The sequence below is a fragment of the Anoplopoma fimbria genome, chromosome 22 (genome assembly GCF_027596085.1).
Source record: "Anoplopoma fimbria isolate UVic2021 breed Golden Eagle Sablefish chromosome 22, Afim_UVic_2022, whole genome shotgun sequence".
NCBI classification, from domain to species: Eukaryota; Metazoa; Chordata; class Actinopteri; order Perciformes; family Anoplopomatidae; genus Anoplopoma; species Anoplopoma fimbria.
Genome location: NC_072470.1, coordinates 9656259 through 9727338, shown reverse-complemented (window position 1 = coordinate 9727338; position 71080 = coordinate 9656259). Strand labels below are relative to the sequence as shown.

Genomic DNA, 71080 nt, shown 5'->3' with positions numbered 1-71080 from the left:
GTATCCTGTTTTCAGAAACCGGGGATGAGCAGTTACGAGAAAATCGAATATGCTAGCAGCACAGTCCCGCTGGGATAAACAACGGAGCTGACAGCTAACGCACGGAGGTTGCGGAGAGCTAAAAAGGCGGCAAAAGTCACCGTAGAGTTGAGGGGAACGTAATTCTCTGAGAGTTCGTCACTTACCAGCAAAACATTTCACGTTACGCATCGTCGTTTGATCTCTTTCTGATGTAAATGTATCGATCGTAGCGGTTTTAAAACTAAGCCCTTTGAGAATAAATAACCCAATTCTTTGCTCAAGCTCGTTCATAGAACAACACGGTAAAGGCGGCGGGAGCGGTTAAGAGAAGAGAAGTTAAGACAGGAGCGTATATCATGCCGAGTTGCAATCAGGCTTAGCTCCTAAGTGGCACTGGTACAAAAAAGAGGATAATTAGTCGGAAAGCCTGTTGCGTGCGTGTCTGTCTGCTGTTTGTAGGACTGTCACCGAGGAGGACAGGGCGTCTCGACAACGCAGCGCACCAGATTTTACCAATCTGTCTTGGGTTTTTTTTCATTCCTGGAACGAGTGCTGTCTTCGCTAATTTATTTCTTATATGAATCTGAAATTGGCCGATTCTACTCAGGAAAGGAGAGAGCGATTACATGGCAACTGCATTAGTAACGTATGAAAAAGTGAGACTCGAGGCTCTTGTTGTGGCTGTGTGCAGTTCAATGCAGTGCAGTGCATTGCGGTCAATTGAAGCTGACAGCAGAGAAATTGGTACTTCTGCTGGCTCCGAGGACTGACACCTAAAGCTGACGCTTTCCCCGCCGACGTTTTTAGCCGTGCTGCAAAATAACTCGCACCACAAAATGGACCACTAGAGCGAGGTAAAACAACAACAGCTAATAGTTTTACAAAATGCATTAAAGAGATACTGCAGCGATTTAGAATTGCACTTTAATAAAGGTAAGGGACTTACAAGCAGTGTTGTTACCAGGAAAAGTAACTTTACTTGCGTTACTTTTACACATCTGACTGCTTCAATTACATTACAAACGCACACGTGGCCGTGTTGTTCGGCGTCTCTGTCAATCGATACATTGTTAATATGTCAAATGGTCAACGGAAGCGGCATTATACTGCATTTTTACCCTGACAACGCCCATTACTAGTTACCGCAAAAAATTGTGGAATTACTCCAAACGATGCTTACGTGACATCAAAATTGGTGCAGCGGAGGCTGAATTTTTTAACCTATAATTCCCATCATGCAACTGACTTTTTCATTGAGGCATTTTCATTTGACCTTAAACAGCCTCATCTTTCAAACGCCACGCTCTCCCAGTTAGCAATGAGGGTTTTCTGTCAAATATCTGAACTATCAAGGCGTACTCGAGGATGAAGTCATCGGGGTTATTATTTGGGTTAGAAGGCAACCTTCACAATACAGCTGTTTCCACAGGCTGAGTTCTATCCACAACGAGTAAACCGTGTGGAGTGTACTGGAATTATGATGTGAAAAACAAACTCCATGAGCAGATGGATGCACGTTTGCCAAGTCCGCGGCTGGCATCTGCTGCCGAGCATGACGGTTTTATAATTTGCCAGAAAAAATAAATCAACACTATGAGATACTTTAACATTACAAGGAGAGTCACCTACAACTGACCTACATCTGTCTGCAACTTCCTTAGACCATACATATTTGTTTCATCTTCTTATTTACACGTCTCTGTTTTCCTGCTATGTTTCTGTGGTTCTTTCTGCATCTTTTTTCTGCCTTTTTTGTTTTGACCGACTCCCCCCCGGTAGGCGAGTTTCATTCAATCGTGCGTGACAACTGAAACAGAACTCATTTTCTGGGGAACAGAGCGACGCCGCAGCAGCAGCAGAACAGGACAGATGTAAAAAGTAGGGCTTGCACGTCTTTATTTAGAGCTTGGTTTTTGTAGGAGAAATCCCTACTTTTTGAAAAAAAACAAGAAGAATTAGAAGAGTGGCAAACTGCGTGATGTTGCTCCCTCATGTAAACTGGTTTAAATAAATCATGGCTCCTCTGAAAGGCTTGGGCGCTATAACCCAAGCTTAAACTTGGCAGAGAAAGGAAGGTCCCTATTCTCATTCTCTCCGTTTCTCTATTTATATCCATGCATCTATCAACTGTTTATCTGTTCGTCGATTCAACAGATAAACGTGTGGGATTTGTCTCTCCCTCCATACTTTTTCCGTCTATCACCTCCTCTCTTAATGCCATCTCCGTTTACTCCCCCAGTGGAGGAGACAAAAAGGGAATCTTTCAATAGAGTCTCCAGTAAACGAGCTGCTCGAAACATCACAGAAACAAATCGAATAGAGTGGGCAGCTCGCTGAAGTCAAAGGCGACTTAATAGCCGAGGCCGGGCGGAGGACAGTTTTCATGTTCCTTTTGAAAGTTTCGCACTGCAAGTCTGTTGTGTTAAAAGGATGTTGTTAAACCAACTCCAACACAGCAGCTTTCAGGCCAGTAATCCACAAAAGACTTCAGTGAAACTGCTGACGTTGCAAGTATGTAGAACTGGAGGTGGTCCAAAAGTTAAACGACCATGTTTAAGGAATAGTTCGGCATTTTGGGGCAATGCTCTGCTCTGCTTTCATTGAGATGAATTGAACAATACCACTCTGTTTGTAATATACGTAGCTGCAGCCAGCAGCCGGTTAGCCTAGCTTAGCATAAAGACATGAAGCACGGGAAAACTGCTAGCCTGGCTCCGTCTACAGCCGACAAAATCTGCCTGGTCAAACCAGAAACAGGAACAATACATTTAATCCACACCTCGTCCACACTAGTTGGTGAACTGCTGTTGCTGCGGAGCTAACCGCTAACAATAGCTCTGCAAGCTTCTTTCTATTTCTATGAACTGTGTTGTTTACTTCTCCTTGGCATTTTCTTCATGTCATTTAATAAAGAGTTTTATTAAAGAGGGGGAAAAAACAGTACAAAAAATGTTCATGCAGTGTTCAAAAGATGGGTTTGTGCCATTGACTGTCTGTAAACCATTCCTCTATTGCGAATCAGTTCATATTCCGGAAAGAGAAGCTAAATAAAAATGAAAGGTACAACGCAGCTAATGAGCTAGGAAATCTTCCTTCAATATGGACGCTCCCGCTCATCGAGACGTCAAGATGTCTTGCTATTAGTCAAAAGCCAACTTATCGCAAAAAAAATACCAGCAGATTTATTTTGCCATCTGTCAAGGAAGCATTCCTTTGACAGCTGTGAGCTTAAAGCTTTGATTTACTGCCAGCGTTCGGGAGTCACCTGAAGTTTAGCATTTAATGCAGAAGTTGAAAAAGTTCAAAGCAATTACAAAACGTGTGTTCCGACAAAAACACTTCAGAAGGAAGGCATAACGAGGGCTAAGTTTAGACAGCGCGAGTGTCGTAGAGTACACTGCATTCAGAGAGCCGATTGGCTCCCTCGATTCCTGCGAAAAATATGATTATAATTCATTTTCCATCACAAAACAGTTACACCAGATATGAGTCACACGCACCGAAGGTCCAGACGCTCCGTGCGGTCCGTGCGGTGAACTCTGGTTCTACCTTCTTCTCGAAAGAGAGCGAGCGTATACCTTTCTGCCACTTAGTGTAGTGCATCAGCAAATGCACCATGTTGCTGCTCTGTAATGGAAAGAGCAGGAATAGCTGAGAGGCCTTCCAACACTGTGTGTCTGGGGGGAGAACCGGAGGATTGTTCAGAGTATAAATAACATCACATTCCGTGTTGTTGGCCTGTTAATCTGTGTCAGAACATAAACTGGAATAAATTGTTTTTTTAATCCTGTTCTTTTGTGTTTATGTGCTAAAAAGAACGAGGGAGTGAGTCAGAGAGAAAAAGCACATACGTGCACATGGACGTGCTCGTACTTTTCTATTTAATGGAGTAGTGAGGGCTTTGAAAATAATTATCGGGAGCCAGGAGTGGCGAGCGAGGGCAGGAGAACAGGTGTTAATTGCTCATTTTTTTTGAGGGTCGAGCCGCAGTGTGTGATTTTTGCCGAACGCTGCCTGTCTTCCTTGAGTGCAGCGTGCCTTAATTGCTCATTCTCGTTGGCAGGAGGAAAACACTGCATGTCAAAATGGCATTTGGAAACCTTTGGAATGCGGCGCCATGACTGGGTGCGCTCCATGTTTCTGTCATATGCTGCTTTGGTGCTTGGGGAGAAGTAAATGCCAATTAATCTAGTTTCCAATGAGAGTCGGCTTGCTTTCCTAAAGCTTGTTTTTCCGTTTTTTATTTTTGGAGGACTGACCCAGATTATTCTAGAAGAATTTCAAAGCGTTACACTCTGAGAACTGATTTGATAACACTTATGTATCCATTCTTAGGTGAAAATCTCGTCTGTAAACTGTAAACACAACAATGACGTATAATCGTCTTTCTGGCCACATTATGACCTTTATTTAGCTCTGTTTTGTTCAACACCGACTCCAGAGGGAAATATCCAGCTCTTCAGCTGCCACACCGACTGTGTCTGTCTGTTTGCGGGCCAGGTAGCATGGAGTGGATTTATCAAATATTTTGCCAGAAAACGGATTCCTTACGAGAGCCATGTTACTGAACCAAAACAAAACAAATGCTGGCTGTAAAACCAAAACAAGGAGCTGAAAGACGCTAAAACGCAGAGGGGAACTGCAGCATAGAGTGTTGTTGCTACGGGAGCGGATTTTACATAACTAGTAGACGTTTGCTAAATTGTAAATATTTAAATATGTAAATATATTGATACGTGCTGCTTTACCTATTCATTTTGCCACAATGTTCCTTGTTGTATAGAAAACAAAATAAATATACAGTAGTCCACATCCAGCTCATTAAAGCCTCTCCGGTGAACGTCGTATAGTCTGAGCATCTGTACTGGTCGTTGTTGAGGCATTTTACATTTCCCACAATGGATGAGCTGAACAGCAACAGATGCCACTGAATACAAGTAAATACACTGGGAAAAAAATGTCCTGATGTGTTTTAGGTTTACATTCATATCAGCAATTATTTTTTCAAAAGAAAAAATCCCCTATTTTCCTACAGCTGTTTAGAAACTGCATTCCTCTCCTGGAGATGACAGGTCGCGCCTGTGCAGATCACATTTGTACAGCGACCCTCGTCTGTGCCGTGGAGTCATGCACATGCGCCCGCAGGCTGAACTGCTGAGTAAATAACCAAATAAAAGAGACTGCTGAGCTGCTGCTGATGTGCTTACCCACTTTATGCCGGGGATTGCATCATGAAAAAACATCAGCTGTTGCGTTTCATTCGCCCACCAGCCGCCACGAGCTGCTGATCTGTGGCGAGCGAAGACGACTGAAAAGACAGATTGCAGTCATCGCTTAGGCTACATGCAGAGACAATTCTCTCAAAAACTGGTCGTTGTGCAGACAGCGCTTAAACTCCTATTTGGCCCCGAACGCATGCCAGGCTATAAATAACAAGTGGCAAAATGTCAAAAATGAAAACGAGTGGATGAGGGGGAAAAAGAAATCTCTGTTGACGTTCAGGAAACAATAACGTTTGCGTAGATGCAAGGTTACACAAAGAATGTGACCAGTTTATGAAATGAATCCCATTGTACGTTCCATAAAAGTTTTAAATGGATATGGGCGGATGTTAATACTTATAAACCCCGTCTTCACGCGCAGTATTTAGGTACAAATAAAGTACCCAGCATACTATAAATATTAAGGCACACTTTCAAGGCCACTTGAAGATAATTGACTGGTGCTGCAGAACCCTCCAGACAATAAAGAGTTATTGAAAATACAAGACGGTAAACAGCGGGAAACTGAAATTGTTTTGCACGACACGTCTGCGTGGGAATAAATAAAATATTCACAGGGAATGTTGTCTGAGAAAACACTATCCCGCGGTCAGAGCAAACAGCGCGGCTGCTCCGCTGTCCTGTCCCTTCGTGCCGGAGCAGAATGGACATTTTCAGGTCTCGGCAAAAAATAGCACGAGGCCCGTTACGCTCCGGCCACCGGAGGACCAGAGTGTGGGATGCAGTTTCTCAGCTCATTACAGAGCGACAGTCTGCCTTATTGGTGTCACAATGCAACGCCTGGGAGAGCTCACAGCCCCAAACGGCAGCCTCGTCGTGATGTGGGCAGAGCGGGGATGAATTTAAACGTTACAGTTATACAGGGAAAGGGTTGGTTAGGACAACAGAAGTCTTCAACCACCGGTGATTGAGCGTGGTTCATGTGCTCCGATCGAGGGTTTCTTAATCATGGTAGTTGAGGTAAGGGGTGGGTCGGCCATTTGATTGAGTGTCCTTACCAGATTAAGGGCAGAAATTCTTGATTGTTCAAAAAGCTCAAAATGACCTGACTTTGGTATCAAAGCAGTAGGTAAGAAAACATTCTGATTGCAAAGTCGCAAATAGCAGGTTAGGGGTGGTGAGCCTGAGGTCTGCATCTCGTCTCCTAATGAAGTGTAACTTCAATGTGTGGATTTATCGAGAAAAAAACCCCCATCTCTGCATACATTCAGGCTAATTACCTTAGCCGACACGGTGCGGCCAAGAGTGACGAGCCAACGAGAATTAGCACCCAACTCTGCAAGGGACCCTTTGCTCGCCCCTCAAACGCAGACTGGCCATTCATAGCGTAGCATCGGCAGGCTCCGACCGGGTTCTGACAAACATCGAGTTTTGCGAATGAACAAAAAGGAGGCTCTGATAAACCCATTGTAAAATACTGATCCAGCACCAAACCACAGACAAAGCTGAGGATCGTCCAGAATTCTATAGGACCAACAACTGAGCTAAAAGACCATGTGACCTTGTTCGAGGCATCAAAGGTTTAAGCCATCAATTGCGGCTGAGCTGATGCTACACGAATGCTATTGAGGTACACGAATGTATACTCCGTCACCTGCATGGCCGCGCACATGCATATCCTATAGTAGAGAGATACAAACAAAGCGGGGAATCTCATCAAAACAGTGCACTATGGCATCACCAGTGGTCAAAAGCACTATAATCAAAACCTGTGCAATTATGGAAGGGTAATTATTCATTCGCAATTGCTTGTCCTGTTGCATAAGGTTCTTTTTCCTTTGCAAGTGCTCCGGTAGAAGTTAGCTCTCCCTTCTGCCCATCAGTATAATATTTCTGTACATGAATCCATATTTGTTTTTCTTCAACAGTAGCTAGGTTTTACTTTTTTATTTGCCAACACAAATTGAGAACATCGAGTTTGCGGCAATTAATTTTGCAGGCGGCATGTGTCACACACGCACACACACACACACACACACACGGTCCAAAGGAAGTGAGGAAAAAGTGAGGGAAAATAAAAACTCCAAGGTCTCAGTGGGCTCTCTACGGTGCAAGACAATTTGCAGTCCTCTGAATAGCACTAAGAAGAGTAACAATAGGGCTAAAGAGGTCTATGCTTGTACAGCTTGTTGTGTACTGATAACAGTGTGAATTACAGTAGTTAGAATCCCGCCTAATGGGTCATTTTCACAGGTTCTGGGTATACGGCATTTAGACAGGGCATGTAAGCGGCATGTGATAAGCAACCAGTATTTACAGCAACTAGACCGGCAGTATTGATTCTGCAGTTTGGCCTTGCATTTAAAATAAGCAACACCGGAGAAGCTCACTATGCTGTCAGTTCAGCATTTAATCAATATGCGAGTATCTCTATTTCAAATATATCCATATGTATAAGGTATACATATAAATATACATTCTGCCCCTAAAGATGCACATATATACCTGCTAAAACATGACAGCTGTACGGATTGTTTGGGTCATTTTCAGCAGGATCGACTCAGGCCAGTGAACTGCTCCGATGGGAATCTAGATGGACTTATCAAACTAGCTTAAGTGTCAGATACCAGCATGCTGGAGAGTTTGGACCCCAAATGACATCATTTTCCAGCACAAACCAGCGTCGTCGGCCAACTGACTCTCTGCCCAGCTTTTTAACCTTCGAGAACAGAGCGACTACAATTCAAGGCTGAAAGTCCAGCGCCGGGCCCGTTTTGATAAATTCAATAGAGGCCTGCAGAACCGACATGACGCGATGCAAATTAGACTTGGCAAACATCGTTCATGTATAATGAGTGGAAAAAGCAGCCGCGTGGCTCCATCGACTCTTTGGTTTATCGCCATATTCCTGCAGAACTAACAACATTCCCACCAGTCTGAACCGTGCTATTTAGTGCAGTTCAAAATAACAAATGTCAGCATGCTAACACACTAAACTAAGATGGTGAACAGGGTAAACGGTATGCTGTGTTATAGCTTTGGAAAGTTCTTAGATGTGCAAGACACAAGGTTAGGGAGCGCTTCCATTGCCTCTTAATGGCTCTCAACATGGCGACGCCTGAGCCAGCAGCTCATAGATAACTGTGCCAAGAGTACAACGAGTGTTTACCCGAGGGTGGACAAGAGGTCGGGTGCTACACTTCCTCGATGAATTAACATTATAATAAGCATCGTAGCCGTGAGCTTATTAACCTGCCGACGTTAGCGTTTAGCTCAAACCACCACTGGGCCTAAGTACAGCCTCGTACAGCTGTCTCGTTGATTTATCAACGATCGTCGTAAAAAAAGCAATGCATCGTTTAAATCAAATCTCTAGCTGCTATTTAGCCGGGTTGCAGTCGATACAAAATTAGCTGAGGAGGCTGATTTTCTGAGGCAGCAGCATCCTCCAGGTCTTCCCAGGGAGTCCCAGGTGCCCCGAGGCCAGCTGGGTGATCCACCAGCATGTCCTGCACAGCTGCACATAGAGCTTCCTTCTCAAGCACCACAGTCCAGTAAAACATCCACATCACTGCAGCTGCGCCCCCCCCCACACACACGAATAAGATCCCAGGACCTCAGACCTGGAAGTGCTGATCCACATCACATTGGGCCAAACAGACCGCTCCAGTGCACATCGGTGAACGCAGTTGGTTGAAGCCAGAAGGACAGTGTCGTCGGCAAAGCAGACACCCTAACGTCAGTGAACTGGACTGTCTCCAGACCTCAGCTGCACCTTTATATCCCTCTGAATGTTACAAAGAGAAGTAGGACAATGAGTTTAAGGTGACTCCAGCTTAAATGTGCTTTGCCTTCGTGCCAAAGAGACACAACTCTTGCTTAGAGGGGCTTGCAGCAGTGACCCTGGCAGTCTATACTCCTGTAGGATATGTGGGCAGCACAGCCAAAAGCAGTTTCCAAATCCACAAAAACAAACCGAAATTCTGGCAGCCTTTGATTCACCGATAATCTCCACCTGTTTCTCAATAGTTCCCTCATAAAGCAAGACGATCGGCGCGTTCCTCAGGTTAAATACATCTTCCCATGCATCTCTAACTGTCTGCTCTATGAGAAATATGGGAAACATAAATAACGCAATGACAAAGTAGTGCAGTCGCCACACAAATCATTTTGACTGCGTACACAGAAGCTATGAAATAGGCTGTGGGGTTAGCTTTATTGGGTGGGAGGCGCTGTGTGTGTGTGTGTGTGTGTGTGTGTGTGTGTGTGTGTGTGTGTGTGTGTGTGTGTGTGAGAGAGAGAGAGAGAGAGAGACTGTGAGTGAGTCTGGTAGGGAAATCAATATTTCATCTCATCAGGTGTTTATGGCTGAAGCGCTGTGCAGTAAATATCACTGATGGATGGTTAGCGATGGGTGATAGAATGCACATTACACTAACGGGTCAAGGTATCACACGAAATGCACACACACACACACACAAATGCAAGAAGAGAGAAAAAGAAAGAAAAGGCCACGACTAGCAAACCTATGCAACTCTGACTCTTTCCCTTCTTGTGAGGACATTTGGTCCTCACAAAGACAGAGTCACAAGAACAGACACACACACACGCGCGCATACTGTAATAGCAGTGGGTAACCCTTAGTAATCCCCAGCCTCCTCTGTCTCTCCCAAGCAGCTGTGTCGCTCATCCCTCGTGCCTGCGAGTGTGCGTGCACATGTGTGTGATCTCGGAGGGATTCGACAGCAGCATAGCTGACAGTGATGATAGCCGACAGATTATTGCTCACCGTGTGCACCCGTGTACACATATATAGGCTAATCCACTGTGTACATCGACACTCCAGATATGGAGGGCTGCGTCAGACTACCTCAGAGGTAAAATTCATTTTCAGTGATTGGCTGGACGATTTGGCAATATTTTGGATGGTTAAATGCTTGTGAACAGTTGTAAAATAAAATAAAAACATCACTCGATGGATTGAAATAGAACTGACTCCAACCTTGCTACCATAAACAACCTGTCTGTGTGTGTGTGTGTGTGTGTGTCTGTTGGAGAGAGTTAAAGGACGTGGGTGGAAGACAAATAAATGTCAGGCAATACAGTTGTATTGACGAGTGCAGAGCCTGCGGTCATGTTAATGTTATGTATGCATGCAGCTCTACATGGACACACTTTACATACTGTACCTGTGACCAAAACCTGTTATGGGTAGCATTAGCATTAAAGCCTGCAGGGAATATTAAAAATGAAACTTTCGAATACAATTTACACTGTAAAAAACTATCCCAGGTAGATGTTTAACCAAGTTGAAAAATGATGTTCTTAAACAGTTTTTAGTTGAAGCGCGTATAGGTGTTTCGAGGATGATATATGGGCTTAAGGTTTGCGAGTAGACCAAAGTTATTTAGTTGAATAAACCAAAATATAGAAACTACAGCCGTGCGAGCAACGCTGTGAGGCTTAACTAAGACACAGCTCTGAATTGTAGCTAAATGGTTCGGTTAGCGTATCACCGTGCTGATGTTGAGCGGGCCTAATGCTACAGTGTTCAGCGTTATAGTTCAGCCTCTTAGCATGCTAATATCAGCTAAATAGCACTAAAAAAATATGTAGAGCTTATGAACCAAACTATTGAACGTATTTAAATTTTGACAGGATGGCGATGCCAGAGGAAAAATCAAGGGATCACCAACGTTATTTCAATTCATCCTCAGGAAACCATGAATTTCATGGTGTCAATCCGTTTTAAAAAATCTCGAGACGTTCACTCGCAACCACAAATGTGAATCTAACGGTGACTTAAAACACTAGGCCTCAAATAATTGCGAAGCATTTCTGTTTGAACTTAATTGGCGGATTGAAAAAACACAGCTACATAGAAGAAACTAAATAAAACAACACAATACCGTGAAAACTAATAACATACACAGTGGGTACTGTAAGGCAATCGCTGAACATGTTATCCAAGCTTTGGCTTAGCAAACAGACCATTAGCTAAGCCTTCTGCCCCTGCTGTGGAAGCCAGTGGGCCAGCCTGCACTGAAAGCCTGTTGAATACACATCCACAAACCAGCAAATCTCTATAAGCGGTCAGGAAATAGACCGTGACTTGGGAGCCCGGGGCTTGAAAAACAAAAGTGGGCCGGTGACAGGACAATTGCTGGTCTGAAGCCCTGGTGTGGGAGTGGAAACCTGGCTAGGTGGAGAGAAATGAATAACGCTGCCTGCAGCTTAAGCAACTACTGTTGACGTGTCTTTGAACACTGCGAAACAACGGACCGAGCTGCCGAGCTCCAGAGAGGAGAAAATGGATGCTAGAAGATGGAGATCGATTCAATAATCAAAACCAGGCCGGAGCAAAAGAATCAACAAAATACTATGTATTAATAAACAGTAAAGTGATTAAAAGTTTCACAAACAAGTTTCTGAAATGCCAAATTGCTGGTACTGGTGCGCACCTCCCAGCTGTGAGTGTGCGAACGCGTGAAAATCTCAATCCCGAGGCTGCTGCAAGAGCTTGTTAATAAAGGTTAAATAAGAGTTAACGCTGACAATGTCCTATCTCTCTCACTCCTTTTCTGTCTTTGGCACATCGTGTTTGGTGGAGGAGAAGGTCGAGGGATTTTCAAGGGAAAGGTGTTGGTGAGAAAGAATCCCTCATTTTTACACGGCCACAAATTTAAAAGGTAACCACGTAAGGATCTTGAATGCAACAGACGTCCACCGGCGCTGATGCTGTATCTGAGAGTGGTGGAGCCTTTCGTAGAAACCCGAGTCGTAATCTGTATCAGAGATTAAAACTGTGCTGTGGGCCTTAATCCCTCCCCGGAGCGCATACACACACTGATGAAGCCCGGCAGCATAAATCCCACTTAGGCAGCTCTAAAGCATGCTTTAATTGAAAGCATTCCGCATATTTAAAAGGTGGCTGTCGCACTGCAGCCTCCGTCAATTGGTAACGCACGCTGGAGTGCACGCAATGGAAATTTATCTGGGATCAGGATGAGACAGAGGGCGGGATTCCATACTGGGAGACAACAGCTACTGGGCTGTGGCAATACCTTGTACATGACATGCACGCACAGCTGTGCTGTGGACATTTGTCTTTTCAATTTCGGCGCCTAAGCCGCAACACGTGATTGACAAATTTTCACACACAAAAGAAAGCCTTGACAGCAAATTTGTTTCTGTTCTTTGTGCTCTGTCAACCCGTGTTGTCTTTTGTGACCTTTCCCTGACCTCTCTAACCACTTTCTTTCTCGCGCCAAGGTCAACCCCCCCTCTGCTGCACCGCTTACGTGACACTGAAATGTACCGCTAAGTGTGTAGCTTCACAAGATTGAGCTCCCCATCATCACCTGACGCCACAGATTAGACGACGGTGAAATTGAGTGCCAGGGTTAAATCGAGTTGTGGGCCCGCTCGGCTTGTTTGGAAGCCGGGCGACGTCCGCCCGCGGCCACGGAGACGGAGCGAGTAAGACCCGCTGTATCTTTAAATCAATCAGAAAAAAAAGGGCGCTGAGAGCAGAATGGGATTTAATACCGAGCGGCTCAGGGAACATAACAGGAACAAAGCCTGAAACGGCAGGATTCAAACTGGACGTCAATTCCGAACAACGGCATATTTACAAAAGATATGTGTGTCGCTGGATGCCAATTAGCAGCAACGAGCAGTCACAATTATGATGACTCAAAATGTCACAGTCAGGCAGTAGAAATGTCGGTAGCAAAATCCCTATCGTCACTTTACCCAACTAAAGACAAACTTTACAATTATTAAAATGATAGCCATGCAGAAGGCTTCAGGGAGGCTTTAGATATCTCCACTGGTTGCCTACTTTATAATTGATTTCAAGGTTTTCCTGAATATTTGTCCTGCAGAACTCTGAGTCAAACGGTCTGAAATCTCTTCTTATAACTTTTGTATTAAAGCCCGTTTAATTGATATTCAACATTAATATAAATACATTTGTTCTGTTTTTATTCTACCGGCCTTGTCTGTTCACTAATTGCTAAAAAAAAAAGCGTTATCATCATATACAATCTTTATCCATCTCAATTGTTAAAAAATAAAAAGTGATATATTATTATGGAGGCAGAACAGGGATTTCTGTGATATAGCAGGCAATAGCGCGTGGTGTTTGCCTGCTGTGACAGCATGCCACAGCACAGTGGAGGGCAGGCATAATTTAAATGAAGGGAGTCCAGACCTGGCAGCCTGTTGATATCTCAAGATGATAATGCGCAGGCCATAATTGCCTTTCGTGATGGAATCGGCTGAGGGACTGTCAGCGCCGGGCTATCTGACGGACGGTCTGTCCCTCCAACACACTGAGAACCTCAAGGGCATGCTTCTCTATATACACCATATCCAGCTAGCTAAAATAGAAGGATTCTGTCTGTATGTATATCATTCGATTTCTTTGTCAACTGTTCATATGATCGTCTTCAGACTTGGCAGGTGTATCGCCGAGGACCCAAGGAGGTACAGAGACGAGTGGGAAGTTTTTTGGGATGAGCGGTTCTCCAGAATGCCGCAAGCAGCAAACTCCCGTATGCCAAACGATCGTCCCGTTCCAAAGAAGAAAGTTTTGGAAGGGCGCCGCGCTGCACTAGTTCAGAAGAAACAAATTAGGAAATAAAGCATGGTATTGCTCCATTTGCAGGTCTATTGGAGCCCCCGAAGCAGTGATTCTCCACCAGCAGTGCTTGTACCCAAGGGGATGTCTTTACAGTACAGCTGTAAAAAAGTTGTTGGTCTGCATAAAAGCCAAGGAGGGCTAAAGCCACAAATGCACACAAATCCATTCATTTTATTATACAGTTAAACAATCTGCAGTCTTATTTGCTGCTTTTAATTTAGATTTCCTGCATTAAATAAAGTAGTGGTGTGTTTACTGAAGCTGTGTGGGAACCCAGTTTGACAGCCCTACACTGCTGTGATGTTAAAAACATTAAAATGAAGCTTCTATTTCTCAAACTATGAACATTTTGTGCTCGATTTAACTCAGATTTTTGACCGTTTGGGTAACAGTTTGCTACGACTGCTGCTACTCAAAATGAGGAAACAGATCTATTTATCACATTGCTTTAGTTACTGTTAAAATCAATCCTAGAAATATGAGCCCAGAAAAGGGAAGAATGCTTGTCAAGGTTGCGTTGGATATAACTCGACAGCAGGGTAGAGCTTCATCCTTCAATGATTTTCTAACATGTGGTTTCGTCTGATAAAAATCAAAAGTGAGAGCCTGTTCTCACATAGAAACGAAGTAACAAAAGGCTCCGAGGTTCAACAAATGCACTGTGATCTGTGATCAGGGCGGAGTGCCCGGTCAGGATCCACAAATCTGTCGGTGGTTAACGTGGAGCTCTCTCGCTCCCAAAAAAATGTCAGATGGAGAAGAGAGGAATTGAGCCAGACATAAAAAACAGATAGCAAATAGTCATTCCAGTGCCAGGCACGCAACCGAGACGAGCCTGAGCTGACGAGAGTTTATTTTTCACATAATTCTGAGGTTCAGTGATTGCAATGACAATCATCGCTGCGAGGGATCTGACCTTGTGCACTCCTGTTGATGATCAGTAGATCGGCTGGTGCATTAAATCAATTGTGGGAATATAACTGTTTTACAAAAGCTAACTCAAGCTAGTAAATGCTACAACAGCAAGTCTGAACTGAAGCAGGGCTGAAATGATAATATTTAGCTTGACAGTGTAACTATTTACTGTGAGTGTTAAGAAAATTGTCTCAAAACCACTGACTACACCATTTTCTCTAATTTTTTTCTTTTGACCAGTTCTCCATTGAAAGTGAATCCAATCTCAAAGGAACTACCCTCCATGAGAAGAAATAATATGAGAAAGAAAAAGTGTTTTTTAAATTGTCACAGTGTTGCAGTACTATAAACACTCAATGGGAAAACTATTGGCAACAATGGGCTATTTCTAGCTCAGTAATTGGATGGCTGGCTTGGAGTGAGTAAAGCTCACTTCACTGTGTTTATACTGTGGTTACTGAGCTAATTAGAGTCAAACAAGTTGGAAGTAACCACCCTTCTGATTGTCTTATGTTATTTTGTGTCTCACATAAAAAAAATAAAAAAACAGCTCTCCCTACCACTAGCACTCATGCATTGGTAACCGTTGTTGAAAGCAGTCCACCCCTCTAGGCTCTTCACTGGAGCGATTCAAGTCCTGAAGTGTCGGTGACTCTCTCGGGTATTATAGTGAACATGTGTGAGTATTCGAGTCATATGGCTGAACAGTGTATTGAGTCAATGAGGGTTGGCTTTAATTGAAAGAATGGCACCAATGTTAGGACCACTTAGGGTTTCCTAATTATCTTACTCTACAATGGCATTGAAAGCAGCGCTGAAAGAGCAGTATTTCTTTCTCCTATCCTCCCGGTATTTTGAGAGGATTAACCCCGGCAGTGGAGCGGAATTTGTGTCAAGAATTGCAGGTTCACGTCTTGTTAATGACCCTAATTAAAAAAAAAAAAAAAAAAAAAAGGGGAAAAAAAAGGGCTATCATGGATTATAGAGACATGACAACGATACTGAGCCGTTGGAGAAAACTGTAATTAGTGTGCTCGCTTTCAGCAAAGCGCACTCTTAAAAGAATTATCATTATGATGTCCATGGAGAGGTTCCTCCTTCCTTCTTCCTAGAAACTTCATTAAAATTTAGCCAACTGACAGTTCAACTGCTTACAGTGCGCACACTTTCACATCAGCTAAACTCATCCCTTACTCGTCCACTGACATTACAATTGCATTCAGTACTTACTCCTAAACTGACATTCAAACGCTTTCATCTCTTAAGACCCGAACGCACTCAAAGCGATAATTGACCCGCCTCATTGCACGTCAAATGGTGCTCCTATGGCGCACGGCAGGCATCAGGTTTAAATGCTAACACCACGGAAACGGCAGTATTTTGGGAAAAGGTTGGTAATGGGCAATATTACAGATACTTGATCTAAATAATGAAGTTGCTGGTTAAAAACTATTAAGTGGATACGATTCAATTATTGATATGATAATGATAAAAGTTTAACTAGATAATGTGAAACTGACGTCGCGCGATCCGCTAGATGGAAGATTTATCACTCTGTTGGATTTCTCGGGAAACAATAAGTCCACTCGCTTATGTACAGTGGTGTTATAGAGGGAAGCTTCTCTTAACTCATAATCAATCTACGGCTGAGTAAAGATGCCGTTCTGCAGAGAGCGCGCTCAACTGGCTATCAAGTTACAAACGGAATTTACTTTTAGTTGTGACAGCTGATATAACCTACCAGCTGCAGCATTTGTCATTTTAACCAGTGAAGGCAAACAGTATGTATTTACGTTATAAAATATTGAAGTCTGAGACTGTCTGAGGCAAAGTACATAGGTCTATTCCTTTTAGCTCTGACCAAACAGGTTTCCTGACTGCAAAAAAAAGAACAAGCTGTCAAAGTAGTTTTGCGTGCCTTAAATCGCATTTGGTGCACGTTTGGCATTTACAGCAATAGTTGTACTTTGTAATGCGTGTGTCAAATGCTTTGAGTGCGTTTGGGATTTTACTCCTCAAATTACATTTCAATTGCCTTCATCTTATACTCAACTTTCATCTTAACCTCTTTCAAGTCTTTCTCCTCAGCTAACATTATGCTTTATACACTTTAAAATACAATTCAACTTCTTTTCTACTGTAACATGTTTACTTAAATTTCAACTGCATTCATCTTTTTTCATCAAATGACATTTCCACATATTTCAGTACTGACAACTTCAAACCCTATTAAGTCAAAAAACAGCCATTTTGATTGCCGCAACTTTCAATATTCATACACAATTGACTCGCTTCATCTTTACTTAGTGCTTGCACTCAAATTGACACTTACACTTCATTCAGTGCTGAAACCAACGCTGAAACTTCCATTTTAACTACTCGTTCAACTTCTTGCAGTATTTGTATTTTCACTGCCACTTCAACTACAACCTCTACTGTTTCAGTATTTCAACTATTTAGAAATTTAAAAAGGTAATTTTCAACAGCGAGCGCACGTGGAAATTCTTACGCCATTTTCTACAGTTAAACTTTTCTGATGGTCATTATAATTTCATGAATAGTATTGTTATCACATGTCCTTCTCTGTGCGGTCACTACATGGTGGGGATCAATTTTGGGTTATACAGGTTCAGACATCAGGCTATTGGATCTCATTTAGAAATAAATACCCTGCAGGCTTTTGTATTGACGTCTTCGACCAGGAAATATGCACCACAGATTCCAAATCTCGTCCGTATTCCCCTCACATCGTCCTCGTCACCCTCCTCACTGACTTAATGAAACGTTTAAAAGGATAGCACCAGGCCTTCACCGAATCGCAATCACTTCATTTACCAAGTATAGGAATAGATAGTAAATTGTCTCAGGGGACTAAGGTATAGATATTTTGAGAACCCTAGAATTTCACCAGAGTGCGGACACATACGATGCGAGGAGAACAGGATATACTTTAATAAGGTAGCAGGAACTACTGCACATGCCCGCGAGCAGCAGTGATTTGGGTCTTGACCCCGACATCTTGTAAAGCTCTACCTTAGAAAGAAAATTACGTTCACAGAAAAACAGCCTGGAATTGCTCCAATTTCCTTCTCTGGGAAATATTTCTATAAAGATGCACAACTGAGTTCACCACATACAAATGGCTTTACGAACCTTGACTAAGACGGCCAGATATGTGCATTTTAAGATTTAATAAATAAACTGAGAGAAAAAACATTTTTTAACCATGAAATCCACTTATACAACCTTGAAAGTTGCTGGATCTGTGGCCATCCTCAACTCAGTCACTGTTTTGTTTTTTTATCCCAGCTCCAGCATAACCAAATCCAAGGTAATTCCTGCCCACTCTCCTTGACAAAAAAAATGGATTTTATTTGCAATTATTTTGGGGGGTTTTCTTCCCCTGGTCACAAATAAACATTTGTATTTCCGTCTGCAGAAATGTCAGGGGGATTTATGTGGTCCCCGCTTTGTGTCGGTGGCCTATTTAATGCTACAGTGCACACTCCTCACAACCTGAAATGAAAAGCATTGGTCTTTATGTAGCCGGTCATGTTCGCTGCCAATCACGCTGACAAGTATTCCGAATTCAGATTCCCGGATAGTGCGTTTTTTGGAAAGGCATTTCCAGACACTAAAATGAATCATATTTCCGGTATGTCGTACCCCGAGTTAGACCCCACTAAAGAACAACAACAGAAAAAAGTGAAGAAATGGGCCTCACCTGTGTGGCTAAAGTAGTTTTGGGTACTGCAGTGCCACTAGGTGGACAGGTTTTCAAGCAACTACTGCTGCAAAAATACCACAGTATTAACATTTTAAAAAATCAATGCAGTCCTTTTACATAGCTTCAATTTCTTAGCTAATTATCTTATCTTAGTACTTATTATCTGATGTCCTTCAGAAAAAGAAAAAAAACACAGACTTCTAGATTAAGGACATTGTACTCAGAGATGTTGTTACAAAATTGTACTTAAGAGTACCCGGACTCCATTTAGCCTTTTTTCTAAGAATCCAGAGTATTGGTCTGTCTTTAGTTGGGCATTGTGACATCTGCCGGTTGGGCTTTTTTCCTATTTGGAGCCTTCTGTTGTCGTCCCCACTTTCAAAAGTGGTGTTAAGCCATTAGAAGCACCCAGCGAGTAATCTCTGTGATCTCTGAGTTTTTGGTTCTTGGGAGTAAATCATGTTAGATAAAGGTAGGGGTTGAAAGAAAACCCTCTAAGTAGTGCTTCGACTGCAAGTAAACTCATACACTAGTGCAATGCTGTTTGAGTGATTTGATTGAGCCAAAACCTACAGGTAATGGTTCACTATCCCCCTCTGGCTCAGCTACTGCAGCGAGGCTAATCGGGGCTACCTTTAAAGAAATCTTTGAGAGAAATTGAATATAAGACACCCAGTGGCATGGCCGAGTGACAAATCTATTCCATCACATCTCTGCTTGTCAGACTTACCATTTTAATGCAATGGCAAGGGGGAAATATTTCCTCAGTGAAAGATGGAGAATTGTTAACGTTCCGTATCCCTCCCTACTGGGTTGAGCTCAGTCCAAACAGCAAAAGACCAGGACACTCAAAACATGATATCCTGCCGAGTTAATGGTAGATTTACATGTTTGACTGACGCCATTTAGGAAGAGCTAACAGTAATAATTAAACATTTTATAAAACCAACAGACTGATTACAACATAAGCACGTAAACCACGCCGCTCAGAGATGACTCAGGACACAGCTTGTTGCACTGCGTCAGGGTATGTCATGGGTTGCACATCACTGACATTTCAAAAATACAACATATTTACACTGAAAAACACAAATGGGTGAGTGATGAAGCTAATTAAGTGCAATTTAGGTAAAGAATGTGCAATTAGCAAGCAGGAGTCACTACAGAATAAAGGAGTAATACATTTGAAGTTCAGATGTTTTAAAAAAAAAATTAGGCACATAAAGGTTTATGTGATTAAAAGAAAAGAATACATTTAAAGGAAAGGTAATTATGTCTGTACAAGACAACAGGACGTCATTCAACACATAATAACTTGAGTTTAAGTGCTTCAAACTAAGAAAGACTACCTCCGTACAGCTCACTCAGATGTGACACATTATTCTCAAAAGTTTATGAAAAAATGCTGCAGCCTATGGTAAGATGACGGGGAAAAAAAACAGAAAAGAAAAAAGAAAGCTTTTTGCACCACAATGACAAAGAGAAAGACTAAATCTTCTCTTTTTAAAATCACACAGCACTCTGGGTCCAAATTATGATGCTGAGTGTGGCTCATTTTCTCCAAAAACGCAAAATTCGTTCACTCTTTTTGAGCTGTGTAAGGTAGATGTGAAAGGGTTTATGAAAGAATAAATCAATCATTCAATCGGGCTTAACCCTTTAAAGATAACGTTTAGTACATGTGCGCCTTATTTTACAGTATTTTTCTACCAGACATGTACCCCAAAGTTACTATGATGCTCATACTTGATATTGGGTCACGTGGTCTCAGTTATTGTGTTTTTCTACTGTTTTTATTGCTTATTTATAATACTTCATTTTTTCTTATCTAGTCTTTCTTTACTATGTCTCTTGTGTGCACTTTAACTCTATGCTGCTGTAAGATTTCCCGCATAATAAAGATTATCTTATCTTATCTTCACTGGATGCATTGATACTAGCTGCGTCTAAAAAATAAACTGTCATCATTTAGCTTTCTTTTCAATTTTGTAAAAAAAAAAAATAATTCATTAGATTTAAATGTTTAGCTAGATGTCGGTCTGTCCATCTACTGTTAATATCCATTGAAACCATTATCACAAATCAATTTAAAGGTATCTTAACCACACAGAAAAACAAAAATTCCACCAGACGCAATGCTGAAATGATAGCGCTACTGCTCTGCTAAGCTAGTTAGCATTAGCAGGGGTATAGCATTTTTTTTTTACCTCCATCCAAAAAAGATTGAGATAATGCCTTTAGTTTTGGTAATTATAAAAGTGAATAACCAATATGTTTAATTCAAGATATTTAAATTACAGACAACAGCTAGAGAAAAAAGTAGTAGCTAGTTTTAGCTAAGGCTAGCGGTGGCTAACTCACCAGCTATTGCAGTTACTGCAGCCCGAGTGTCCTTATCTCAGTTTGGATTGGAATTAAACAGGTTTTTTTTGTAAATGGAAAGTTTACACACTTGTTGCTATATAGGGTAATATTTTTTATGACGTATAGGCTTACATGTAATACTCTACTCGTTTCTGGAAATGGAGCTCTTATTTTGAGTAGAAGTAAAAGCGCCGACAATTTCACCACCAACGATTCTGTTCAGCCGTTGTAGCTTTTCTTAAGAGTGAACCTCACGGACATGTCCTTGTTGTTCCTCCCACTAAAATGCACCACGTTCTGACAGAAGTAGAAACGCGCCATTCACCTAATTTTTGGCAGAGTGATTTCCACTCTGCCAAAGGTTCAGGGCACCTCGCTACTGCCACAGCCATTACGTCTCTATCATCAAGGACAAGACGAGGAGCAGACTCCACATTTGCATGACCCTCAGCTGAGAGTTGGTGAAGATGTCAGGGCTAAGTTGTTCATGGTGGATAAACTGCTGACATGGCATTTTCACTGGCTCCCCACATACACACACAGTGTCCTGACACATCTTAATAAACACTCACTCCTTTCTTTGGCTGAAGACACGGACATCAATTAAAAAAAAGAAAAAGAAAAACCAATAAGCTGTATTCCTTTTAAAAGCCTCAAGATGTACCGCTTTATATTCAAGGCTAAACAAATCAAGTATTTAAGACATTCAAAGCTCTACTTGAAGTCGTTCCAAACGAGGCCTACGCCAAAAGACTCTGTTCAAAGCCGGACCAAACGTGTTTCAGCCTGTGACAGGAGTTTCTGGGTTGCCAGTCAAAGAATTTCAGGGAGAACGTCGTATCTCTGAGGGGCCATTACTGCGAGGCAAAGCCCAACCAAAAACCGCCACACACATTTCTTCCCCCGGGACGTTCTTAGGGAGTAATTCAGTAAAAATATGTGTGAAGTGAGAAGCCACCGCGAGGAAGAGTGGCAGTTTGCGAGTGCAAGTCTGGGATGGGAGTGCGTTCAAGGGAGAGTGAGAGAGAGGGGGATGGGGAAAAAAGATGATGCTGTTAAAAATTACAATCACATTTGTTGCTGTAGGTTGTTGAGGTTGCTCCCGGATTTCGCTCTGTCCTAATTTAAATAAGAGAGTTTTTCAGGATGGCGAGGTCATTGTGGCGAGCTTGTCAACGGGGTGAGGCTATTTTCTTGAAATGGGGTGACCAACAAACAGGTTGGCTGAAGCAAAACTTCCTGTTTTCACTGTCAGTGGTTCGCCTTATGTTCATATCAGGTCGTAGAGAAAAAGAAAAAGTGACTGCTGGGGGAATGAATTATACAAACTGAATGTAATAGGCTGTAGTACTGTATCTCCTCATTCTCTTTCCATCTCTTCACACACATCAAATGCACACTGTTTCCTCTTTCGCGCACACATTTCTGTTACTATTATTACATTGCTATTACTTATTCAATGTGTGCCATTGCTGTGGCTTTCATTAAATATGTAGCTAGCGTATTGATTCCCTAGAATATTTTCCCAGTCTCAACCTTTACTAGAGCGCAAAAATACAATGAAATGCTAAAACTACAATGAATTTCTCAATGGATTTTATTTTGTTTTTTTAAGCTGCAACGAAAGCAAGAGCTCTGTCCTCCAACCCCCCCTCTACTGTCATGTGGCTGAGTTCTGACAGTGAAGCAGTTTGGCTAGAGGCTTTTTTTATATTAAGTATTAGAAATGTGAGTGTTTGTGTCTGTAGAGGGGAGTTCAAATAAGCAGTGTCTATTTTTCTAAAGCACACTGCCATTAAGTGGGTACATAGACCCACACACTCAGAGGAAGATGTCCACATGTATTTGTCCTTCACTAACTGTGGAACTCACAGAGTTGGAGCTCCCTCTAGGGGTGAGCGCAGTAACAACTGTGCTGGACTCCATCCCAGTGAGTTCACAGGATGTCGGCTTGTTTTGAGAATTTAATTCTGACCTAAGCAGCTTTCTTTTTACAAGCACATAAATATAAACTTTTAGGATAGTCAACTTTTTATGTTTTAAATTAATCTAGAATTAATATCTAGGGCTGGGTATAAATCAGCGAGTGGTTACACAAATTAGAATTTGAGTACAAATCATCAATATTAAGAGCTAGGGTTACTTTTTCATTTAGCATTTCAAACAACGGAAATCGCATCACAAAACACAAACACAGAATCAACGATTATGAATGACTTTTTAATGCAAATTAGAGTATTAATGCATTTAGATCACAAAGGGTCAATCATGTTTAACTGTCACTAAAAATCAAGCATGACAAATTTGTTTGCAATAAAATACAGGTTAGAAGAAATTGCTCACTTGCTTCTACGACACCATTACCTACAGCACAGAGATGCAGACTTGTCCTATTGAATTGAATGTAGTTGTCAGTAATGTTATGTAGCTTGTTAGAATATACTGTAACTGTGCTTGTGCATGGATCTGTGTGGGTGGAGGGATATCGAATTTCCAGGCTTTGTAGGAAAAGCTTACTGTAATTTTGAGTGGGTGGGTGTGAGGGAGGGAGGCTTATACGTGGGCGAGAAAGTAACCAGGTTTTATTTTACGGAAGTGGCAGGACAAACAATGAGAGTCTCGTATAGGTGAGTAGGATGGTATTTGTAGTGCTGCGATTGTGTGTGTGAGCGTGTGTGTGGGTGTGTGTGAAGAGAGCCTATTTGGAGGTGTTTCTGGAAGTGTGTGTGGGGGTGTTTTGCCTATTCACAGTCCTCTCCTGGTGAATTTCTGTCAGTGATTTCAAAGTGCTTCAGCCTGGCCATCACTCTTTTCCCCATCTGGTTGAGCTCAGACGTGTAGGTCGCCTCCACCTGAAGCTCCCTCTGGTGCCTGTGACAGAGAGATTCAAAATTACAGATGGAAGGACTGAGGAATTCAAACTGGTCAAGAGGACCAGAGGTAAACTAGAGCCTGATTCAGCATTCACCACGAGGCATCTAAACTGAAATTCATTTTAACCCTAATTAACATGATGTCGATATTAGTATTGATTAAAAAATGCTGCATTTTCAAATTGCAGTTATCCGAGCCAGATCATGATCATGTGTCAAAAATATTAATAAATAGTTGAGAGAAAAACTATTTTCAAGATTAAAGCTGTGGGCTAGATGCACAAGATAAAAACTATGATATTCTCTGAGATTAAAGAGGTAAATTTACACACAAAAAAAAGAAAAATGTCAAAAATTTGCTTTTGCCCCACATTATTAAGGTTTGATCAACCTTAATAATATGGTGATTTTAATCCAGAACCAGCTATTACATCGAATTACATCAGTATAAGAGCAACATGTATTTGTATGATAATAGAATAATGTGCATTATGAATTTAGTTGATAAGAATTCATGTTAGCTCCGAACTGTAACATGGAAGAAGGTTAACCGAGTTCCTATACAGTTCATCCTCAATGAGGAGTCTTTGCTACGATTATGCAAGTCTGAATCCAACAAAGCAATCTTGATTAATGTTGAAAGATAAGGACAAAAACAGGTATGAATTTCTTTCTGTTACATTGTTTTGAAAAATTACCATCAGAGTGTTCCTGTTTCCAGGAAGCTTTCGTTGGACAGATTTGCACATTAATTTACTTCGTGTTTGGTTTATCCTGAGGACTCCCCTTCATAAAGCTAAGAGCACAACGTGTTCTGGACTATCTGTGTCTGTATGTGAATATGCTCAAACGTTCATCTTATTTATTGCATAGAAAGTGCTTCCCTCATGTTAATAAGCAATCACGCTGCCTAAAAACAAACGCATGAGCGATCTCTGTCTAAATAACACACACATCATGCCAGACTTACCTGACTGTGGTTTTGCTGGTGAGGTTGCTATTGGAGACCAGAGCTTCCGCAGACAAGAACTCTGCTCCGATAATCTCTGGTGTTAGTTGTAATCCTGAGCCTTCAAACCTGAACAAAGACAAACACATATTTTGAGCAGAACAGCAGCGATTCTTACTAGAAAAAAAGCTTTCAACAAGAAAATCATGGATGTCAATGCTGCGTGTGCTTACGTTTTGTCCATTAGTGGTGGCAGATCATCAGGAGGGCCGGTGAGAGGAGGGGGTGCTGTGAGTGGAAGTGTATCTGTGCAGTAGTCCACAGACCTATAGAGGACACACACATCGCTTTTTCCCCTGAAGAGCCAGACCACACATTGCCGGAACGAGATAATGGTCAGATATCTACTCCATCTTACTTTGATGAAAGGACCGCTTAGGGATGTTTGAAATCGCAGTTTGAACGGGAATGATAAAAGATCTCCAGAGTGAAAGTTGATGCCACTTACGGGTACAAAATAGAATTAACACACAGACAAGCCACAGGTTTGGATTTGGAGGCCCCCTGTCCCCCAGGCCCTGAACACAAACTTCATAATGGCGGGGGGAAAGTTTGCAATCTGAAGTACATCGAGTCAGTTTGAGACTTTATTAAATGTCTACCATATTTCATATCAGCTCTTTTACTCCTCAATTTAATCTAGTAATATGTTACAAGCTAAGATTAGCTTTGTGAGTTAGCTAGCTCATTTAGCTAGACCTGAAAGTTACTATGTTTAAATATCAAACCTGCTGCATCCTATTTGTCCCATTTTCAGGCAGTGGAAATAAATTGTTAAAAATGGCCTTCTATTCATAGTAAGTATGACATCAAATTGAGTAAATAGTTTGTTCAAACTGCATAATACGTGGATTTTGTGTACAACATGTACAAGTGGACTGCAAGTCAGATGGCTTAAATAATTAACCGGTCGGATAAAGTAATAACAAATGATGGCGAGTGACATTAAAGTACAGTCAAGAGGAAAAGAACAGGAGCTGACACACATTAGGTACTGTAGAATATTTAACACTTGAATAAATCATCTTTTATTCAACGTTAAATTATACCGGGAATTAATAACACTGAGTAGAAGAGGCAATGTAGTAACAATTTTCATTCAACGATGGGTCGGACTGCTGCAAAGAAGACATTAGTTCAGTGTGAACAGCCTGCTGCATTACTATTCATTTTGAGTCATAACCGTGTCCAGTTTATGAATGCGAGTCAAGTAGTCACTCTCTCTCTCAGCTCTGTTTGAAGTCTCCACCAACTCCTGAGGGAAATATCTGGCTCTTTAGCTGCTAAACGCTCCACTATGTCGACCAGCTGGTCTCCTAACAGTGTCTGTTTGACGTTTGGTGCTGAACAGGTAGAGAACAGTGGCTTGTTAGAGCTTTTTCACTGAAAACAGCTGCCTGGTTCAGCCGAAAGCAACGCCATGAGAGCGCAACGAAACAGTAAAGTCGTGGACCAGACGGCTAAACAAGGAGTCAAGCGGAGCTGCAGCTTCAGGCAATAATTCTCTGTCGGTTCATCACAAACATAATCATTCGATACATTATAAAAATATTCAGGGGACTTTAAGTATTCTGTGCTATAAAACTGTACAGTGAGCTGTATCCAATAACTTTATAGTAAATTACAAAATCAAAGCAAGTAAGCATTTGAATCAAACTCATCTATTATGGGTTTCAGTTGAACCCAGAGTTACTATTTTAAAGTTTGTTGCTTGTCAAGATACAACAGTATCCTTTTAATCATTCGCACAAACTTTTTTCAAGGAAACACATTCTCTTGTTGTCAAGTTGCTGTCAAGTTCGCTCTAATCTTCCATCATTGCCAGCTGACATAAATGGTATTGTTTGTGTTTGTAAGATATATCCGGAGGGACTGCGAGTGTAACCGCCGATGCACAGGTGGAAAATGAATCAGACTGAGCAGGAAAGGCTGGGCGAAAGTCATCTCTTGCATGACCAAAGAAGAATATATCTACTGTTATCGTGCAAATCAGCGCCGACAGGCATAAAGACGATACTTCGCCTTGCCAGGCATCTGATTATGTAACACGGGGAAGGTGAGGAGAAACGGGAAGTAGACAGAGAGGTGAGGAGACAGGGCTGTAGCGGAGTCGGAATCAAACCCCACGCATTCACGAGTACATCATGCGAACAGTGGCTGACCCAATTACTTGGCAATCTTGTCAAATGAGGACTGGAAATTTTTCATGCAAGAATTATTACAATCTCCATGAGATTAATATCTTTAAAAGGGGTCAGAACCAGAATGTAAAGAATAGCTGAGTGGTATTCCCTGTGACAGGGTGCATAGAGGAGCATACAGTGCACCACATGGGACAACCCCATGCTGTGTTTACTAACAAACTATGTACAAATATCATAATTTATTCACTGTCCATTCAGGCTCAAGACTGAATCAATCATTATTTCACAGTGTAATTGAAGATAGTGTGCTTGGCTCTTTGCCTCTGCACAGACAAAGTATTTTGCTCAAGGTATACAATAGTACTACAGTCAAGCATGATTATATGAATATACGTTCCTCCGCAAATGGTATCTTTTGTACAACATCAGGTTGGAAATTCAGATTTTCCTTGAAAATAAGTCAAACAAGGGGAAAGTAAGGCAGATCACTGCTGTAGAATCAACACACATCAATTCAGTCCAATGCGATCAAGAGAAATCGTGTGTTATGATGAAACCAGAGAACACACGATTGACGTGAAAAAAATAAAACTTTAGGGACTATTTAACAAAAGTAGAACTGATAAATACAAGAAGAAAAAACCTGCTTTGCAGCATTCATACAGATGTAGAAAATCTTAAGTTATAGTCTTGGACGATATGACAAGATTATTGTTCAACACGATATTGATTGGCCACGATATTGGTCCACACGTGTCCACGATAACGTGTGTACTACTCCACCTAAGTTATTACTAATAATACTTTCAATGCTAACGTTATGAATGGAGCTTCAAACTATTCTGTTCGGCCCTAGTAATGACCCATGTAGCCCTAACTCCAGCAGGAAAGATGTCTGCTCTCCTTAGGAAACACGATGCAAATGTACCTATTTGCCGATTTTGAACAAAGTGATTTTTAAGCTGAGCAATAAACAAGTCGGGACTACAGAAGGAACGCCACAAATCTCTGCTTCCATCGTAAAAATCACGATCCAACAAAATACAAGTCTGCCACCGACTACACCCACAAAGAGCAGCCAAACCAGCACTACTACCACGGTGAGCAATCAAGCCTGAATTATCAACAGAATATAAATGAGGCGAGACTGCAGGAGGGCAGTCACTACTGCACAGTCATGTTTCTGTAACAGCGCCTGCGAGGTGATGAACGGGATCTCAAGCTATTAAATATTCAAGCTGTGTCTTGGCAATTTGACAGGATAAATATTTACTCCGAGAAGATTAATGTCTACTCCAAGTGACCACTTGTTAAATCAGTAATATGAGCCTACGTCTTACCAACCTTTCAGCATGTGCTGAAAAAAAGACAAGATGCACCCTACTCTATATACTACAATATATTATATACTGACAATGTCAAAAACTGGAGAAGCTAGAATAAATTGCTACCATAAGTTCAAATTCTTCCAGTCTTTAAAAAGATATGGACAGCGGAAGGGAACAACAGCCACTTTACTCTCTGTAAACAAGTACTGTAAACATGTATTAGTACTTTTTCATCCCACCATCGTTCAGATGGAGGTTCTCTGCGGTTTTACATGGGAACCTCTGCTAGAATATACACTGTCTCTTAGCTTCAGGGTGGCTATGGTCAGTACTGTGTGAGGGACCTCTGGTACAACTCTACATTTTACACAGTGATAAAGTTTAGATTGGCCTACCTGCGAGGTGCACAGTCACTGGTGAGAGCAGGTTGGTTGGACAGACACTTGGAGGTAAGCGAATCAAAATCCCTCCATGTCATGAGCCCTTTGATCACTTCCTGTTGTTGGTACAGAAAAGAAAAGCCACATCTGCATTAGTCCACTCAGATAATAAAACAGGAGCTGGTTTCAGATGCAGGGATAGTTCGTTTTGAAGTGGGGTCTTTTGAGTTACTTGGTGAATTCAAATTAACCCTTTAAAAACACCGAAGTCACACAATAACACAAACGGTAGAACAAGAATTCCCGTGTTCTGCGAGGTAAAATTACTGTTTTTGTCAAAAAAGGCTTTGTGGCTTTGAAGAGAAAATAGATAGCTGCTTCAGTTACCCATCAAAAAGGAGTCTGACGGAAAGGTTCAATGGTGAAAATATTCGAATTAGAGCGTACATTTAAACTGATTTTATGATTTTGTGTGTCTAAAGTATATTTTGCTGCTGCCCCCATCCAGAGCATTGCTTAGCTCCAGTGCTGGTATTCCTGTCTGTTTCTCCAAACTGGTTTCAAAGAAGGTGCAAAGTCTCTGAAAAAAAATTACTTTGTGATCCAGAGACTTCTGAGTGTGTGGGGTTTGTGTCCCTCTGCCACACATGTTGCTCTCAGGGATTGTATACCTGCATACAGAAAGCAAAACAATCAGGTCTATATTATCCAATGTAAGCACAGAGAATGGTTTTCTTTACTTAAACAGAGACAGTCTAAAACCATAAATATCTATTTTCTAATGTGTTGTTATTACCTGGGCATAGGGCAGAGGTGGCACTCCGGGTCACTCTCCAGGTATTTAGGGGTCGGTTTGTAGGTCTGCAGGCCTGGAGCTGGGTTCTAAAACACATGATATAAACAAGGAAACAGTAGTAGTTAGAATCATACTGATGTGTATCATGTACAGACACACACACACACACACACACACACACACACACACACACACACACATAATGTCTTATTTCAGACTTTGAATAATTGATGATGTAATGACAGCCTTACGAAGATTCGGAGTGGGTTTGCTGGAAAAGGTCTGAGCATAGCTTCGGGGGCGCTGAAGGAGAGACGGCCAGCCTTCACATCCCCCTTCTTATTTTCACGCCGCTGTTCCTCCCACGCTTTGGGCTCCACTGTCGTGGGAGATTGCGCCCCGACCTCATTGGGCACCAGCTCGTCCTAAAAAGTGCCAGGAACACAGTGAGAGACGTTTTAAAAAGGTAGGTGGATGGAAGTGGCTAAGCAAAGAAATAAATGAATAAATATATTTCTTTAATAATGAAATCTGTATGTTGTAATCCAGGAACTGCAGAGTTACCGGAGCTCCAGTGCGAAGCGGTCTGGCCAAAGTGGTGGGCGTATAAGAGTTGAAAGCATTCCAGGCTGACACAGACTGGTAGCCCATCAGCTTATAGTGCTGGGGAACCTAATGACAAACAATACCAACAATGAATTCGGTTATTAACAGCAACAGAACATAGAAACAAACCAGGAGATGAGACACACACAGAGCTAGTATGTGAATAGCTTTAACATAGTTTTTAATAACTATTTTAAAAGCTACAGGGCTTCTACCAGTCCCTTTTAGGACAAAACTATTTTGTAAAAACACATTCTCTTATGTTTTGATATTTTGGAATTTCAACTTCAGTCCCTATAATGAGTCTCTAATAAACTGTGTAGCCCAAATACAGACAGTCAATCCCTTAAGCACAAAAAAGTCCCCATTGAAAACCATTAAATAATAAATAGTTTTTCCATTACAAGATATAATCATTCCTTCTATTATATCAGGCTGACCCTAGAGCCCTTTCTTCAAAATTGTAGTTGTTATTACGTTCCACCACATTGAGCCATTTTCTCATGTTTATGGCGAATACGTGCTATGTTCCTGGTTTGCTGCACAAAAAATGTAACAGCATCAAAATCAATGTTGCTAATCATTGAATTATCCCAGATTGTGGGGGAAACAGTTATTTTATATGGAATATATATATATTCTTTTTCATAAAAATACCCAGCAGCATTATTATAAAAAACTGTTATTTAAAGGGCTAAAATTCCGAAAATGAAAGAAAGTTGGTTAAAAGATTTAACTCAGTACAAGTCGAAAATAATATCAATATATAATTTGATGGCAGTTTTTTGACGCAGACATTCAGACACCAGAGAAACTTTTTCTAAAGTGAGGCACAATGGTAAAGTAAATACTCAATACAATAATCAATTAAAAGTAAAAGTCCTCAAAAGCCTTATTAGGTAGTGCTTGAATCAACGCACTGAAGTACTTTCCACCACTGCTGCTGAGAAGAACATATCTGTTGATTTACAAGCATTATGCTGAGATGACCAGGTGCTGAAGTAAATGCCTACTTGAAGCTTGAAGAAAGGAATATGCGTTGTCACAGTCACATCAATAGGATCCACAGGCACCGGGACCAAATTACTGGGAGCCTGGAAATATCAAGGAGACAAATGGCATTATTTGTTCAATTGAACACCGGGGCCTTTTCTCTGCGGGGCTTCAGGAACATGAGAGATTTAATCGAAGTGGGGGAAAGTGAGCTTCCGCTTTGAATCCACGGCTCGATTGAAACATCTTTCAAGGGAAAATAATGAATGAAAATTGTTTAATGTGCAGGGCAATTGCCTGCACTCAATTTTTATGTGTCAGAACCCATTTAGGTAATTTGGGATTCCATTTAGCAAAAATACAAACCGATTAACAAAGAAGTTTTTCAGCTATCCTGTAGACAAGCTGCTGATGTCTTATTTTGACATTGATGGGTAAGTATATTTCACACTGACAATTTATGCAATTTATAATCTGCAGTAAGGCTGTAATTATTTATTTTTTAATGGTTGTCAGATATGTAATGTACTCACCAGTGGGTCGTCTTCATTAGAGAAGACAGGGAAAGCAAATGGAAAGATTTTGTCTGGCGATATCGTCAGATCACAAGTGGTCTCCTCTTCAACGGAAAAAGGTGAGACAATTATTTATTTAATAAAAGTTCATTTCTTCAGATCTTTATTTGTCAGGGTCAGTGAGAAATGCTGCAACACTTAATGTATGATTAAATACACACAGCACCGTAAATAGCCCTGTCCCTGATGCATGCATGTATGTATGTTCTAGGACTCTCATAATAACCAGAGGGGGATTCAATTTTACCTCTAGGAATGAACTCAATTAAGCATGCTTTACTGACATGGCATAATGAGATTACTTCTGAATTATGGGATGATCAAAACCTTTCTTTGCCAAGGGCGAGTTCTTCATGCTGTCTGAGAGTTTCTTCAAACAGGTCAGTCTGCGGTTCATGCGACATCGGATCACCGTCTGGAAGGGAGAGACGAATGCAGGGTGTTAGTTCCTGGTCAGTCGCATCCACCTCTTTGAATCTCAGAAGGAGGTTCAAAGAGGTTTTTGTAACTTTTCCACAAGAAAAAAAACCTTTACTTTATTTGCCACTAGAAAAAGAGAAGCATGATCTTCCTGTCGCTTTAAGAGGCCATGTAGGATTTCACTCAATGTACCCAAGAAAAAACTGACTGTACTGTAAAGAATATTATACATTTAGTGAGGAATTTCCACAAGGCTGAACTAAAGGGAACAGGGACGGTGGGACACTTGCCCTCTCATGAGGGAGGAGGAAAGCACATGCATGTATGCATTTTTCACATGTACCTCGGTGACTATACAGCCCTTGGATGTGGTTACCTTGCGTGCTGCCTGCTGGAACAGTCTGAGGGCTCTGTGTCTCAGCTCCCACTGGAAACTGGAGTAAAACTGGAAGGACGGGGCTCCCTCGCAGGCCTGGAAGAGGTTAGAACACACACTTATTGCTGACCTTCATATGCTCATTTGGCACATGCAAAAGGAAAAAGGACCATAAAATGAAATTTCAGGAGGTCTCAGCTTGAACTAGTAAAAGACAAGAAATGTGAATGTTAAATTGAATCAAATTGCAGATTCATTTAATTCAAGACCAATGAAAGGCAGGGGCTTTCTACAAAAAAGGAATAAAACACAATATATCCTTCACGTGTAATGACTTGGTATCCAAAGGACAAAATATTGATCTAGTCAGCATTAACTGAAAGTGGTGCGTACTGTAGTATTGCGGACGAGGTGTAGTAGGTTCAGACTCTGATATGGAGAGATATTGAGTGTGACACATTTTGAAGTAAGGGTTGGGTTATTAACCCTCCCACGGGGCAAATCTGCTCAAATCCTAAAGACAACGATTTTACATTTACCTGTCCGGCTTCACAAAGCACTCGTCTGGAAGAAAGTTTAGGATTCCCAGCAGAGAAGTCCTCCTCGTGCCGTACATCTCCCCTTTTGACCTACAACAAGAGAGTACAGAGGGAGATTTGTATATGGCAGGAAACAAAAAGTAGATGCTGCTCTTCCCTATTTTTGCTAAACCCTTCAGAGTTCTGGCAATGACAGATGGTGCATGGCCAATGGAAAAAAAATATTCCAACATGTTTATCCTATATAGTAAGGACCCCTTGAAATCCTTTGGCTGGAGAGGCAACAGTCTCTTTGTCACAGGAAGAAATAAGCTTGATGAGGTATGTCATTATTCTTCCAAACCATAGCAACCATGACAACTAATCCTGTGGAGCATGCTTTTGTTTGTTTGTAGGAATGATATGTCAAGGTATCGCTGAATCATTTGACAATGACATTATGGTTTTGACAAAAAAAAAAAGTCAAACCTATGTCATTGTCCTAATTCTTGTCCTAGAAACTAAATCATGGTTAATCAACAAAGCTGTAAACCATCACTGTGATACAAACAGAGGAGGATGGCTTCTCTGTTGAGTTATTTATGTTCTGGCCTGTAGTCAAGACTCCAAAGAGAGCTTATAGAGAAGATACTAGATCATCCTATCATAAAAACAACACATAAAATGTGGTGAAATGAGGCTGTAAACGCAGAGTGTATGCGTGTGTGTTATAAACAGAGCAGGTGGAGAGGAGACGGGGAGGAAGTGCTGTTAAGTGTTAAGAGTTCTGTCAACTATTCAAATAACTTTTTACTGAGGAAACACACACACACACTCGTATTTTAAAAGTCATGTGTTTTTGTCTTAGTCTGCATATTTCCTCTGTGACTCTTTACAATAATTCACAGAGGCAGCATGAGAGGGTGAACATCAGTGTGGATCTAATAATACAACAGCTGAATCAGGTTAGGACATTGGTATGCGTATGCTGTCTTTCTACCGACACATCCGGTAAATGTCATGTTGACTAAAATAGGCCTTACATTAGAAGGACTATTAAATCTGCATTTCTTAATGAATGCAAACCCTCAAGGACCAGAGGTCAGTCATAGACAAACAGGTCAATATCAAAGGACAGAATGTGGCTGAGAATCATCACCTTTTAAACTTTCCTCAGTATCATACAATTCATGTGTTAGTTGTCTTTACATCTATGGGTGTACTGCAAACAGGAAGTTTGCCCAATTAAATCACCCCAATTTTGGGTGATTTAAAAAAAAAAAAACTGCTCTACATTGGACAGTTCTGCAACACAACTTGCTGTAAGAATATAAAAAGGGCAGACTGTTCTTTTTGTCCACATTAAGTGAAAAATCTTACCAGGTATACATGCAGTGCAATCTCTCTCTCCTCTGCTATCTGCTGCCTGGTGTGCTCTGACACAGGGTCCTTACCAAGATGGACTTGCCTGAAGGCAATAGATATATTTTTTAAGTTGTCATGTTGAAAAAAATAATATATATACATATATACATATATATATATATATGTATATATATATACATATATATATGAAAAATACAATATATGTGACGATACAAGCAAACTCAAAGATTATCTTTTATGAAAACACATATTTTACGGAATTTACGGATACTTCTTTTATGTATCGGTAAATCCCTCTTAACTCCATGTTTTGAATTTCTATTGTTTCCCTCCAGTTGCAAACAATTTCTGTTTAAGTGCAAAAAAACCTAACCTTATAAGTAAATGTACAAAAATATACCAATTTTACATCCAGAACAAGCTTTTTTAATACTTTTGTCAAGTATATGTTTGTCTTCAACATTGGTCAAAACCAAAAATCACATCTTCTAAGGTTTTGATATCAGTGATGATATTTAGTGGGAAATGTGATGCTGTATATGCCCTAAATGAAATCTTATATTTTGGTTTGGCCTACCATCTGAGCTGGTTGGCTTGCTCGTCCTTCACGTTTTGTTGAAGCTTTTTCATGAACAGGGCTTCCTTCATCTGCCTGTTCTGCAGACCAACCGTGCTGCCACAGGATATGGCTGAAGTAAAGGAGAGACCGGCAAAATAAGAGACAAACTTTATATGAATAATTGATAATGCAATTCACTTCATAGAAAAGATACTGTTCAAAGGAAGAATATAATACAACATTGGTTTCTAACATACAGCAACAGGTTTGCAGAGGTGACATGCATTTCACAAAAACCCTACAGCTAAAAGATAAAACCATTGGGTGACACCTACCTTCCCTCAGGTCTTTAGAGCTCAGCTTATCGGTGTCTTTGATCAGCATCTTTGCCACCCCTGCAGGGGTGCAGACATCAACTGGAGGCTTTGGTCCGGGCTTAACATCAGCCTGATCTCTCAATGTCTAGAGGACAGGTAAAGAAATAACAGCATGAATCAAAGGATTAACCTCAAAACGGCGTATTAGGGCCATTGAAATATTCAGATATTAGAGTCGCAAATTTACAAAAACAAAATGTGTAAAAGTACGAGACAAAAACTATATACTCAGAGAATATACTCTGAGATTAAAGCCGCAGATTTAAGAGAAACGTTTTTCTGTAAAGGAACCCCATTGCTTCAATTTACATGGTTCTATTGATACTAGAAAGCTTTAAAGAAAATTAGGTTCTTTCTTCTCTTTATCAAAAATGACGTGTCAATGAATTAATTGAAGAAACAAATAAGCACATCTTACATTGTTCTAAAAGACATTCACATTTTTCATGAAGGAGCAAGTCTTTTGCTGTCAATAATGACAGCATAAGAGTGAATTCATTAACCTCTTATCTCCTATTACACATTATGAGACTGTTGCTGAACCTCTTACACTACCTTTGATTTGTCGGCGTCCCTGGTTGACCGGTATTTGGGTTTACTTCGAGGGGGCGTTTGGCCTGCAGGTGAAGTACCTTTGTATTCTGCAGGCACTGCATCTCCATGACCTGACTTTCTCCCCAGCTCACTATGATGCACAAAAAAAAGCACAAAATCTTAATGTGAAAAACTTGTTTTAATAATGCCAGAATTGCACACATTAGTAAGAACAAAAAAAAAATTAATCATTATAGAGCGCTCATTTGTCTGCAAGTGACAGTTTTTGCAACTAATTTGAGGCCGCTAGAGGAAAAATCGGGAAGAACAAACACCCTGGATGGGGAGAAATGAAACAGTGGTGGTGGCAAGCGCAGTAATTGGCTGTTTTTTGTTTTGAGGTCCAGGGTGGGCTCTGGTGGCAGAGTGAGACCGGCTCTAAATTGGGTGTTTATACAATGATATATGGACAGCATGGAGGATGTGAGGGTGGCGGGGAGGCTGAGCAATGAGGTCAGAAGCCAGGTCATTAATTTTCATTATATTTACATTTCTTCAGCTGTCAGATTGCGTCAGTGTCCCTTCATGTAAATGGGGGGGGGGGATAATTAAAAAAGACATGTCAATATAGATACGACAGCATCACTAACCGCTGCCTTTATTGACCCGCAGAGTTGACTCAACACTTCTCACACAGTGTCAATAACAGCTAAACATCATAAACGTCCAAAAGATTTACTGGGTTTATTTAAGGATTTATTGCAAGGTTATTAAATTGATGGAAAATGTCACATCATATCAAAGTCATGATACTAAAATGACCTGTTTATTTTAAGAATAGCCTCCATCTGAGATAGATAAGTCAGGCAGGGGACACTAAGCAACAAGCGAGTGGCGGGCCTTGAATCCAGCTGGAAAAACATTAGCCCTTGCATACATTTCTTAATCTTTCAACTGCACATATCTCATCTTTTATTTGGTTCCACTGCGGGGAACGACAAACAGAGGGGGGAATGTTTTATAATATGCTAAACATCCATCGGGAGGCAAATCCATCTTGATATCGCTGCACCAGCTACCGAGCTATTTTCATGAATTATTAACTTTCGGCCGAGATAACACCAAGACAGTGCTGTGGATGGAGCTACTGCTGGGTGATGGATGGCACCGTCTTTCTCATGGGAACACAGTTAAACATTAGGTTTCACACTGCCTGAAAACAACATAATGGGAACTTTCCAGTTGAATCCAGTTGGGTGCTTACTCTTACCCGAACATGGAGCACCTAGTTTAGTAATTAGTTTGCAAACACAACCTGATGTTCACCATGGGGTAGAACTTAGTGACATTGGTTCATTTGGTTATATAACAGCAATGTGTGCTGTAACTTAATTACTGAGATTAGGGATGTCTTCGACTAAAGACATTCTTAGTCGTCCGACACTCAAATTAATTTTTCAAATAACAGATTTGTTGATTTTGAGTTTCTCAACAAAGAATAGCACAAAAGCACCAGTTTAAATGTTGTGTTTACCAGAGATGGGCTCATAGGATTCTTGTAAAATGAGTCATTCAGCGTGAAAATGCATTAAAAAATGACTTATCGACCTGAGAAATCTTGGAACACTAAGACCAAAACGACAAATTAGTCTGATTCTATTTTAGCTGGAAATGTCAATAGAACTCTAAATGGACCATAATTTACTAAATGAACTTCGTGATATATTGAAGAAGACTTGAAACTAGAAATTGAGATCATAAACTCATGTTTACTGAGGTAATAAATCAAGTAAGAAGTAAGGTCATTTTCTCATACACTTCTATACCATCCAACTTATTTTTGTAACCAGAGGAATTGCCCCCTAATGGTTATTAGAGATAATGCAAGTTTAAGGCACTTCAGCATTGGCATCACTTTTTAGACCCGGAGGTTGCCGCCTGGTGACAGTGCTGTGCACTTTTAATGTCAGTGGTGAAACCAGAAAGAAAACCTAAAATCTTGATAATTCACATAGACCTCACATTGTCTTTCAGGCTAATTGAACAGAGGATCCTTCTACTAAACAATCAACTGCTGTAGTTACCTAAGGGCTAGGTGAGGGGCGGAGCGCCCAGTGATGGTACAGAGGTAAGGTCTGCAGTTGAACTGGGAGATGATCAGCTGGAAGGTGACCTGACAAGTATCATATTGGAAAGGACTGAAGGTCACCAGGATCTTCTCTTCACCATTGGCTGGTATCACACCTGGAAGATCAAGGAGAAGACAATGAGGATGAATGTGATACCTGCAAACGATAGAGAAGTAGTTAGCTTAAAGTAATGGACAAATGTTTTTTTTATAACCTCGCCATGGTGTGCTGTGTGTGTAGAGAGGAAACTTCTAAAATAAAATAAAATGTTGTATCTTGTATTGTATCCCTTCTTCTCATTCCAGGTTTATAAGGAAGTTCAAACTACAGCTCTAATTCTAAGTGCTGGTTTCCGCTATGTGTTATGATGCTTCCCAGACCATGAATACTACTGCGTGGACACTGGAGGCATCCTTCAAGTTCTGTGGCGACTTGTTTAATACACAACCAGTCAAAGGTTTTGAGAAAACGCAGCACACCTGCTCTCCTGATGGGTTATGTCCTTAATTTGGTGAGCTAAATGAGAACCATCGATGGAAAAACTGCTTTATTTATCTATTCTACCTTAAATGCAAATTCCAAAATGTATCACAGTTACATAAATAGTAAATCAAAATGCAAACATGTAGAAACCCTGTGCATTGCAATGAAAAGGCAGGTTGACGTTTAACGAAATGATTGCACTAGTCCGTACCTGTAAGGGGATGGATGGAGAAGGCCCTGTGGGGCTGAACAACGTAGACCTGGAACTCAAAGTCAATGGGGCAGCTGCATCTCAGAGGAATAACATGGCGAACACTGGAGACAGGTGGAAAAAAAAAAAAGATGAGAATATTTGTCCACGATGTGACACCAACGGGTGAATGGAAGCATGCTTGGTTGTATGGAAGAATACAAAGAGACAGCCAAGCCCTCGGGCAGATGGAGAGTCAAAAAACAGTCCACTGAATATCCCGACACATACTGTGCGGGGCGCACACACACACACACACACACACACACACACACACACACACACACACACACACACACACACACACACACACACACACACACACACACACACACACACACACACACACACACACACACACACACACACCTTTGTCCAAGTGGTACGGCTGATAGGTCGATATGAGGAGGGATGTGCAGGTCATCGATGACAGGGTAAGCATGAACTGGAATTAACAGGTTCTCTTCCCCCTTGGAAAGAGTGTGGGTGAGTTGAAAGAACAAGACAAGAGAGGAAACATGAGTAGATATGGAGATAAGAAAGAAAATACATCATCAAAGCAGAGAACTGAATTACTAGGGATAGTTTATCGTGGTTGTTAACTGCTCTCCGGTAATTGTCAATGTAAAGTCCTTTTGAGAATCATTTGCGATTCACAGCTTCCACTAAATGCCTAAAGTCTATAGATGTAAGTGTAAAACAAACAGCAGCTCAGCCCCCACAGTGGCGTACAAACCGCTGCATCCTCACCTTGCAGTGAACCCGAATGCAGTCATAGAAGTAACGCCACTCGTCGGGACAGAGCCTGACCTTCAGTGTGTAGGCGAGGCCTGGGATGAGTCGATACTTGGAAGGTAGACAGAGGGGGACGAAGTTGAATCATCAGAAACGACACTGATTGCACTAATTGACAAGTGGAGTCATAATGTTCAGGTCATCTGTAACTATAAAAAAACATACCTTTTTAGTATAAGTTGTTTGGAAGTGCTTGGTTTGGGTCGGGATGATGTGAATATTCATGACTTCAGATGAGATGTTGATTAGTTTCTGAGAGAGGGGAAGAGGAGAGAAGAGATTTTTCATCCAATCATGTGCACTTGAGAAAACCATTTCCATATTCTTGGTGTTTCAACCAGTCTACAGCGCTTCATCTCGTATATATGGGGTAAAATCAGTGCCTATTAAATTAAATCAAATTTAGCGTGGATGGAATCCAAATGAGAATAATCTATGTTGGGATAGAGTTTTTACAATTATTTCAACTCTTTACTGCCATGTCTTAACCATTCACCAAACATTGACTGTAAAAGACACAATATTGCTACCACACAACCCCAACACACGCCTTGGCATAACACCAAGGTCTCCTTCCTGCTTTAAGCCCTGAATGCTGCATTCGGCTCTGCTGAAAGAGAAAGTGACTCCAGCTTAAACCTGACCACTTTCCATCAAGCACAATCTATCGATTATATTGTATTAAATAACTCACAATCTGTAAACTTGCTGTACACTGAAGCCTGTGAAAGGGACAGTTAAAACAAATTGTAAAAAAATTCACAGGATATTAAAAGTATTTTTCTCACCAGGATCTTTATGTAATCCTTCCCCAGCTCAAACCCACTGAAGTGAAGCTCTGAGGGCTCTGCTTGGATCAGGCTGTTGCTTTTCAGTTTGGCATAGATTTCTATAAGGGGAAAAAAGGCAATTAGTGAAATGTAATGAGCGAAGAGATTTCACATATATGTATGCATGTATGTATGTATGTATGTATGTATATATAACTTAAAAGTCTGAGGCTGAATACAGTATAAACATAATCAGAGGGTTACAGGGGTCATGTTTAATAGTTACTTGATTCCAGTAGAGGATTGGTGATTTGGGCTCCGCTCCTGCTCTCCTCCACCAGCTGGCTCAGAGGCAGAGGGGTCCCCCTCCTCAGGGGCTCCAACGGCGTCTGCAGGGTAGCGGGGGCCACCTCCATCCTGGCAAAAGGTCAGCTCTGGCTCCTCATGAGAGAAACGACAGAAGGCTGGAGGACAGACAAGGAGAGAGCGGTGTGTTGGGAAATATTGTGTTGGAAAACCTATGAATATATAATCTGAATACAAGAGGAAAGACACAGAAGGACAGCAGATTGTGCAACTTGTAGAGATCAGTGAATTCATTTTTTGTGTGTGTATTTTTTATATTTATATTAAATATTTATCATACATTTTAAACATGTATGACAGTACATGTGTATATATAGTACTGTTGATATAGTACGCACTAGACCGGTATACTTCCCCACACTTGTGCAATACAGTGAACTCATAAAGTATTTAGACCTTTTCACTTTTTCCCTCCATTTTATTAGGCATCATATGACCTTCAACACTCAAGACCCCATAATGAAAAACAGGGTTGTTTTTGCACATTTATTACAAAGAAAAATGAATAAATAAATATTGCCCTGGTCTGCATGTTGTGCTGAGAGATGTGTGTCTCTTTTCAGAGCATGTCCAATAAACTCAAAGATGACCAAGAGGAATTATGGGATATTGAGTTTAGATTGAGGAGGGAATAAAATGTATATAAAACATTTTAGCTTGAGAATAAATAAATAAATGTAGGACAGTGAAGGTGTCTAAATACCTTTGAATGCACCTCCTGTATAAAACCTGTTAGCATGGAGGCTAACTAGCGTTGCTAACCTAATGCTAGCTGTTAGCTGCTCATTTAAATCACTGTATCCGCTTTCATGACGACACATCTTCAACAACGGAACTTACTTAAGCTTTTAGTCAACGAGTTGTGTTTAGTTGCAGAGACAAAGCAGCCATTGTCCACCTATTTTCCAACCGGAAGCATGTTTTTGGTTTAATGTCAAACACCTGCTGCTGTCGTGGATTAACGCTAGCTAGGAGGAGGAGGACCCCGACTTCAAACACCACTGTTGCCATAGTGACGCTCGTGTTCTGAATGGGCGGGGCCAGCGTCCAGTGAGCGACACGATTCGCTGGCTGCAGGCGCCATTAAGGCCAGTCAAGCGACGAGAATAACGCCGGAAGCTAGCCATTCCACCTTTCAAAATAAAAGCACAGGCTACAAACTCAGTTTTGCTTGAAATTATTTGCTTGATTGCAAAGGAGAGACAGATGTAATAATTCACATTTTTCATCAACTTAAGCTCTGTTGCTATATATACTTACCGTTTTTAAACACCAATATACAGTACCAGTCAAAAGTTTGGACGCACCTTTTCATTCAACTACTTTGAAGAATAAAAACATATTCTGGTTTGTTGAGCATTTGTTTGTTTAACACATAATTCCTTCATAGTTTGGATGGCTTCAATATTAATCTACAAAGTAGAAAAAAAAATAATAATAAATAAAGAAAAAACATTGAATGAGAAGGTGTGTCTAAACTTTTGACTGGTACTGTATAATTTAGCCATTTATTTATTTTCAAGTGATATTTGTATTATTTATTGTTATTTTATATACTGCCATATGTTCAGGTAGGGGGAAGGTTCCTTTATGTATGTAAATTGTGTTAAATGTATAAAACCAATAAATATACAGTACCAGTCAAAGGTTTGGACACACCTCATTCAACTACTTTGAAGAATAAAAACATATTCTGGTTTGTTGAGCATTTGTTTGTTTAACACATAATTCCATGTGTTCCTTCATAGTTTGGATGTCTTCAATATTAATCTACAATGTAGAAAAAAATAAAAATAAAAATAAAGAAAAACCTTGAATAAGAAGGTGTGTCCAAACTTTTGACTGGTACTGTATATACTTACAGTTTTCAAACACCAATATATGTGACCACAAATACAGACGTTATTTTGAAAGTTTCGACTGGAAGTTGTAGTTTTATTATAACTACCTTGATAGGCGCTCCCCCGATTGTCCCGAGGACTACCGTGCATAATTATCGACTCTCTTGAATAGGCCTATGTTTGATTTTCAGACCTCATATATCTGCTGCATGGCAGGATGCTTGCTTTTCATTCTAATCAGATATGCGACCTGATGTTTGGATTTAGCTGACCGATACTGATGTTTAATAAGGCAGACACAATGAAAAAAGTTGGACTTATTGGGCTGCTACTGTTACCCCAGGTGAGAAAATAGATTGCATGTTTATTTGAATCTGCATATCTTAAGATCAAGTGTATTATTGTCTCCTAATTTACAGGCAAAGTCGTCGTCAGAGTGTCATTCTCATGTTAATCTTGTGAAAGAGGAGGAAAAGTGCATGACTGATCTGCTGCTTTTTAAGTCACATAAAGCAACAGGTGAGTTAATAGTTTCTAAATTATGTATTTTACATCTATTCTATTAAAAACATTAATTAAATTCAGGTTGCTGCTTTGCATTGAAAAATGTAATGTTGATCTCTGAAATTAATAAAATATTTAAATTAAGCTTTATGAACTTGACAGAAGTTTGATGCAATGTTTTAGTGACATCTAGTGGTCACATAACAAAATGCGCCCTAAAATCCAAAACTTGCATGAGACAGGACGCCTTTTATGTTGAAGGATCAGGATTAATCCAGATGTGGTGGTTTTGGAGTTCAAGAGCCATATATTTTTTTATTTCTATGATATTATTTGTATAGAATTCCAGCAAATTAAATAAATAAAAATAAAATGTGTGATTTCTTTTGAAGAAAACAATATCAGTGTACACTGTAAGGGAATGTGGGATGACCTGAACTGCTGGCCACATGCGTCTCTTGGGGAAACCGTCTCTCAGCCGTGTCCGGAGTTTTTCAACTCGGAAGGTGAGATACCACACATGCACGCACAGACACACACCGACAGCGATGTACAAACAGACACCCATTATCTATTCCCCATTGTGCTGGTTAATTATTTGCTAGGAAGCTGATTGGTTTTCTTAAAGAACTGAGACGTATTCCCACCTATCGGGGTCCATATCCAAACATTTAGCCATTTAACTAAGACATCGAAATTTTGCAAAAAAGAAAAAGAAGAAACACGTGTGAACGCAAATAAAAAAAATACTCTAAACGACACTACACGTGGGGTCACGTGACATAATAAAAAAGGGATCACTGTGTTTATTCTTCTTTTTTTTTAATCTTTTTTTTTTTTTTAAATGTGTCCTAGTTGAACGGCAAACAGCTGCTCGTTATTATCAGGTTTTTTCTGGGAAGTGACCTTCCTACCTGTTTGTTTTGAGGTGATTAGGGGAGTCTTTCTCTGCCATTCATGGAATCTGATTCATGGCGGAGGGATATGTGAGAGCTGTGAGTCGGTTTTTTTTTTTTTTTTTTTGTTTATTTAGAGAGATGAGGATGATGGATTTCATGATCATTTATCTGAAGAACCACACGTTTATTGAAGCACCTAAAAAGGGAAAATAATGGTTTAGCAGCTTTTGACTGTCTGACTTTTTCCAGGATAGATTTGATTTCTTGTCTGGACACTGAGACAAAGGTAACGGACGCAATATTTTATTGCTATTTTGCAGGTGAAGTACACCGTAACTGCACTGCCAGTGGCTGGACAGACCCACTCGTCCCACATGAAGACGCATGCGGCTACACTTTCAATGAGACGCTCCACTTTCTTGGAGAGGTCAGTGGTATCTAATCTGCACACAGTACCTGTAGTTTATCCAATATAAAACTATGAAGCACCCCGTTTTTGCATTTTGCAAAATACTATACCATCCAAGTGCTTACTGTATCTTTTTGAGGTTGTGGAGAAGCTGAAATCATTTAAATAACTATGATTTCTATGCATGCGTATGTCTTTGAGCCAATGGGAAGAGAGTAGCGTCCCAATATTTTAGATGCATCGCTTACTTTTCTGCCGCAAAGGCAATAAAAGCTAACTTTTTTTTAAAGAATATTTTAGTTTGTGTTGCTCAAAAAGAAATGGTTTAAGTATTTTCTGTTAAAATGTGCTATAACTAGAAAAATAAATAGAAATGTAGAGTGTTTTAGTATTACAGGGCAGTTAAAACTTTGTATAACTTTTGTACCTTACATAAGCAAAGAGTATTTTTGTCACACTGTACGCAAAACAAGAAAAATGATTAAGCTGTTTATTTTTACGCAAATAAAACACATTATATTTAAACTACTAAAAGTCTTAAGCAGAAACAAGACAGTTTTTTTATTCTTGTTAAAACAAATAAAAATCTTTATTATAGGCTTGCCCCCTCATAACCCAAAACACCTCTTACCAAATTCTTGAGATAAATTTGAAACTCGACGCCCACGAGATCTGTCCTTCTGTCTTGCATGCGGGTGATAAAGTGATGCTCTCTTTCCCTTTGTTCAGTCCTCAGATGCCCATCTGTATTTCTCCCACGTGAAGACCATGTACACGGCCGGGTACACACTCTCCCTCATCTCCCTCTCCATCGCCGTCACCATATTCTGCCTGTTTAGGTGAGAAAGAAGTTTTCTTAGCTTATCTTCCCTTAAAACTGAAGGATTATACATTAACAGTGAATTTGAAACCTCTTCAGGAAGCTGCACTGCACCAGGAACCACATCCACATCCAGCTGTTTATCTCCTTCATCCTGAGAGCCATCTTCATCTTCGTCAGAGACTCTCTGCTATTCACCAATGAAGAGCTCTACCACTGTGACTACTACCCAGTATGGACGGATGGACACTCTCTTATCATCCCCTTTTTACAGGACTTTAATCTTCCACGTGATTAACACACCTTCTTTCTGGTGTGACAGGTGGCATGCAAGGTCGCGCTCATGTTTTCCAACTACTCCATCCTGGCAAACTACAGCTGGCTGCTGGCGGAGGGTCACTTCCTCTTCACCCTGGTGAGCCGCTCCTTCTTCTCCCTGAAGAAACACCTCGCCTGGTACATCGTCCTGAGTTGGGGTAGGGAGACCTTTTAACAGAAATCAAGTTCTCTCTCTCTCTCTCTCAGCTTCGCACACACAAATACTGACTGTCTTTTTAGATTAACCCAAGATTTATGTCATCACACAGGCTTACCTTTGATTGTCATTGTCTCCTGGGGATGTGCCAAGTATTTTTATGAAGACAAAGGGTAAGGCGGTTAAACATGTGTTTCACTCATTAATTTGCAGTTGCGAGATTATCTTTATAATCAATTACATTTACAAAGCTAAAATTATTGTTTATTTGTATTGTCATAGCTGTTGGGAAACCAGGAAAAATGAATGGATTTGGTGGATACTTCGAGTGCCAGTTCTTCTGACTATATCCGTAAAAACTTTATTTTGTTTTTCTTTAAAACTTTATCAAAAGTTTTTTGACAGAACGAGAGATACACATATTCACCTTGTTAAAAAGAGTTAGATGAGATGATTGATACCACACGCATGCTAAATTTGAAGTGACCTCCAGCAGCTGGTTAGCTTAGCATAGTTTAGCATAAATACTGGAAACATGGGGGAACAGCTGTCCCAGTTCTGTACAAAAGTAAACAAAATCAGCTTTCTAGCAACTCCAAAGCTCATACTGGATTATTTCTGGGACGGTAACTGCTGGTTTCCCTGGCAACCTGACGGTTACAAGACACCCACTGTTTAATTACAACTTGAGTTTTTTAATGCTTTGTTAGGAATTAGCAAAAAGGATTTAACGTGTTGATTAGCTTAAGAGGGGCAGCTGGGCTAATTTATTTCTAATTTGTAGAGAGCATTGCTAGCTGTTGTCCCATTTCCAGACTTAATGCTAAGCTAAGTGGCTGCTGGCACTAGCTCCATATTCAGCATATTTGAGTGACATCAATCTTCTCATTAGCTCTTGGCAACAAGCGAATTTTCCCAAATGTTAAACTATTGGCACAACAAAATTGCATAACTAAGTGTTTTAATAATTTCAGATGAATTTCATCTTTTTCTTGGGCATTTTGAGGATACTGGTGAACAAACTCCGAATGCCAGATGCATTAAGGAATGAATTCTGCCAGTATAAGTGAGTAGATATTACTACTACTACTACTACTACTACTACTACTACTAGTAGCATTGTCTTTGAGGGATTGGAATTTATTTTACATATAGGGCGAGATAAAGAACGTTCCTTTTTGCTTATCTCAGTAAAAGTACACACAGGTGCAAATACAAGGACATTATACAATAGGTCAATGTCTGGAAAACCATATTTTTTTTTTTTTCTAAATATACTTTCCCTTTTTGTCTTTCACCAGGAGGCTGATCAAATCCACTTTTTTTCTTGTGGCTCTGTTTGGTCTGCATTACATCCTGTTTGTTTTCCTGCCCGTTGAAGTCAGCAGCTCAGTGTTTAAGATATGGATGTTTGCCGAGCTCGCTCTGTCATCCACGCAGGTAAATTTGGTGCATGAATGAGAGAGATAGAGTGTCCAGTCAATGACAAAGAACAGAACATTCACTAACCTCTCTCTCTTCTCATCACCTAAGGGTTTTGTGGTCGCCGTGCTCTACTGCTTCATGAATGGAGAGGTAAGAACCGGTCAGACATTCAGAGCCAAAACTTGAAGCTACAAAATAAAAAGTGTGAAGCAAATTATAAATTGAATATGCACATTCCCAGGTGCAGCAGGAGTTTCAGAGGAGGTGGCGGAGGTGGCGGCTGACTCAGCACCTCCCCAGCCGCCGCCGGCAGCAGCACGGCTCCATCAGCCACAGTGGGTCTCCCCACACACAGGTATCCCTGCTGCCCTGCTCCTCGGGCAGCCCGGTAACCAGCGGACTCCCCGTGGACACGGTGGAGATGTGACTCAAGCTTAGACCGGCTCATTTCCTCGCTCTCCTCGTCAATAGATAACGGATCCTGGAGCTTAGTGCTGACGGCCAATTAGTACACAACTGCAGCTTGAGTATTTAATACTGTCAAATGCATATTTTTCTAATCTCTGAAGTGTTTTTATTTAGCAACATAAGGATTTAAAATACACTGTTGAGGCCCAGTTAGTAAGCTGGAGGGCTTAGACTACGTTTATTTGATGATTTTACTAAATACTGTCTGGAAATGATTTGTAAATGCCCAGAAGTAACAGATAGAAAATTGAAAAACTAATTAAAGGGGTACTGCATTAATTTAGTATTGCACCTTTACATTTTGGGGACTTGAATGACACAGATTATAAAAAGAATAAGTAGAGACTAATAGACCCTGCCCTTTTGTCCCTAGTATGGTTAAAGCTCCAAAAACCCACTTGATCCTACATTTGCCATAATGCAACTTAACATCATCTTTTCAGAAATGTCTTTCGAACTCAATGCCCCCAATTTGTAACGAAGGCTTCCTGTTAAAAAAAAAAAAAAAAAAAAAAAGAAGTATCAAGCCTGGTCTGATGACACCACTGTGACATCACAAGGGTTGCTTTTCAGACTACTGAGCAACCAACACAGTCGAACACAACAATCCTGCAATAAATCATCCATATGTGAAAGTGGGAGTCGTCATTTTTTGTTGAAACTGTTTAAGAGAGGATTTTTGGGGCTGTAGTTTATAATGCTGTTGAATTGTATTGAGTTATATATAAGGTACTTTCATTATTTATATTTTTAACATTTTGGATATTTGGCCTTAGAAGTTGTCCTCTTGTTTCTTAGAGGACATCAGACACAAGTTCAGTCTGAGGCCCAAAGAAAAAGGCGTTACTATTGACAGCCAGTCCTGTATACAGATACTCTTTATTTAAACCGTTGTTATACGTAATGGTACATTTTATTCACACTTCAACTCATTAGTTAGACATTTTAGGAAACACATCTATTCATGTTCTTGCTGAGAGTTAGACGAGAAGATTGATACCACATCTTTTTAATGGCTGATAGCTAAATATGAAGCTCGAGCCAGCATGCGACTAGCTTAGCTTAGCATAAAGGCTAGCCATTTTCTTCCTGCTCTCAGCAAGAAAGCAAATCAGTGTTATTTCCCAAAGTGCTTCTATTGCTACACTTTTTTGGTTTTAACCAATTTAGAGTACCAGAAAGTACTCCAAACTGCTGTGCTCTCAAGCATTTCGACCAATCGTGTCTTACACAGTAATTAAGTACCAAAGAGTGCAGCAGCGTGTACAATCTGTTCTAAATGGTGTCCAATTTTTTGTTTCTACTGAGAACAACATTAGAGATGTGACATTGAAAAGGCTACGTCATTTGAGAGAACCCAAATTTCCCCTTCAGCTCCTCCACCAGGTCAACGTAGGCGGTCATTGCTTCTTCTTTTGAAAGACCTGTTGGTTAAAAAGAAAACCAGTGGTTTTTGCAAGGTAGAATACATATTATCAGTTTCATGTTTTGCCATCGGCTCTTTTTTTTCTTCTTTAAATAAAGTTCTATAAATCTGACCTTTCCTTCGTTCCCATGCGTCCCATTTTCCTCGTCCTGCTATGTCAAAGAACCCTGGACGCTCTGTGGACATAAAAGCAAATAAACCATTAATAGTTAAAATAACCAAAACAAAATGTATTTTTATCTACAAAAGTAAAAGTAGAGAAAAATTGCACCCACGTCAGGTTATTATCACATTCTACAATCAAAGAACGTACACATGAGGGGTATTTTAAAGTCTGATTCCAGTACTTACTACTTTTAAATTTGACTAGTTTCAAACAAATGTATAAGTAAGTCAATGATTCTGCATTTCACCAATTAAAGACTTTGAAATAGTATTTAAACCTTAATGTTGGGAGTTAATGTTAAACAAAAAGTGGTACATTTTCTTACTAGATAAAATAAAGATAATTAAAACATTAACAGATTTGGATTTGTGACCTCAGTATTTATAAAATCTTCGCTATTATATATGATATCACTGAAATGTATCACTGCAGCATTTTACTGTTATGTTGGTGCTGTAATTTCAATCTGTTAAGTAACTAAAGCAGTCAAATAAATGTTGTAAAGTAAGAGGTTCAAAATTGGTCACTGAAATTTAGTGCAGTAGAAGTTGCACAAAATGGAAATACTCAAGCAAAGTACAAGTACTTTGAATGTGTGACGTGGGTCGGGACAGTGTTATCAGCTCACATCCACTAAAAGGCATCCACGGCATTGAAGAACAGAGATGCTCGGATAACCACACACACACAGAGAGAGAGAGAGAGAGAGAGAGAGAGAGAGAGAGAGAGAGAGAGAGAGAGAGAGAGACTTCATTCTCTGCTCATAGACAATAACTGTTTGCTGCTATATTAGTAAAATATAGTTAAATTGAATAAGCACCATTAATTTATCTTTTTACTCATTTTGTTATATATATTTAATGTTATAGTGAATACTTAAGGTCTGAAACTAAGTATTCAGGTGGTTTAAAATCCTCATTATGAATATTCATGTAATTAATACAACCATTTTATTTTTTTCCTGTTTTTTTCCAATTTCCATTCTGATTTCTTTTCTTTGTTCAAATAAATGTTTTTTGTTTCTTTTAAATGTATCAGGTGTGGGATCGTTCATGGAAACCACATAACTTGTTTGTCCTCATTCTTTCTCACCCCACCCTGCTGGGAGTCATCCTGTGAATAGAAACTGGATAACTCGCAGCACAGGAGTCTTTCCTTTGTGTCTCCATGTGGATTCTACAGCGTTAGAAACCTTTAAAAAAAAAAACAGGCTGTGCTACAGAGACTCACCTATGTTAACATCTCCAACTGTTGCCTGCTTGTACAACCCATATACTTCTCCCAGTACTCCATATCCCGGCCTCTTATCCAGCACCTTCACATCCTCTACTGCTCTCTCAAAGGATTCCTGGTAGGACGACAGCAAACACAAGCTGAAACAGAAATCTTAAATCTGGTAAAATGTTATATCCTAAAACCAGACTTGTGTTTTTTGTTCTAGTTAAAGGATGTGACTTATCGCCTCATTACATCTACACAAGACTTTACCAAGGGTGCAAACTCATCAGGGATGAAAAAGGTGACAAGGATCCGAACCCCCTAGGGGGGTCCGGGGCATGCTCCCTGGGGAATATATATTTTTAAATATATATATATATATATTCATATGCTTCAATGTTATTAGAATGTTATTATTAAATGGAAGAGTTCAATTTGCATGAAATGATAGCTAGTTATCTAGCTGATGTTATAGTCTCTGCGATTTAACTCATAAAATTATAATGGGAAAAGGTAGAAACCCTCAGGGAGCTGTCTGTGTGCAAGCTGCCAATGCAAGCTGCCAATTTAATGGTGATTTAAGCTCCTCTATTGGGTTTATATATTTGTAAATCTGACTGAAATAGTCAGTGCCTCCCCAGCCACGAACCTCACCGCACGTCACTACATACACAGTGGGTTATTTGGCCCAAATATGTTCATGTGCAAAGTAAACAATCAATTGTTTATGTTGACAACAACAACAACTCATGTTCTACAGACACACCATATAATTCATATCAGCATGTTAACGTTGTATGTAACTTATTAGCAGCTAAACTCCGGACCAAACCCGTGTCTTTTATGTAAATGTACATTTTTCCGCTTAGATTTTTCAAAAGTTACCGAGAAATAGACACTGTACTATCCGATAACACCGTTATTGTAACCAGCAATAACAGATTACTTGGAGGACCCCGCCCAAATTTCTTTTATTGGATCAAAAACGGCGAATTTCGCCTAAAGGTGACGAGTTTGCACCTATGTTTACACATGTAGCTAAGCGGAGCGATTCCTGCTCTGTAACAACCTCCCTGTGAATCGGTAAAAAAAAAAAAGACAACTTAATAGTACTACAAATCTTCAATGTAACATGGTATTAAAGGCTACAGATAGTACAGACGGATAGTACTTACAGTCATGACTGCTGTGAGAGAGTGACACTCCTTACTGCTGCATTTTTGAGTTGCTGCTCGTCAAACTCGTCCTGCAGTGATGTTATTTGTTGTAAAATAAAAGTGGGAGGCGGTTTTCTTGAGGCAACACCCTCATTACAGAAAACAGGAGGCTAATTGCTTTTCAAATTATTAATGAGGGAACAGTACATGAGAAATTAAGATTTGAGATATAATCCAAAACAGAATGTGAAAATATGTGTTCTAAATATATGTGATAGAAGCCATGACTTGAATTCCACAATAATAATAATACTAACATTACCTTAAATTAATTCAGATTGAAATAAGATTCAGTCACAACGTGGACATAGACACTGAGGGTTTAAAGATACACCTGTAGCACTGCAATACAATTATTTTTAATAAAAAAATAAAATAAATAAAAATACATTTTTTGGGGGGAAAATGTAAAAGTTGTGTGATCTGATTCTGGGCCACAAGATGGCAGCACCCACATATACAATGATCTGATGTTGCACACCTAGATTCAGCTTTTATCACTCTTATCTATAATGATAGTTTTTTCAACATGTGACTCAATTGAGAATTTCTCAAATGAAGCATCTACAGATACATCTATTTCACAATGTTCAAGATATAAATAAAATAATGGGGGAAATTTTTTTTGGAAAAAAAAGTTTTATTCCATCTTCTAGAAATTTCCATTTTAATTCTTTACATTCATGCCTTTGAGGTTAGAAACTCCAGTACACTACTGTGGCATTTTGATTTGGATTCAGAAAAAAATCTACTTATCACGGAACATACAATGATCTTTGGCAAGAACACAACACTGAGAATACAAACTCATAATGAAACAGAAATTGCAGAAATCACACGACAGCCTTTTTAAACAAACAAACTCATATTGAAAAAAAAAATTGATAAAAAGTTTGATAACAGCCTTTTTGATATTTTTGTAAGTTAAATGTGTTCTGATCAGCAGGTCAGTTTAGTACAACACCAAATGGTAACATAGTTTAAATAAGACACTAAAATTGTGTAACATCTTGTCCAGTAGAGACGATGGGAAGCAACACTTGAGATGTGGGTCTCCAGTTGGCACAGAAGAGTTTGGAGACAACACAGGAGTAAGGGACTGTACACAAACGATTAAGGGGAGGAAAGGTCATAGTCGTTGCTGGAACACTGCTAATATGATCAGCTCTAGACGCACGTTTTCGGACCATGAATAATCTTGTTTTTCATAAATCAACAAACAGTAACCAAAACACATAAAGTTTTCTTTGCATATATTTCTGTTTGCACATGAAACCAAATTAAAACGTGTATAAAACTTTTAGCACATCATTTGCCGTAAATTAGATAACTGCTATTTTGCATTAAATTCGCATAACAGTGAAGGACATGAAATGTTTAAATTGGGGCCCATTATCAAAAATGATTTACGCTTTTCCTCCATACCTCTCTCCAATAATTCCCAAACAGTCCTTAACAGTTAACAGTGTTGCAAAAAAAAAAAAAAAAAGGATGTCAAAACAAAATGAAAACTATGTTGAAAACCGACTGACAAGAGTCTGTGCAGCCGTCTTTAAGTGCAAAAAGAAAGATTGATTTGACAGGTATGCATAAGGCAAGATGTGATTCTGTAATCAGAGTGAAAAAAAACCCTAATATTTCAAAGACTTAAATATGAACTTATGCCAAATTCTGTTGTGCTGCTTAAGTTGTAAAGTCTTCAGCGGGTTCATTCGAAGTGGCATGAATGAAACCAGAAGCTGACATTGTTCTCATCAGTTCATGTAACAATAAATTAAAGTAAAAAGCATAAGGACCAACTAGATATTTGTTAGTTACGATGCATAGTGCAATAAGTTTGACGACCACAGCTCTACTTGTCAATTATCTCTAGGGAACTCATTTGTTGAAAAGACACTCACATGTCTCTGAAATCTCTCAAAGGGCCTTAGAGAGCAGCCTTCGATACGTTCCAGCAGTATATAAATCATTTATCTCCTGTGTGACCGCTGTGTATATTCATGAGTGTGCACGTACAGAGCTTTTTGTCCTAAGCCTCACACGTTACTGGCCACCTCCAGCCCGTTGTGGCAGCCGTCGTCGGGCAGGGCGAAGCGGATGTATCGGCTCTTCTCCCAGCCGCGGCGGATCTGCCCAAGCCGCCAGGCCACGCAGGGCGCGAGGAGAGCCAAGCGGCCAAGCAGGACCGCTATGGGAAGAGCCAGGACCAGCGTGAAGGTGGGAGGCATGAGGAAGCGGTACTGGGCCGGATTGAAGGCTCGGTCCCAGCCGAAGAGGAGCGTGTGGAGGGTGGCGGCAAACAGGGCGCAGTAACCTAGTGTGGACTGCAGGAGGAGAACACAAGGCTAAAAAAATATATATCTATATAAAGTCTGAGGTTTTCCCTTTAAGTGATTCCTCTTCAGCTCACAGTCCACTACATTAGCTCACTGTGTCACAGCCGACTGCAGAACCCGAGGAAACACACTGACCTACCACTCATGACCTGAATGAACCCCACCAGTGTGTGTGTGTGTGTGTGTGTGTGTGTGTGTGTGTGTGTGTGTGTGTGTGTGTGTGTGTGTGTGTGTGTGTGTGTGTGTGTGTGTGTGTGTGTGTGTGTGTGTGTGTGTGCCATATCATGTACCCACAGGGCACGCTAATTAAAGAAAACTTCCCAAGGTTAAGCCGGGTAGAGGCCGAGGGGTTAAAAATGGCCTCATTTTTCTTTCCTCGTTCACACACTAACTGGAAGGAGCGGATCATAATTATTTCCACCTGACAGAAGGGATGACTTTTTTTATTGCAATGCTCTCAAATACGTGAAGGGGAACTTCGGCAATTTAAAAAAAAAAAGGAAAAATAGAAGCAAGGTGCTTGAATAGCAGACGTTTTTAACAGCAAACATTTTTGAGGGAAGTCACAGTTCGGAGCACCACAATCACATTTTCCAATAAGTTTCCCAGGAAGCCTCTTTAGTGAGCCAGCACCATGCTAGTATTTGGACCTTTGCTTTTCCTGCTTTGACATGAAAAAATGTCTGGCGTTAAAAAGGTGTCCGTGTGTCAATCTTTGGACATCTATATCAGCGCATAGATCTGTGGATCTGTTGAAATTGTCCAACAAATGTACTACATCCTCCTGTTTGAGTAACGTTTACTAAACCGACAGAGCCCTGCTATTTCAGGAAACTATTTAGCCTTTAAAAACACACACACACACACGCACACGCACACGCACGTTGGTCTTTTTTGTGGAATTTGTAGACAGAAACAGCAGGTCTAAGATTAGGGCATTACTTATGACTAATCCACCGCACATTTCTGACATATGTAAAACGAGGCAGGATGGCAATATGTGGTATTTTATGCAAAGCAGTGACCACTGTTTGGGTTGTTTTGTACACAATTACTGTAACGCTTAACAAAAAATAATTTCATAATAATCTGGGTTTAAAAATGAATGGAGCACTTTGAAATGAAATCATCGCAATCACGTTAGGTCACATTTACACCTGTAGTGAAAAAAATTAAATACATACATTGTTGTATTTTAGATCGCTCTGGCTTTACAACAGAGTTTCAATTAGCTTAACTTTTCTGTTTTAATTAAAAACGCACAGGTCAAGTGGGCAATGTTCTGTTTTAGGGGGTGAATGCAGATTCTTAGTGTGTAGTTGGTTAATCATGTATGAGACGGATGCTCATAAGGGACAACAACACAAACATGCACGACAGATAACACACTGTCCTGCAGCAGTGGGCGGCGCGTCTAGATGCACAGAGAGTTGCTTTTTAAACGCGCCGGCAGGCAGCTAATCTGACGGCGGCCGGATTAGCCGAGTTGAAAGATGAAAGGGCGACTAGCGATGGACCGCGAGTGCTGGAGAAATGGAGGCCTCAACGGGAGAGGGGGGAGGAGGTTAAGGAGCAGCGGAGAAGGTGTAAGTGCGTGAGTCACAACGCTCCTGATGGCTTTGTCAGAGTCCGAGTTCAACGGCAAATCTGGGGCAGCGAGTGGGCAGGAGTGCGGATGCGGTGTTTGCATTTGCCATGTAAGCATGCGGGAGACATGGGGGTTCATCTGTCTACACATCAGCGTGATGCCCAGGCCTGTATGTTTAGGTGTCAAGTGTCACAGCGGTCAATCTTTGGCCATCAGAGTGTATTAATCCTATCTGACTGCATCCAAGAAGAATAGAAACCCAGCCTTGTGGCGGTTTATATTTATAGGAAGAGAGACACATGGAGGGGGGTCGATTCCACAGTTATTTACGTAACCAGAACATCACTGCTTGTGTGTTTGTGTGTACCTGAATGAAGCTGAACTCCCTCCAGTTGATGGTGTTGGCCACCGAGGGCAGCGAGGTGACGGCCAGCAGGGAGAGCAGTCCGAGGGCCATGATGCCCGCTGAGAGGTACAGCTCCATCCTCCACACCTCCGCGTCCACCCACACGTCCTCCTCCTTCACCTGGACGTCACAAAGTAAACAGCTGAATCCTCAGTGTGTACACCATACATGTAGCGTCAATCGTGGTTTGCGTTTTCGCCTCACCTGTTTAAATTCCATGAGCAGCTTGAAGCGGGCAGACTTCCTCAATGGGAGACACAGGCTGTAGATGGCGTGCAGCGCGGCGCACAAGAAGCTGCACAGCCCCAGCTGCTTCCTGCTTGTCAGCCACCGGTCCAGCCAATTTGGGAAACGGTTGTACTTGGTGCCCCACCACAGCTGGAGGAGTGCAGCGTACAAACCGGGCAGGTAGACCAGCGACAGCATCACCAGGGCAACGGCGGGGAGGGTGACGTTAACGGTCTCGATGGGCATTTTGTAGAAGACGTTCTTCTTCGCCGTGACGTAGGGCTGCAGGACGTCGCGGAGGAAGTTGTACACGTAGAAGAAGGCGAACAGGGACAGGGTGCAGAGGACGGGGACGCGCCAGGAGGGGAAGAGATGGAGGGGGAGGTTTTCAATCTCCAGAGAGGAGGAGAGGTGGCCCATGTCGATGGGGACGAAGCCCATGCTGCGACAGAGCTGCATCACCGAGCTCTTGGCCTTGCGACAGTTGCCGCACAGGAAAATCTGGAAAAGGAAGATGATATTGAGTTTTGAGATTCCCGCAATCTTTTTTTCTTAAAAATTTTTTGTTTTAAATATGCACCACAAGGGGCAGTTTATGTATCCTACCTGCCTGCTTCCATCCCGAGGTCCCATCTGGAGCGTCCAGGCCGATATGGTGTTGAACCCTTTGACTACAGAACTCTCCGGGAACAGCTCGGCCAGCTGCTCGGCGTTCGAGGGCCCGTCTCGGTTGATCCTTAGACCATTGCTGACATCCACCAGCGTCTTTCCGGCTAGCGTCGGCTTCAGTTCCACCAGCGTTGAGTGGTGCTCGGGGAACACCGCGACAAAGACCAGGTCTGCCTGGCTGGCTGCCTCCATCTGTGATGTCACCTGGAGGACAGAGACAGAAGTGGTTATACTCCACATACATCAGAAGTACATAATCACAGGGACATCATAGTATGATCAACTAAATAATTAGCCAAATAATTAATTTTTGGCAAGTTATGTACCTTCTGACATTAATCCTCATTGGAACACTTACATAGTGTGGTACAGTACTGTAGAGTACAGTATAGTATAACATAATATAGTATGGTATGATAGAGTATGGTACATTATGGTAAGGTATTGCACAATGCAGTATGGTGTAGTACGGTACAGTATGGTATAATATAGTACAGTATGGTTTTGGAATAGTATGGTATAGTTTGATACAGTATAGTACACTATACTATGGTATAGTACAGTATACTAAGGTATAGTACAGTATGGTATAGTACAGTATGGTACAGTATGGTGTAGTATAGTATGATGTTGTATTGTATGGTATAGCGTGGTATGTATGGTATAGTGCAGTATGGTATGATATAGTATAGTATAGCTTTTTACCTCTGCTTTTAGCTGTATGCTAAGCTAAGCGACTCCTGGCTCTAGATTCATATAAGCAAACAAACATGAGTTATGTCAATGTAGTTTACCGACTCTCGACACAATAACAAATTCCCTTGTGCATTTCTTATTGGCAAATACTGACAGTATGACAACATAAAGAGGAAACTCTTTAAAAAACCATCAGATTAACTGCTTTGTTCTGTACTACAATGGGTAAGTATCTATTCAGGATAATAACAACAGTTATCGTGCCTCATGGGTAAAGCCAGAGTAAATATATAATTATCACCATGGGGAGGGAAACCAAAACACCAATTACGTGGCGAGTGTGAATGTGAGTGTCAGCGGTGTCACCTCGGCCTCTTCAGGGAACCGAGCCGCAGAGCGCTTGGGGTTTCGACTCCCCACCACCACTCGGTAGCCGGAGGCCACCAGCCTCCTGGCCAGTGAGCGGGAGAAGTCGCCCGTGCCCAGAATGCCAATGACTGGGGCGCCGAGTTCAGACGCGGAGGCCTCAAGATGCCTGGAGCCTCCTCCTCCTTCACCTCTGTCTCGGATTAAAGGCCGCGCCATCTCATCAGGCATAACGCACTGATGAATCTACAGAGAGAGGACATGGTAATTGTGGTTTGTTTAAATGCAGCCATATTACCTCAACTGGTTCCTAAAATGCAATGCGAATATTTAGAAATGAGAATAAAAAGCAGTGCACTTTTAATTGGACTTTAAGATATTTACGTACAGGGTAGGATTGATAGGGTTAGACCTCAGAGGCTTGCTTTTTTTAAGATAAGATAAGATAAAATAATCCTTTATTAGTCCCGCAGAGGGGAAATTTGCAGGATTACAGCAGCAGAGAGAATAGTGCAAACAATAGACATGAGTAAGCAAAACAAGTATTATAAATAAGTAAATAACACAGTAAATAATAATAAATAAGTAGTAAATAATAATAACAATAATAATATGACCCACATTTGCACTGGGAAACGTAAAATGTACTTTTTTTTTTATATCAGTGCTGCTTTCCTAACCATCCAGTCATGAGCCGACTTTACCAGAACACCGCCACACTTCAGGAACAGTTTCAAGTATATCTGTATCACTTATTAGAGCAATTCATCCATACGGATATCCTCCTGAAAGCAGAAACATGCATTGACGCCACCTCGCTTGTTGTCCTTGACTGCACTCGTGGAAACTTTCCCTCCGACCAAAGTTCCTCTCCTTAACAAACAGGACGACGCAGGCACACGTACACGAACATTTGGATGGAAACGGTGGCTTACCTAACACAATGTTGCGCCTGTTAGTTCTCACACGCGGATATTTTGTTGCTACTTTCAGGCAACTTACTCAACCTCCTCCTCCAGCAGAGCGTCACACGTTCCTTCCTGATAACGTGACGCGCTTGCCAAAGCCAAGCCCCGCCCCGGCCACGCCTCCACGTGTGTGCAGAAGATAAAAAGAGAGAGAGAGAAAGAGAGATAAAGAGAAAGAGCAGTGGTTTCCAGCAAATGTAGAAATACAATGACTATTCACATTACACCAAGACAAAAACATTTTTTTTTACATAACATCAAAACAGTGGTTACAAATTGCTTTACACCAAATAAAATATTTAAAGTTAGAAAGAAAAATATGTGTTCAATACTTTGGTTTCAAAACAATTATTGTAAATGAATGACATTTCCATCCCCATTAACTGTACTTTGTGTTAGGTGATAATCCACTGTTGCCAATTCAATTCAATTCAGTTTATTTTGTATAGCCCAGAATCACAAATTACAAATTTGCCTCAGAGGGCTTTACAATCTGTGCACATGCGACATCCTCTGTCCTTCCCTCACATCGGCACAGGAAAAACTCCCCTAAAAAACCCCTTTAACAGGGAGAAAAAAGGAAGAAACCTCTGGGAGAACGACAGAGGAGGGATCCTTCTCCCAGGATGGACAGAATGCAATAGATGTCATGTGTACAGAATGAGCAGCATAACAGTTCTTAGATACAACACATTCAATGTATATGACATAAATTATTCATATAATAAGACTACTTATAATAACAGCAGCAATTATTACAGTAGAATTATTGCCAGCATGCAAACTTGCAAAACTAAAATGCTTAATAAACATTATACCTGCTAAACATCAGCATGTGTTAGCATTGTGATTGTGAGCGTACAAGCATTCAGAGGTTAGCATCTGGCTCAATGCAGTCTAACAGAGATGTTAGCATGGCTTTACACTCTTGGTCTTCATTTTGTGTTAGCAATGGTTTGGTTGGTCTTTTTCACAAATCGTATTCTGTTGGAAAAATGAAAAAAATGTAAAATGTGATCATTCTTTTACTGTCTCATTAGACAAAGACTTTTAATAGCAGCTTCTCCCTGGACTCCATCTGCTGCTGTCGGTGTATTTGATAAACAGGCCTTGGGATTGGAACAAAAAAAGCAAAAGCGCGTTAAAAAGATGTCGGGCCGCGGGCCACGCGCTGTCAACATGACTTCATCAAGTCTGCCTTTGCCACTTGCAAAAGGTTGAACCCCTCTGGCTCGCAGCACTGCATCAGTGTCACCACACACGAACACACACACACGGGCGCACACTCACACAGTGCCTGCATGCCACCCTCTCTTTCACTCTCTCTAGGCCATGGCCTCGTGTTTGTTTACACCGCTTAAAGGAGCTGTCCTTTACATTCTGAACATTAATATGGCAAACAAATATTTGCTATGTAAATATATAGTATATATAATGAAGTCACTCTCTGTATGTGTGTGTCGTTATTCCAGCTTCTACTTGCGGGCCTGTTGCGCGTGCTTCTTAGTGCATGATATTGCACGTGAGCGTGGAAACTGCCGAACGGCCCAACTGGCGTGGTTGTCACCATAACAACTAACTACAATCGCCATTTTCTTCTCAACTAGTAACAGTTTATATCCCTTCTACTCCTACTTTATTTCTATGGTCAGCGCTTTCGCCGTAGCTTGCAGTGATAGCGTTGTTTGCACTGTTAGCTGCAAGCAGCCGGCGCGCCGCCACCATGTTGAGAGCCGTTGAGAGGCAACGGAATGCTCCCAATCTCCGATCTTGCACCTTTAAGGTCACAGTCATACATACATATCTAATTTGGAGATGTTTTTCAGTCATAGGTATCGAGTTGTAACCCATTAATCTACAAGTCAAATCAATTGACGTTATGGTAATCCTGTGGGGACAGATTTACTACTCTCCCTGAGACAAGCCTGGTGAAAATGTCAAACTAACAAATAGTAGCAGTGGCACACAGCAGGATCACTTAACCTTTACTTTATGCTGTGTTCAGGGTTCATAGACTATTATTATTACCCCGGCAATCACAAAGTCCGATGGGAAATATTGTGTCAGAGAAGTGAAGGCACGGTCGTAGACGGTTAGCTCGAGGTGGACAGGTCGAGCCATGTTGACATCTGACAGGGCTTCACTGTCTAAAGCGTTACATGGAGGAAGACATTTGTTTCTTTGCTTTCCAAGGTCGGAGGTGTCTTCAGTGCCTTTCATCGGGGATTAGGGACACATGTTGAGACAGGAGCTGATGGTGCAGGTTCTCACCGCTGCATTGTTGTGGCACAGTGAAAGTTTCCCACGGCGAAGTAAATACAGTACGGTATCTGGATTCAAGTCTTTCCTCTGGTCACAATCAGTAAAGGTGGGTTTATGAGATTCAGAGATTAATGAGAGGGCAAAGAAAATAGAGAAACGCCAGCAAATTATGAAACACTGCAAGTTGCACTGAACAAAACAGAATAGAATTTAAAATGTGACGAAGGTTACAGTCTCCTTATAGCTCCAATCCGATCAGATGTTTTCATCTGCAGCCATTTTTCTTCTCTTTAGTGGACTTAACAGTAGCTCTCCTGTGAATCCCTCATGCTTAACAATTTGAATCCAGCACGGGAATGGCAGAGTCCACCACTACCAATAAAACAACTATACAGATAGATATTATTACTGAATGTCTATAGCAGGAAAAAAATGCCCTAAATAGTTTGAAAAACAAGTTTTCATTTCATTTTTTAAATGCTGGACTTTACATTTAATAAAGTATTTTATATTATTTTATCGTGGTATCACTACTTTTACTTAAGTAAAGGGTCTAAATACTCCTTCCACCTGGTGTTGTCTGTATTTGGTTGTGTTTTCTGTACTCCATTTTCTTAATCTTATAATACAAAGGCACTCAGACAACAGTCTTCCTGTATCAGTGTTTACCTGAATAGATACAGTTTAAAGTCCCGGTGACGCTAACGATGGACTGATTCATTTGTCTCTCAGTGTGGTCCGCGTCTGTGACACAGCAGTCCACTAACGTGCAGCTTGATTAGACGTACGGAAGCGCCGCAGGCCAGGACGATCTCATCGGCTGCAGTGCTTTAATGTGGACAGTGTGTCGTGCGTGGCTCACCACAGCCTATAGCTACAGTTCACTGTACTGACCCCGAGTAAAGGTCACTCCTGCACTCGCGTGGCGGAGTCGGGGAGCGTGATGTTCTCCGTGTGCCTCTCTCCGCTCCTATTCTCAGGGTTTTTTTTTGTTTTCGCAGATGATTATTGTCATCTGCTGTAAATGAAAATTCTAACTTTATTTCCAGCACCGTCGGGACTGTCCTCAGATTTGAACCCACGATTTCAATTTCCTCATGACTTCTCGTGCTCTTTCTCACCTTCAGACATGAGCAGCCCGGCTGGAGATATGTTCAGTGGAGTCAAAGCTGAGCTGAGCACGAGTTGAAAATTGCTTGGAGGGTGGGGGCGGGTGGGGGGGTTGGTTTCTGCAGTGTGACTCTGGGGCTTCAGCTAAGCCTTGTCTCTCAGGCCTCTGAAGATTTTCCAACATTGCCTTGAGCTGTAAAGCCTCTGCTGTGGATGGTGGGGCCTGCGCTCCAATTCAAGGTGCTTAGTTCCCAAACCGCACTTCTGAAGTATTTCAGGTCTTTTAGGGGGGGGGAGGTGATTGAGCTACAGGACAAAATCAATAGACGCTTTTATTTTCAATGAGCAAATGCTCTGTTTACCGAGTGTCTCAAAAGCTTGAACTCTTGGGAAATAACCAATGAGCTGCATCACTGATTTTCACCTTTTGTTTGTCTGTTTGTCCGCACGATTACAGAAAAAATACTAGCCCGATTTTCAGGAAACTTGGTGGAAGAGTGTGGCATGGGTCAGGGAAAAATCCACTTCATTTTGGAGCCGATCCAAATCTTTATTTCTCATTCATGGAAACGGCCTTGGTGGTGCTCTCCCTTCAGCTGATAGAACATGTGCACGGTGGCCTCACTGGAAAAATAATAAAAAACAAAAGAGGCTAACGAGGTGTTTAAGACACATCTGTATGCAATAGAGGAATGATGGCCTGTGCACGGGTGGAATTTTAATTTGCCCGGGAATCAAAATTCAAGGCCCGTGGCTCTCCACCTCGCGAAACAAGACATCAAAAAGTGTGTCCCTGCAGCCGGGGAGCTCGGAGCTGAAGGTGTGGACAGCCGTCAGACATCGCCGCTCCATTTCCTGTATGTATAATCTGCTATACCCCCCCTCCCCTCCCCCTCTGTCTAAATGAGTGCATGTGTGAGTGTGTGAAGTGACCAATGCAGTTGGTCATTGGATTTTGTCACCGCAGTGAACATGCCCTCAGCCATTGGTTCTGACTTTGAAAAGACCCCCTCATGGTCTGAGTCAAATATTTGGATGTATATACTTGCTGTTATCACAAGTTTAAACTCGACTCTGACCTTTAATTCTTATTTATTCATGTTAAAAAAAGTAAAAAATATATTTTTCATTAATATCTGTCTATTTGGGGAGTTTATTATGGATGGCATATAATGGATTGCCCAAAAGGATAAAAAAAAAATATATATATTATGATAATATGCGGATGGTTTAGACATAAATCCAAATCCCCAATCTTATAACTGAAGAATTTATGGATCTGTTTCCAAAAGGGGAATGGGTGAATACATTGTATGCTAATTTTTGACCTCTAATGTATTCCACCTATGAGAATAAATAAACCAGCTCCACACCTTTGAGATTTATGAAAATAAATATGCAATCATTTTGCATTTTAAAGGCTATGCATATATGCATGGAGTGATACATTAAAGTATAATGATATATTTTCTCCAAATGTAAATATGTGAGTGTTCTTTGCTAAATCACAATACATATTTAGTGCAATCTTGAAGCACAATTGCGCGGACTTCAACTTTACGCACCGACAGGACCTCTGGTCAAGTCAGTCGAACCGAAATAGAGCACTTCCTGTTGCGCAATAAAAAATAAAACTCCCGTTAATCTGTTTATAATAATCATGTCTCCTGATATATATTCATACTATATGAATTTCAGGATGTATACCGCACTGAAAGTACTCAAGTTAAATTTAAATGCATGAATATTGCTAATTACACTGTCAGTGTTATACCCTGGAATCATTAATGATGCACTGTTAATACTCCTCGGGTGGAGGTCCAGCTCATTTAACCCATGCATACTGTCGGGCATCACAATGCATCATATTTCATAAACTCATAATTTGTAAAATGTTAATCCTACAAAGATCTGCCTGTTTATTATAGCTCAAATACATGCAGTGGAGTACAACGTACAATATCTCCCTCAGTATTGTAGTGGAGTAGAAATAAGAAATATATAAAGTAAATGGCAATATTCAAGTTTGGTACAAGTGCCTCTCAAAAGTACTTGAGTAAATGTAAGGCAGTGGCCTTCTGACATCTGACTGCAATTAAAAATATGACTCATACAATGTGCAGCCTCCCATCTTAATGAATGCTTATTAAAAATGAACTTCCGTTTTGGTTCTGACCTGCTGGCTAACAGTGAACACCAGTGTGCCATTAAACAGTAGCAAACCTGCGTGTGTCAGTTTTCAATTACTCAGCTGATGTCTCACTCTTCTTTATTCATAAGCGCAGCCCGTCCTGCTGTTTTAATTTGAAGGCCACGTCCCCTATCTTCCGGTCCTCTCCCTCGCTAACTTTGACAGCTGGCTGCAGCTGGTGGACCGCCGCTTTCCGTGCGCAGCTCCATCCATCCATCCATCATCCAGCCAGGACCCCGGTCACAGCCGCCAATTGGAAGAGCACTTAACTCAACTCGGTCTCCAGTATTCTCCCCTTCGTCCTAAAAAGCCCCCCAGTCATCCGTCACAATTCCCCCCAGAGAAGCCCCGCGGGTTTCCGGTCCTCTCTCTGTCCGAGGAAGTGGTCTCTCGTGGTGGTGACCGCCGTCGCGATGCTCCTCCTGTCTCTGGCCGTCGCCGTCCCGATGCTGCTGCTGCGCACCCCGGAGACCTCCGCGCACTACTACGAGATGATGGGCACCTGTCGGATGGTCTGCGACCCGTACACCCCAAAACCGGGAGGCGCCACCGCCATGGAGGTGATCCAAAACGTGAACGGCGTCGCTCCGCAGCCGCAAGGGAGCCGAGGGGAGCCGGGGCGACCGGGTAAGCCCGGGTCGAGGGGCCCTCCGGGAGAGCAGGGACCCCCGGGTCCGAGAGGGCCACCGGGGGAGCGCGGCGACGGCAGACTCGCCTTCCCCGCGGTGTCCGGACCCGTCGGGTCTGAGAACGGCGAGGTGGAGGGCGCCAACTCCACCAGCAACAGTTTCAAGATCGCGTTTTACGTCGGGCTGAAGAACCCGCACGAGGGGTACGAGGTGCTGAAGTTTGACGACGTGATAACGAACTTGGGGAACCACTACGACGCGAGCACCGGGAAGTTCACCTGCCATGTGTCCGGGATCTATTTCTTCACCTACCATGTGTTGATGCGCGGAGGGGACGGGACCAGCATGTGGGCCGACCTGTGCAAAAACGGACAGGTGAGAGTGCAGATGGTCATGGGGACAATGACGTATAGAAACAAGCAAAATGAGTCATTATTTTAAATAAAGATTATTTATTCCAGATTTTCATCCAAATTGGAGGTCAAAATGCGCACCACATAAGGGGAGGCTTGATCTTTTATCCCCATAAACACCATCTATATAAATGCATATTGTTACTATTCATGTGTAATGATTTCAGCGTAACAACAGTGATATTTATGGTCAAACCCGTGCATGTGTGCGCGCGCTGTTTGTGTCTGTAAACCCCCTTTTGGATGCGTCACATGTTTACAGCTGCAGCTGGATGAGGGGTCAGATACTAACACAATCAGTGGGCATTAAAGATGCTGCAAGGGGGGTTCAATTCAAATTTGCATACACCTCTGGGTGAAATTTTATTCTATACTATTATTTTTTACTATTCTATAATAGCTAGTAGTTTTTTTTAACTGCTAATTTACCCAGCATTCCCTTTGAGCGTCTATTTTTAAAGCTGCAGCACCGCTGTGTTTTTGCCTCTCAGCCATCCATGAACTTTCTATTCTCTTATCAACTAATAAAGTCTCGTCCCCCCCTCCCTCCCCAGGTACGGGCCAGTGCCATCGCCCAAGACGCAGACCAGAACTACGACTACGCCAGCAACAGCGCAGTGCTGCACTTGGACTCTGGGGACGAGATCTACGTCAAACTGGACGGCGGCAAGGCGCACGGAGGCAACAACAACAAGTACAGCACCTTCTCCGGATTCATCCTGTACCCCGACTAGACAGAACCGCCGCCGCAGCTTTACCTGGACAGTACATAGAACCGAGAACTGTTCCCATCAAAAAAGTACAATGGTCCAATATGTTTCTCCTCGTTTGAAGACATCTCCCGCAAACACAAAGGCTTATTATCTGCAACTGTATGTTCTGTTCATTGAGTGAGAGCCCCTTTGTATGTGTGATTGATTTGACTTGAGTTCAACTGCTCTACTGTCACCAGAGTGTGTATCTTACTACCGCAGACCTACAGTTACACCCCCGAACATGCTCTGAGCTGGGGAGACATCATTCTTAAGTTCCTTTGACACATTTCTAAAATACTTTAGGGGGAAAAGAGCGTAGCCCCAGTGGCAGCTGCTCACTGTGTGTATTAATGGCATCTCGTATTTCAGTCTCGAATGACAACAGACAGAAAGGAAAAAAGAAATCAAGAAATCGGGAGATGCAATCAACGTCAGATCATCTGTTTTGAGAGTCCACCTCAGCCACCAGTGTTCGGACTAAAGTCCCGGTCACACCAGCTTTCAACATGACGACATTTCAGGGCACCTTATTAGCAAATTCTTCAACTTTAGTCAACTTTGACACCGAGATTTGCACCACAGACCAACGTTAAACAGAGAGCCGAAGAGTCCAAAGTGGAGGAAGCGTAGTAGTGTCCACTATTATTTGACCTCCCTTTGTTGTAGTGTTAACAGTGTCACAAAAGAGATGTAGTTTGCATAAAACGACGGGGCAGGACTCATTTAAATAAACAGTTAACTCGTCGCCCATGTTAGTGCCTAAGCTAACAAGCTTGTAACTGACAGTCGGTGAACTTGCTAACTTGTAGCCAAAGCTATCAAATGAAGGCTGGGACTTTGTCTTTGACCCCAAGGGAGCTATGGGGTATGACACAAGCTCGGAAAGCTACTGTGGCTAACTAGTGCTAGCATGTTCCATGCCGGCCAGCATATTAGCAGTTAGCTTGCCAGCTACGTTTTCACCACGTCGTGAAGATTCTACAACCAAATATTTTGCGAAGCCGTGCAATTGTGCTAGTTTCTGGTGCGACCGGGCTTTCACGTGGTAACTAAAATACTAACACATGAATTACCGTCATTCTCCCGTGTTATTTATTTATTTATTTATTTATTATCTGCCCGAAAATAAGCGCATCATCAGCATACATGGCGCAATGGGAGCCACAACTTAGACAGGAACTCTGTACAACTGGATAAGCTGGACATGTTTTAAAGAGAAACTAACAGCTGAAATGGTCTGATGAGGTCAGGGGAACATATTCTAAACGCATTGGACAAGACGCAATAATATCGCCACGGCAAGCCAAAAATCTTGGTGCTTTGAGTTATGTTCTGTGTTTCACTAAATTACCCAGTAATCCCGCACAAAAGATACAAATGGATGTCTTGCATCAATATGGAATCGGTTACATTTTGTTGTCATATATGCAAATAAATATTGTTTGACAAAATTTGGCTTTGTGTGCACATCTCTGACCGAGGGAATCCAACAGAATGCTCCGCGGGCTGCCTGTCTGAGTGTGTTGCATTGCATTGTAGCCTACAGTACGGGTTCCAGGTGCCTCCCTGAATGTCCTTTGCTGTAGCTTGCAGACATTTGTGGTCAGTGAGCCTCGACACATTGGGCTGTTTTGTACAGACAAAAACACATTTAATCGTATTAAGTACGCCTCATGTTGTTTATCTAGTGTTCAAATAAACCTTCCAGAGGACATTGTACTTGATGTGAATGCAACAAAGTCAATAAATTTGCTGTTTATTTAATGATTGACGCATAATGATTGGCATCTATTTTGATAACAGATAAGTATGCTGCTTCTCCTTGTCAAATTACATAATAAAGGGAATATCTTTGTGTTTTGGGCTGTTGGTCGGACAAAACCGGCCACTTAAAGATGTCACCCTGGGTTCTGAGATAATATGAGAGGCATGCTTTTGACATTTTTTATACTATATAATAAATAGATTTAGAAAATACCCAGGTGACTTAAGGATAAGGACGGTAATAGTTATATGCAACCCTAGTGCTGAGTTATTACGAGGAGAGTCAGATTATTTTATTCAGAACTTTTTTATCATGCATCTCTCAGCTATAACCAGTACTTCTGTAACTCTAATGCTCCTATTTTGAAAGATGGCAAGACGGCTTGGTGGCAATAAAGAGCAGACCGTTAGCAAGTGGCTGTCTGGGTGAGTCCTAAGAATGAGGGAACATGAATATCATGCGTCTCTTCAGATCGTCTCACATAAAAACCGGTGGCTGCCGGCTCCTGTGTTTCACTTCTGATTAACTTGTATTAAGATTTGCAAAACATGCTTCGCCCGACTCAAACATGGCTGTAAGCCTTCATTAAGATGATGGCTGTTTTGTGTGTGTGTTTGATTTCTTTTTTTTTTTACCCCATCCCCCTCAGGAACACACACAAAACAGCTGTTTACACACCATCCCTGTCAATTTAAATGGAAATCGTGGAAAACAAATATTAGCATGCCTGGTTAGATAAACCTCTATTAAGGTGCTTATTTTTTCTTTGCGCTCTGCAAACTGGCTCCGTCTTTCTCAGAGGGGACGGTGTTCTTCTCGAGCTGTTGAAATCAAAAAGAGGTGGAAAGATGTCCCCGCGTTTTTTTGGGGCGAAAATGGTACAGTTTTTGTGCAGATACGAAAAAAGCCCAACAAGTGTAAACCTCGCAGATGGTGTGGTTTTTTTTGTTTCTCTAATCTCTAAAGCAGAGGTGGCGAATTCAAAGCTAGCATGACACACAAAGATGCCTTTATGGGAAATACAGCAGGATGAAATACACCAGAGTTTCCCTTTAGGTTAATTAAAGGTATAATATGCAGTTTTTTTATGACTCATACAAAAATACTCTCAAAACTTATGAGCCGCAAAACACCAGCGGACAAAGCTCTGTCCAAAACAAGAGAGAATCTGGGGTTGGCTTTCACTTTAGCTGCCTCATGTAAAGCTGCAGGTGGTAAACTGGGCTGTGTTCTGTCAGCCGCAGTCAAGGGATGTGTTGTTCTGGTGTCATTGAGCCAGGGGGAGGAGCAGCAATTGGCTGTTTTATAAGCGAGACGTCGCCACATTGGTTTGTGGATTGCCGTTTGTGAAGCCTCGAGTTTCGGCACATGGGCCGTCGCCATCTTGGTTTTTGGCTGTCGTCATCTTGTTTGTTTTTTTGCAACCAGAAGTGACACAAGAGGGTGGAGCTACGTGCAACCAAACGCTGAATAAGAAAAACATTTAGGGGACCAAAAGGGTTTCCATTAACTTTCATGAAGTGGAAACACATGGCGAAAGGGTCATAGTTGTAAAAAGAAAACATGGACGACTCCAGGACCGGACAACGCTCTGGTTGAATCTAGCGATTGAGACCATTAACTCATGTTTACAATGTTTGCTGTGGGAATAAATCAAGTGAGAAATAGAATCATTTTCTCATAGACTTCTTTACAATAAGACTTCTTTTTGCAACCAGATGAGTCGCCCCTGTTTGCTAAGGGAAAGAATGCAGGTTTAAGGCTCTTTGGCATTAGATTTAGTACGTAGTACGGTACTTTTAGCATCAGTGGCGATGACGTCACCATGCCACCGGGCCTCTTAAAGCGTTTAAAGATCAAAGTATGATGCTCTTGTACAGGCTCTCAGCCTCTACTGCAGACCCATTTAAGATGAAAAGTGGAGCTGCTGACACCAACTGAGACATCAACAGCAGTGCGTGTCACCCTGCTGGCAGACGGATGATCACACACACACACACACACACACACACACACACACACACACACACACACACACACACACACACACACACACACACACACACACACACACACACACACACACACACACACACACACACACACACACACACACACACACACACACACGTATATATATAAAACACGATAGATGATCATCCATCCCCCCATGTCTGGGTGACAGTGAGGGATCGCTGACTGACAGACGGAGTAGTGAAATTCTCTGATGGATGAGATAAGTGGGACACACGCACACTCACACACACACACACACACACACACACACACACACACACACACACACACACACACACACACACACACACACACACACACACACACACACACACAGTCAGACATTGTGTTCAGGGCAATGCAGCTTGACAGGCAGCTGAGCAACAGGCGTCATAATGAAGTGTCGCAACTGTTTTTATGTTGTACATGCCACGATCGTTATAGTAACCTATGATTCTTTTGAATTAAAACCCTGTGAATACATAGTCTAACCTTATGAAGCCAAAAACACACCAGCAGTTAACAGCAGCCTGCCTCTGTTGATTTCAGCAAGTGTCTGATTGCCAATCGACTTGAAATATTACAGGCGACGATCTCCCCGCACAGACCTCCAATCATCTGGGGGACATTTTTAAAACCTCTCCTGATTCTTTTACCGAGCTGATTTCATCCCCCGCCATGATTGATCCACGAGTGACGCTCGTGTCTGAGATGCAAATGCCAAAAGTGTGCATGAGCCAAAAAAACTATAAAAAAGAGGGGAAGCCTGAAGGGACCCGCCGGAGAGCAGGAGGGCCCCGGATCTAACTTATCTTCCTCTTTTGTTTGTTTCGAGAGTCTTATTCAAGGTGGTGCGCTCGCAAAAACCACACACGGCTGGGAACCTCACTGGAAAATAAGACAAAGGAGGGAGAACTGGAGAACTGCTGCATTAAAGATGTGACTTTGCAGAGTGGAACGACAACCTGCTAGATGAAACTGTATTTGATCACTTGTATAAGGAATAAGCTGAGTTTTTAGGGTTTTTAAGGGACTGTACGGAAATAAATAGGTGAGTTTTTCTTTTTGCTGTAGAAGGAGTTAGTAGATTATCTAATATGTGCAATTTTGGGCAAATTGGAACACAATGTCAAGTAACAACAGCGTCCGGTGCAATGGCAAAACATGCAAACTTCCCGTTTTGCGGAAAAGAAACAAAAGCTTCGCAATTTAGATCAGTGAACGTCTTGAGATTCTGCTGACCAAATTTGA

The 71080-nt window shown here is 41.3% G+C and overlaps 5 protein-coding genes across 6 annotated transcripts; 2 read left to right on the top strand and 3 right to left on the bottom strand.

Annotated features, from left to right (window-relative positions):
• Nucleotides 1-23162: 23162 nt before the first annotated feature.
• cfap221 (cilia and flagella associated protein 221) lies at nt 23163-41529 on the bottom strand. Its single transcript, XM_054624018.1, has 25 exons — nt 41404-41529; nt 40484-40661; nt 40216-40316; nt 39593-39679; nt 39383-39478; nt 39002-39102; nt 38594-38697; nt 37855-38014; nt 35792-35921; nt 35195-35321; nt 34878-34989; nt 34295-34382; nt 32936-33025; nt 32397-32492; nt 31928-32015; nt 31559-31644; nt 31046-31126; nt 29991-30098; nt 29678-29851; nt 29427-29512; nt 29226-29301; nt 28646-28746; nt 24952-25044; nt 24740-24847; nt 23163-23767 (listed from the first exon to the last, which is right to left on the bottom strand). The coding sequence occupies exons 2-25, from the start codon at nt 40611-40613 to the stop codon at nt 23638-23640; spliced, it is 2553 nt and encodes an 850-aa protein (XP_054479993.1). The 5' UTR covers nt 40614-40661; nt 41404-41529; the 3' UTR covers nt 23163-23637.
• A 1094-nt stretch (nt 41530-42623) lies between these two features.
• On the top strand, nt 42624-48012 carry LOC129111847 (secretin receptor). The gene is made up of 13 exons (XM_054623977.1): nt 42624-42747; nt 42824-42923; nt 43301-43414; nt 44128-44234; nt 44946-45055; nt 45136-45268; nt 45359-45512; nt 45624-45684; nt 45794-45863; nt 46486-46577; nt 46813-46951; nt 47045-47086; nt 47178-48012. The coding sequence occupies exons 1-13, from the start codon at nt 42685-42687 to the stop codon at nt 47361-47363; spliced, it is 1371 nt and encodes a 456-aa protein (XP_054479952.1). The 5' UTR covers nt 42624-42684; the 3' UTR covers nt 47364-48012.
• A 275-nt stretch (nt 48013-48287) lies between these two features.
• On the bottom strand, nt 48288-51458 carry LOC129111788 (acyl-CoA-binding protein-like). Its single transcript, XM_054623887.1, has 4 exons — nt 51390-51458; nt 50227-50344; nt 48944-49006; nt 48288-48828 (listed from the first exon to the last, which is right to left on the bottom strand). Exons 1-4 carry the CDS (start codon nt 51393-51395, stop codon nt 48743-48745), a joined length of 273 nt encoding a protein of 90 aa, XP_054479862.1. The 5' UTR covers nt 51396-51458; the 3' UTR covers nt 48288-48742.
• Nucleotides 51459-51789: 331 nt separating this feature from the next.
• Nucleotides 51790-58770, bottom strand: steap3 (STEAP family member 3, metalloreductase). 2 transcript variants are annotated; one of them, XM_054623884.1, is made up of 6 exons: nt 58656-58770; nt 57721-57966; nt 56596-56862; nt 55966-56490; nt 55723-55881; nt 51790-53755 (listed from the first exon to the last, which is right to left on the bottom strand). In XM_054623884.1, exons 2-6 carry the CDS (start codon nt 57949-57951, stop codon nt 53468-53470), a joined length of 1470 nt encoding a protein of 489 aa, XP_054479859.1. In that variant the 5' UTR covers nt 57952-57966; nt 58656-58770; the 3' UTR covers nt 51790-53467. The 2 variants fall into 2 exon arrangements, with proteins under 2 accessions (XP_054479859.1, XP_054479860.1); XM_054623885.1 differs by lacking the exon at nt 58656-58770 and adding an exon at nt 58535-58643.
• A 5822-nt stretch (nt 58771-64592) lies between these two features.
• LOC129111824 (complement C1q-like protein 2) lies at nt 64593-67465 on the top strand. The gene is made up of 2 exons (XM_054623949.1): nt 64593-65255; nt 65848-67465. Exons 1-2 carry the CDS (start codon nt 64665-64667, stop codon nt 66025-66027), a joined length of 771 nt encoding a protein of 256 aa, XP_054479924.1. The 5' UTR covers nt 64593-64664; the 3' UTR covers nt 66028-67465.
• The last annotated feature ends 3615 nt before the right edge of the window (nt 67466-71080 follow it).

Coding starts and splice junctions, on each gene's coding strand:
- steap3 (XM_054623884.1), bottom strand. CDS start 57,951: ATGCCTGATGAGATGGCGCGGCCTTTAATCCGAGACAGAGGTGAAGGA. Junction 56,491..56,595: donor CTCGGGATGGAAGCAGGCAG/GTAGGATACATA, acceptor TTCCTTTTCCAG/ATTTTCCTGTGCGGCAACTG. Junction 55,882..55,965: donor TGCTCATGGAATTTAAACAG/GTGAGGCGAAAA, acceptor TGTGACGTCCAG/GTGAAGGAGGAGGACGTGTG.
- LOC129111788 (XM_054623887.1), bottom strand. Junction 49,007..50,226: donor AGTTGGAGATGTTAACATAG/GTGAGTCTCTGT, acceptor TTATGTCCACAG/AGCGTCCAGGGTTCTTTGAC. Junction 48,829..48,943: donor CGCATGGGAACGAAGGAAAG/GTCAGATTTATA, acceptor TTTAACCAACAG/GTCTTTCAAAAGAAGAAGCA.
- LOC129111847 (XM_054623977.1), top strand. CDS start 42,685: ATGTTTAATAAGGCAGACACAATGAAAAAAGTTGGACTTATTGGGCTG. Junction 44,235..44,945: donor CGCTCCACTTTCTTGGAGAG/GTCAGTGGTATC, acceptor CCCTTTGTTCAG/TCCTCAGATGCCCATCTGTA. Junction 47,087..47,177: donor ACTGCTTCATGAATGGAGAG/GTAAGAACCGGT, acceptor GCACATTCCCAG/GTGCAGCAGGAGTTTCAGAG.
- cfap221 (XM_054624018.1), bottom strand. CDS start 40,613: ATGGAGGTGGCCCCCGCTACCCTGCAGACGCCGTTGGAGCCCCTGAGG. Junction 38,015..38,593: donor CTCCATCCATCCCCTTACAG/GTACGGACTAGT, acceptor TTGATCTTCCAG/GTGTGATACCAGCCAATGGT. Junction 28,747..29,225: donor AGAAGTCTCTGGATCACAAA/GTAATTTTTTTT, acceptor TACCAACAACAG/GAAGTGATCAAAGGGCTCAT.
- LOC129111824 (XM_054623949.1), top strand. CDS start 64,665: ATGCTCCTCCTGTCTCTGGCCGTCGCCGTCCCGATGCTGCTGCTGCGC. Junction 65,256..65,847: donor ACCTGTGCAAAAACGGACAG/GTGAGAGTGCAG, acceptor CTCCCTCCCCAG/GTACGGGCCAGTGCCATCGC.